This window comes from Dermatophagoides pteronyssinus, unplaced genomic scaffold (assembly GCF_027571235.1).
Source record: "Dermatophagoides pteronyssinus isolate colony J.1.1.1.1 unplaced genomic scaffold, Derpt_VIB-CSIC_2022.12 sq0036, whole genome shotgun sequence".
Lineage (NCBI taxonomy): Eukaryota > Metazoa > Arthropoda > Arachnida > Sarcoptiformes > Pyroglyphidae > Dermatophagoides > Dermatophagoides pteronyssinus.
In genome coordinates, this window is record NW_027461560.1 from 192,848 (window position 1) to 264,936 (window position 72,089).

The window sequence follows — 72,089 nt, forward strand, 5'->3', positions numbered from 1 at the left end:
AAAAGTATACTTTTTGGAACAATGTTTTTTTTTCATCATGATGATGATGATGATCAAGAAAAAATTAACATTATATTTATTCATTCAAACATGATGATGATGATGATGAACAAAAGAAAAGAGAAACCTTACATTATAATCATTATCATTCATTTTATTAGATCAATATTGTTGTTGTTGATAATAATTTATGTTTTCAATGAATTGTACATGGACTGGTGTTTGTTAAACTGAATATTATTGAAATCATATAAATGTCATTGAATTTGGTTTTTTGTTGTTTTTTTGTCTGGTCCAAATTTGATTCTTTGGATATATTTTTTTTCAATTGTGTTTTCCCTTGTATAATGTAATCATTATTTACGATGAATTTTCATAATCAAACTTCAAAGAAATTCTAATTATTTTTATTCATTAATTATTCACCTGAATCAAGAAAAAAACAAAACAAATCAAAATCAATATTGAATTGATGAACGTTCTTTTTTTTCTTTTTCATTTTTTTTGGTTTCGCAATAAAGTGAATATTGAAATTGATGGAGAAATTTTTCGAAAAAGTTCCAATTTTTTCTTTTTCGCTGAACGTTGATTTTCAAGGAAATTTCTCATCTTTTTTATCATAAAAATATCTTTCGCAACAAAAATTGTTTCATTCAAGAGAAAAGAATAAGTTTTTTTTAAAAAATCTGTCTTTTTCATTTGAAAATTGTCGAAACAAGATGAAAATAAATGAACAAAAAACAAACAAACAAACAACAAAATTATAGACCAATGTTGTTACAAAACAAAATAATGACAACAACAAAAAAAAAGACAAAAATTCTTATTATGAATCAATTTCTATGAATCTGGACATGAAAATAATGATGATAATGATGATGATCATCATATTTGAAAAACAACAAAACCGTGTGAAACAAAACTGATGTTTGATTTTGTTATACATTTACTTTCTATTATCAAACAATCAAATTCAGTTACAAATATAAACGATTTTCCTTTCTTTCTTTCTTCCTGTTACCAATCAAGAATCTACGAATCTTTTTTCAGTTTGTACTAATGGGAAAGTTTTCATGGAAAAAAAATTGGCCCAAAAAAAACCTCGATGACAATCATAATAATGATAACTTAATCACATGTTTTATCGCTATGAACAAGCAACAAAAAAAAACAGAAAAACAGAAAAAAAATATACATTTTGATGCTAAATATTTTTGACATATTTTTTTCTGTTGTTTTCATAGCTGAACAACAGAAAATTCTTTTTTTTGAATAAATAAATGGATGATTATGAAGAATATGGGAAAACTTTGTTGATTAAAAAAAACAAAAAACAAAAAATGAACAGCATCAAAAGAAGTGTCAAACATTGATGAATGAATGACGGAATCCAATGACACATATATGAATGAATGGATGAATGCTTGAATGAATTCTTTAACCAAACAACAACAAAAAGAAAGAAAAAGTTAAATTAATTAAATCAAGTCAAGCTTGATAATATCAGATGAATGTGTGTGTGTGTCTGACCAAATCCGAATTATTATCAACAATTTTTTCCTATATTTTCGGATGATTAACACACTTGGTTGTTGTTGTTGTTGTTACCACTCCTCCAGTTACACAGAATATTGAAAGAGAGAATCCATTAATCAGCTTTTCGGAAAAAAAATTCATCATCAACAGCAACAACAGAAGAATTTTGCTATCATTTTTTTCCGATTTGATGCTGGTATTATCTTATCACATTTTGGCTTAGAAACTACAACAAGATGATGATGATGATTTCAATTTCTAACGGAACTACAACGAAAAAAAAACAAACATCATACATGATTGGAATCATCAAAAACAAACCAGGCGAAAACTAATTGGAACTAGTTTCTCATCATTATCGTTATTATTGTTAACTTTTAAAATAGGGACATATAAAGCAAAAAGAAAGAAAAAACAGTAAAAAATTAAAGTTTAGCCGGGTTAGAATCGTGGAAAAAAAATTGAATCATGATGATGATGATGATGATGCGAAAGAGGAAGTTTATTGGAAACAAGAATCAAATCAAAAAAAAAATGGATAATTTGATTTCTGTAAACTTTTTCCTTTACAGAAATTTTCTCACTTTTTTTCCTCCTGCATCCGTTGTTGCATTTTATTTAGTTTTTTTTTGCCAACATTTCATTATCATTTTCAACAGGAAAAAAAATTTCTATTTCATGATGCAAAAGGTGAATAATGAAACAAAAAAACTTGCCATCCAAATAATGTTTGTTTAATGATGGAATTTCATCTGCAACATCTTTCTTTTCATCTTGTTTCAACGGTGATAATTTAATTCAGTGCAAAAAGAAAGAAGAAATTTTTAGGCGCCAAATAAATACTTTAAACTTTCTTTTCACCATATACAAAATGAATGAATGAATGAATGTTCCAAATGCATAAAACTTTGAATTTTATTAGATTGAAAAAGAATTTAATCAAACTAGAATGACATTTTCTCAACAATACTTTTATTACGATTCTTCTTCTTTCTTTATTTGATTTTGAGATTTCTTTTCTTTTTTTTTCAAATGACAACGAGATAATTTTCGAAAATTTTATATTTGATAAAGCAAAAGGACAAAAAAAAAGTTTCAAATCAAATTCAACTTGATGTATTTTTTATGCATATGCTTTTTATAATGATCTGTGTGAATCTCTGTGTGACCACCCAATGTTAGGTGGATGGGTAGTTTTTGTCCGAATGTTTTACTTTATCATCATCATGATTATCATTGACTGATGGCACTGGTGGTGGCGGTGGTACCATGGGGAGCAAAACAAAATCTGTTATCAACCAGGAGAGAGAGAGACAGAAAAAAATGACTTCATTTTGTTCCATCTTCATTCATTCATTCATTCATTCAATCATTCTGATTCATTTTTTGGTTAATATTCAAAACTTTATACTTTATTATATCATATTGATGATGATGATGATCGTTTCCAAACATTCGATCAATATTGATGAAAAATGATTGATGATTTTGGATGAATGAATGAAACGAAAACAAAACGAAAAAAATGGTTGAATAAGTGAATGAACGAGAGAGAGATAGAGAGATAGATAGATATTGAGAAATTCTTTTCATTGATGCCAAAGGCGTTACAATTCTAACCGCCAACAATTGTGTGACGCACGAAAAAAAATAACCAAAATAAACGTATTCATTTCGGAATAGAATAATTTTTTTGGTTTGGTTTTGTTTTGTTTATTATGATTCAAATTGATCATAAGAGAGAGAAACTTATAGGAAAATATTCTAGAAAAAATAGATCAAAAACAAACCATGAAGCACCAAAGAGAAAAACATTTCCCGGGAATTTTGCGTGACTTGATTTGTATGATTCTATATTTCTGGTTAAATAGATAGAGTCATAAAAAGTCAATAAACAAATCAAATGGATCATTTTCATATATTTTGTTTGTTTGGTTATTTGATTTTTGGAATGCAACAATTTTTGTTTATAATCAGTTCGCGTGTGTGGGTGGATCATCCATTTAACCCCGGACAACAGCAAATGGGAAAACAAAGCACTCTGGCCACAGTCTGAAATTAAAAATTTTATAATTTAATTAAATTTTTACAAAAAATTTAAATTTAAATTAAATCCAATAAATTATCAATCTATATTTATAACTTTGATGAACTTTTTTTCAGTGTTTTGGATTTTTTTTAACCCCAAAAAAGAAAAAGAAAACCAAATGAACATCCATATTTCAAATAGAATCATCATCATCATTTTCAAACTAACAAGGCTAACAATCGATTATCGTATTTTTTCAAAATTCTTATTTTTTTGTTCATTCTCAAACATTATTTTCAACGACTATCGTCATCCGACAAATAATCTTTTTGTTTTGTCTTGTCTTTTTGCGTAGGCTGATGAAGAATCTGGATGACAACAAAGAAAAAACATTGCATAATGGATATGAATGTTTTGAATGATGAAAACAATGAGGATCTTTATTTTCTTCTTCTTTGTGTTAAATAATATAGAAGATAAAAGAATGGAAAACAACAACAACAACAACAGCCAGCCATTAAATAAATAAAAGAAAATTTTAAATGATGAACGAATAAAATCTTCTCAACAACAACAACAACAACAACAAAATACCGAAAAGAATTTCGGGTAATTTGATATCCGATATCGTGTGTGTGTGTGTGTGTGTGGGTGACAATTTTCAGCTATTAGCATTTACAGCAGATTATTTTATCAGTATAATCAACAACAACAAAGAAAAAATTTGCTTGGTTTGTTTGATTCGAGTGAAAAAGAATTACATCAGAATATTTTTCGGGAGATTTTTTTCCTCTCATCTAATCCGGTATAAATTTAAATAATTATGATTGATTAAATGAAGGAAAAAATTACGGATTGATTTGGATTTGATAAGCAAGGATCTTCTCTTTTTTTTCCAAACAACGATGACATATAAGCTGTCAACCAGAAAATTTGAAAGAGAGAGTGCAAGAGAGAGAGAGAAAAAAACTTTTTCTCATCAATTTTTTTTAACAAGAAAAGAAGAATATTCCTTTATCTAAATGTTAAAAAAGAAAATTTAAATTTCAAATTTTTTTTTAGCAAATTTCAAATTCAATGCGAAAACTTTATGGAAATTTTCTTATATATTTTTTTATTCTGCTCGAAAAATTTCCCAGGAATTGTTATTTAATTTGATAATTTGTTTTTTATCATTTTCCTTTCCGTTTTTTTTTTAAATTTAGTTATTTTTTCCGGTTCGACAAACAAACAATTCGGATCGATTTGTTTTGTTTTTGTTTTTGTCGATTTTGTTAGTGATCAGAAATATGTTTTCAGAAATTCTGATAATCAATTTCAAATTGGACAACAATCATCATCATCATCATCATCAACAACAACAACAAAAAGCAATTCCAGAAAAAAAACAACAGCAATATTTATCCGATTATGGATAATTTATCATTTGAAAAAAATATGAATCCATGTTCATTGAATGAAATTCTGTTTTGTTGTTGTTGTTGTAATGCACCAGCAAATGAAGCCCAGATGTGTATAGAAAACACACACATGTGCATATGAACGTAAATTAATTGACTTTCTTCTTTCTATCCGGGCTGAGTTCATTTGATGTTCGGATAGGTTTAGTTTGTTGATGAAAGTTTTTTTTCGATTCCCATTCATTGATTCCAATGATCGAAACTGATTTTTATGTTGATTTGAATTGTGAATTTGAATTTTTGAATGTCAATTTTCAAATGTATTAAAGAAAGAAAATATAAGCCACAATAAAAACAAACAAAGATGTTTATAGTTTTTCATCTTTTTCATATATATATTGGTTTCAAAACATATTTCGTAAGATTCTTTCTTTCTTCTGATTTACCTTCAGGCATTTTTTATTTGAAAGTTTTAGTCATTTCTTTTCTTTTTTCAACAACAATAACCAACTATATAATAACCAACGTTCACACCATTTGAATTTAGTGAAAGATTTATGTCTTCGTTTTCGTTTTTTGTTGTTGAATGATGATTCTTTGTGTATATGAAAGTATATGAAAAAAACCCCCGAAATATACAATATATACGTGTTTTTGATTTATAATAAGCTTCACATGTTTGTAAATTTTAATTTCAAAACAAAAAATCGAATAATAAAACTCTTTTCTTTCATCATTATTTCTCATTTTTTTTACGAACATTTTCTCACTTCTTGGATAATAATATTCTTTCGAATTACGCATGCTCACTCATTATTCGAACGAATTTTTTTTTCCTCACTGTTTTCCAAACATTCGATCGAATTCTGTCGTTTCAACCAGAAACGAAAAAAACTTTTTTTTCACCAAATAAAAAAAAACTTTGATTTATGATTTCGAAATTTTTTTTTGTTTTGTTTGTTTGAATAAAATCAAATCAAATCGATCCCCACATTTCTGTTTGTTTATCGAATAAAAAAAAAGAATTCAAATTCAATTGATCTGTTCGTCGCAATTGTCATTGAAAATAAGTTTTTTTTACGGTTTGTTTGTTATCTGTTTTATTTTTATTTTTATTTCAAAAATTAAATTAAATTTTTTTTTCTTTACAGTATTTGAAATAAAATTAAAGACATTTTATTGAAAAAAAATAAGACACTGGACTGGTTTTTTTGGTTTGGTTTGGTTTTTGGTTTGATGGGACATTGAAATTCTCGAAACAAAACAAAAAATAATCCTATACAATATATTGATCATCATTAACAACACATTCAACATTCGTTGCTTTGTTCAATAATCGTAATTGTGATGATTTTGCCGGATACTGTTGTTTTTGTTGTTGTTTATTTGATCGTATCATTATCATTGTTGTTTTTGTTGTTGTCGATGTTGTTCGATTATTACCATTATTTTTATTTGATGATAATTTCAACCACATACGATCTAATCGATTTGTCAATGAATTTAACCGATGATTTTTTATTTTTAACTGATTTATTTGATTTTTTGTTTGCTGTGAATCATGTTGTTGTTGCTGTTGATGACATTTATTGTTATCATTATCATCATCATCATCATTATCAACACCAAAGACATCATTATTGATTACAATCGATCGATCAATTGTTGGATTATTGTTGTTGTTGTTTTCATTAACCAAAATCAAATCGACAAATTCGATCGATTCTTTATCATCAATATTCTGTTGTTGTTGTTGTTGTGGTTGTGGTTGTTGTTGTTCGTTATTATTATCATTATTTTGAGCAATATGGTTTTGATCATCATTACAATAACGAACAAGATTATTCATTGAAATACTTTGATTAACATTATTCATTTTAGATTGATTTGGATTATGATTAGAATGATTTTGATGATTTAAATGATTATTATTATTATAATGATGATGATGATGATGATGATAAGTAATTGATGGTAAATTTAAACGATTTGTTGCCATATAACGAAAACCAGCACCTGGTTTATTCATATCAACTAAAAAATCATTTTGTCTTGTAACTAAACGTGTTGAATGACATGTTGTTGTTGTATTATCGGTTAAACTTAATGAACAATCAGGTGATTCGGATGTTTGTCGATAATGTTTTTGAAATTTTGCCTTAAATCCACCACCATTACCACCACCAGCACCACCACCACCTGGATTATTATTATTCAATAATGCACCACTTTTTGATAATGGTTCATCGGATGATGATTTTCGTTTAAAAAATTGACAAAATAATGTTATTAAATTTGGATTAAAATAGATATAAATCCAAGGATTAACACAGGAATTAAGACTTGGCAATAGCATTAATATGGCAATTATTGGACCTGTTTTTGGGAGAAGAAAAAAAAGAGAAAGAAAGAAAAAGAAATTTTCCATTATTACTTTGGTTTGGTAATTATTTCATTTTTATTATTATTATCATTCTCGGGAATCCAAAAAATAAAACTGGGAAAATAATAAAAAACATGTCCGAAATGTCCAGAATTGGGAAACAACAACAACAGCAGCAAATTAATTAATTGAATCAAATAAAGATAAGATTTGTCCTTTGAAAAAAGAAATAAAGAAAAACACAGATACAGTGATGCAACAAAACATTTACAAAATGAACAACAAACACAGATTTATTGATGATGGACATAAATAAATAAATAAATAAAACCAGGAAAAAGAATCTAATAAAAACGAAAACCAGGATAAATGAAAGATTTTTGGGAAAATTTGTTCACAAATCGCACATGCATCTAAGAGAAAGCAGATAAGAGTTTTCTACTTCTTTCTACCGGAAAAACTAACAAACAAGTGTCAAGTGATTTGTTTGCTGAACAAAAAGAAAAAAAGATAAGCAGAAAGATAAATACATGATGAAATTTAAAACCAAACAAAAAAAAACCTGAATTCAATTTTGAACTTATTTGCATTTTGAATTTCCGAGAATCGTCATGAATATCTGGATGAAACTGTTTTTTTTTCTAAGCCACCCACACTATCCCTCCACACACACACATATCATATCAGAATTTAACAAAAAAAAGAAAAGTTTTTTTCAAATACCAAATACGTTTTACGCTTTAATAAATGTCTATTAAGAATTTTTTTTTTGTACAATTTTGTTTGACATAAAGAAACATATTGTCATTCGACCGTATAAATGATGATGACACACAAATATACTTTTTTGGACACATTTACTGATGATGATGATTTTGATATTTCATTTTCCACTTATGTGTGTGTGTTTGTGTCGGTGATAAGAATAGTCTAAACATTGAAATGAAAAAAAAGGAAAATTATAATGTCAAGAATGTGGATGCAAAAAAAATTTTTTCCTGATTTCAAATTTGAATCAGAAAATTTCATTCTAAAATCATTTGTGTGTGAGAGAGAAAATAATAAACTCAAGTGTTTATCAAGTTTTATTCCGAAGCGATTCGACTCAATTGGATCACGATATTCAATAATTTTTTTTTTATTTCGAAATGTTTATTTCTATTTCATCAGAAAATTTTAAAAAGAAATTATTCATGCACAAATAATATTCTGAAATCGAAAATGAATATATGAAAATGTTACCAAAATTCTTGTAAATAAACGAGAGAAACGAAGTTCAAAAAACGATTAAAATGCTGCAAAATTCATGAAAAATTTAAATATATTTTGCAACAACAACAAAAAAAAGCAACAAAAGAAAAACAACAACATTACATATTCAAAAATAGCCAATAACATTTGGGTATTTATGGGATTTATATAAATACACATTCATCACCCTAAACTAGCCACATTTTATTCATGGATATATTCATCATTTTATGATGGGTAAATTTAAATTTTAAACGAAACCAAAGCGAGAGAGAGAAAAACCCATTTAGTTTCAATGAAAAAAAACAAACAAACATTTAGATCCTTTCTGTGCAATAGACATGGAATCCATTTATGTTTCAAATGGTTTCATCGACTAACGTGGTTTATTCTTCTCGTGTTAAGTAAGATGAAAAATAACCGCTCTTCTTTTCCGGCCCGGTTTCAACAATGGGAAATTGGCTTACGAAATAAAAAAAATGATAGAAATATTTGAAAGAAGAATTTACAACATAACAGTACAGTAGTAATTCTGCAAGATTAACATTCACATAAAAGTAATCTATTTTCATTTTTTTTTTCTTCACTCACACACTTCATTCTTATCAACATTTTAATACAAAATGAAAGTTTTTTTTTATATAAGCAAATTAGCAAAAAGAAATGAAAATGAAACAGTGAACGAAAATGAAAATTCCGTGCCCATTTTCATTTTTTTACTATCATTTTTTCATTCTTCTCTTCACATAGATGATTCTTTCAAGATAATTTTCTTACAATTCAGAAAACACAAACTTGGTATACACAGATTTTTTATTGGCTTCTGGAAAATAGCAACCAAAAAAAAAACACACCAGGCTTGAACTCGAAAACAAAAAAAAAAAAATCTTCTTCAACAAGGTCGGCAAAGTTATTCAAAACAAACAAACAAACAAACAAAAAAAGTTAAGTAAATAAGAATCTTGTTTGAAAAAAAGTAAAGAAAATACATTATAATGGAAAAAAATGGAAACATCTTAATACATACACGAACAACACATACACACAAAAGATTCCTTATTATTAAGCTCATTACACTGGGTGATAATTTTTATTTTTGTTGACTTTTCTTTTGATCAACTCGAAAAACTTGAAAAAATTCTTCAATCTCTTTTGTTTCACATTTTGGTTAACACTTTGTTATGAACAACAACATTTTTTTTGAAAAAGACAAAACTAAATTATTTAAATGTAAATAAAATGGGAAAAATATTCCGTTTCAACAATGAATAATGATGATTAATGGGAAATTTAAATAACAAAAACACATTTTTTTCCACAAAAACAATAATTACATTTTCATTTTGTTTTGAAATGAAATGAAATGAAGGAAATTTTTTCAACGAAATGAAAGAATTTGAATTTGATTATTGTTTTGTTGTTGTTGTTGTTGCTGTTTTGTTGTTGTTTTGCATCAAATATAAACATCAAATTAAATCGATAAAATTATTGAAATTTGAAATCAAAATCAATCAATCAATTCATCAATCAATCAATCGGAAATGTAAACCCGACAAAAAATGCATAATGCATTTGTACTATGTAGACTATGTATAGAAGACAGAATTCTGTTAATCAGTGAAGATGAAAAAGAATTTCTTCTGCTTCTATAAGCGGATTTTATATTTTTCTCGCTTTTTTCTTCTGTTTGTGTGATTCTTGATTTCAATGATTTCATTTTTTTTCATTTTCATTTCTTATAATTCTTTCTTTTACACAATATTCGAAATAAGATTATTATTTATGATTTTTGTGTTGTATGATCATATCAGAATCAGAGACGGAATCATGAAATTTTCAACAAAAAAAAAGAAACGAAATTGAAACGAATTTGAAATGTCTTGGTTGACGACCAACTTTTTTTGTTATCCTTGATTCCAATACAAACATTTAACTAGATTTGATTGAATTTGTACGAAAAAATAAAATAATTATGATGTTTGATAATGAAAAATAAGAAAATTTCATAAGTCATATTTTCATATGGTTGAATATGAAAAAGGAAAGAAGAAAAAAATCCATTTGCATAATCTTTATCGAATAGATTTGATTAATGTTTGCAACAACAAAAACAACAAAAATCTTTGCCGTTCAAAACAGAATTTTTGGTCTATAATTATTCATAAATATGTTCCACTTTAAAGCCAAAACCAAGTAACAATAACAATAACAACAACAACAACAAGAAAAAAATGGAAATAATGATCAACAGAATTTGCCTAATCTGTGCGAAAATTCCATTACATGTATATAACTTTCAAAACAACAACATTCAAAAAAGAAAAGGTTACAATAAAACAACGGAAATAATATTCATTCAGTGTAGTTTTTTATTTTCACTTTTTTTCATAGTAATATTAAATTAATGTTACAAAGCAAAAAAAAATATCTAAATGATTTAAATGGCCTGTAAAACAAGAACTAAATGGTTTTTTTTAAAACGTGTTCCTGATAACATTGAATAACAATGTATTCTTTCTGAAAAAAAGAAACAATGGAAAAGGAAACACACAATATATGCATGGGTGTGTGGAAAAACATATTCCTACGAACGATGGGAAAAAAAATTCATGTTTTTTTAATTGGATTTTCACTTTCATTAAAAAAAGGAAAAAAATAACAAAAACCAAATACAAACCTGAATATATTGGACTTTCTTGAGCATTTGGCCAATATTCGGCCCATAATTGTACACATATAAATGGTAATGAACATAAAACATAACATGTAATAACAACCAATGTTATTTTAACTGTTTTAATTTTTGCACGTGTTAAACCATGCATTGAATGTATACGTGGATTACTCATACGTTTATTTGGTTGTCCACCTGTATTGATATGATAATTACGTGGAACAAATACATTTACAACATTATTATTATTATTACTACTATCAATCGAAACAGATGTTGATGATTGTTGTTGTGATTGTAACGGTGTTGTTGTGGCATTCTTTAATTTTATTAATGATAATGATGATGAAACATTTGGATCAGATTTTGCATTCTTTATATCAAATGATTCATGTTCATCATATTCATTTGTAATATTTTGATTTTGATTAATAAATTTTGAATGTTTTGTTCCATTCATCAACATATTACCATTAGTAGTACATTGATAGGACATTGTTTTTGATGATAATGAAGAATCTGGATTTGATTTCATTGAATGTTTTCGTTGTTGATGATGATGATTCGATGATAATTGACAATTTGGACAACATTGTTTACAACAAATACATTGTATTGTCATTTGAATTTGATTTGATGGTGATGATATTGATGATGATGGTGGCCGTCGGGGTGGTGGTGGTGGTCGTCGTTGTGATATTGATCTTGTCATCAGTTGTTCTTGATCTAAACATTTTGATAATGTTTGAATTTTGTTCGAATTCTTATTCAATGGAATTATTTGTATAGAATTACGACGATAACGTTTACGTTTTCGATTATTTCGTTCATCACAGCGATCATTATTATTTTGATGATCATTTTCGGTGGATATTGATGATATTGACGATGATGATGATGATGATGAAGATAATAATGTAAGCGATGGTTTTCGATTAGAATATCGTCGATTTTTTTCACTTTGATAACGATAATATTGTAAATGTTTTAATTTTTTTTCCTGTCGTCGATACATTAATTCACTTTCTGATTTTGAACGTTTTAAATAATAATGTTGTTGATGATGATGATTATGTACAGTTTTAGATTTGTTTTGTTCCGGATTTTTCGATTCATTTTTTGATTCTATGGCGCAAAAAAGAGAAAAATTTAAATTTTTTCAAACGATTCCATGATGAATATTCATTAGATTTTTTCATTTTTTCATCATCATTAAACTTACCATTCTGTTCAATCAATCTATTTGTTTGTTTTTGTTCATTATCTTTGGTTATTGATATTGATGGATTTCTTAATGAAAATGTTCGATGTTGTTGTTGCGAATGATGATTATGATTATTATGACGAAATTGATAATGATCCGGATGAATTGGACATCGATTTGATATAATTTGTTGTTGATGATGATGATGATGATTCATGGCCGGATTTGATGAAGGCAACGATGATGAACAAGTAAATGATTCATTTGATGATGATGATGATATTGATGATTTTCGATTAAATAAAAATAAACGACGACAAGCAAATTTTGTTGTTGGTGTTGTTAGTCTTGATTGACCATACCATTTTGTTGTTGTTGTTGTTGGCGGTGTTATTGTCAATGAATGATTATCAATAGAATTTATACCCAAATCAGGATTTTTTTCATTATTATTATCATTAATACCAACATTTGATAAACGATGTATAAATTGATTAACACTACCACCTAATGATGATGATATTGAATAAGATTTTTTTGTTCTATTTATGGTATCATTTTGTTGTTGTTGATTATGTATTGTTTCAGGTTTAATTAATAAACTTTGTCGTTTATAATGCCAATTTAACCATATTTCACGACAAATAAAATAATGTGTCCATGTTAATATGATGAATGGTACGATAAATACACTGACAGTATACCATGTTACATACATTTTTGTCATATATGGTTCCTGTTTGTTGTTTTTTTTTGAGATGGAAAAAAAAGAGAAAAGTGTAATTAATATTCATCTTTTGCTTCTGTGTTTACAGACAAACAAACGCATATACCCCTATTCGGATAAGAATTTAATGATTCCAGTTTTTTTTGTTAATAATAATAATCGACGACGATGACGACAATAATAACAAGGAAAAGACAAAAATAGTCAGTTTTTTTAGTGTTATTATCACCCAAGAGAGAGAGAGAGAGAGAGAGAGAGAGAGCCTTGATTCCTTGAAGCCATACTCATTTCAATATTGACGAATGACGTAAAAATTTTGTCAGATTGAAGATTGAAGCAAAACAAATACAAACACAAAAACAATAACAATAATGAAATCCTGAAATGAGTAAATAATCAACTATAACCGAAAAATTTAAATGAAATCATTATGAATCCATTTTGAAAATTTTTTTCAAAGAATTTTGCCTGTAAAATTTCCATCATCATCATCATTATTTTATAATCAAAGCAACAACAAAATACTTGGCCACAATCTCTACATGATCAAGTCATTGGGCGACAGCTTGAAATTTTTTGTTTATTTTTTCGGGGTAATCAATATCTGGATGAAAAATAAACAACAAACAACAAAACCACTAATCAATAATGCGTAACGCGATAAGAACAACGTCGAAAAACAAACCAAAATCAATAATAACATCAAATTATCCAAGCTGATGTTTGTTTTTTTCCATGTCTGGAAAAAAAAACCAGACAGAATTCAGAATCTGGTTTCGAATTTTTTTTTGTTCCACTTAATTTCCTGTTAATCACACATGACAAATTTCAACAAAAATGAAATGAAATTATTATATGCTTGACATCTTGATATCAACATAAAAAAAAGGTTATCTGTGGCAAAAAAAATAGAGAAAAAAACTTTGTATTTTCTGTTTTTTTTATTCATCAAAAGAAAGAATTACCCAGTTCGCTGTTTTCGAATAAATGAATGAAATTTCACATTCTGTTCAGTGCTATTTTTTTAATTTAAAATGTGATGACATTGATAATGATGATGATGATGTTGATGATATGAATTATATCATGCATCTGATTTCATTTCAATCATCTTTTTTCTTCCTGTTTTTCATTCCTGGTTTCATTTCCCATATTTACTCATTCTCTTGGGTTTTTTTTTTTTTTGGTCGGGGTTCTGCATTCATTCATTCATTTTTCGGTTTGCAATATCATTCATTTTTTTTGTTTTTGTTCTGATTCTTGGTATCTGCCTTTTGGGTTTTAGAATGCACATATGCATCACATCACACCCAAAGATGATGATGATGATGATGATGATAAACCAAACATTTGCATTATTATTATGAAAAAATGGCGAAAATTTACACGCAAACACAAAGCAAAAACACAGAACTGAAAATGAAAAAATAATGATGAAAATTTTCAAATTTTTTTTCTACTAAAGAAAATAATAATAATATTCTTCTTTTGTTTTGGTTTTTTCTTTCATCATTTTCGTTAGAAACAAAGTAATCAAACAAAGCAAAAAAAAACATAAAATCATGTGATCATTATGAAAACAAAAAAAGAATAAGAATGTAAACACCGATGCTTGGTGGATATTTGATATTCGGGAAAAAAAGATTCGATTTCAATTTCGACCCATCTTTGGCATTTGTGTGTCGAAATAGAATTCGAATCAACATTTTTTATTTTGTTTATCAAGAATCTGGCCAAACAACAACAACAACAACATAATAATTCTTTGAATTATTTTCGAAATCAATTGAGGAAAGAAATCAAAATCGATAATACACGTGAACTACCATAACAAAAACAAAAACAAAAAATCCAGTGAATGAACTTGATTTTCTCATGTGAAATTGATTTAATTTTAATTAATTTTGATTCATTCATCAAAAAAAAAAAAAAAGAAAGAAAAGGAAAAGTTTCAGTTTCAGTATGGCTTCATTATTGAAAATATTGGCATTGTATACAATTGGAACGAACAAATGCACTTTGACAATTGAAATAATGAAAAAGAATTTTCCTTTTTTTTTCTATACGTCAGCCATTTTACGTATGATATAGTGAAATCGATCTGGTATCGAAAGAAACTTAAAAGAAACTTGAAAAGATCCGATTTTGTATTCAATTTCTGAATCGTTTATTTTCTTTTTTGGGTAAATCCAATCAGTATTTATTTATTGAATGAATTCTATTCTACAATCAAATCTCAAAGGGTTTTTTTCGTCTCAAAATAAAAAATAACCACAAAGTGTTAAGAATTGTGTTTGAATTCGATTTGGTTGATTAAAACGAATGAATTTTCCATTTTGGAATGAATAAACAAAAATGATTGAATCTGATATGGCTGATATAGGTGTTTGTTTGTGTGAAATCAAAAATGAAAATGAATCAATCAATCAAAAAATACTTACCGGAAATGTTGCCCAACATTCATAATCATCTGATGTTGCAGAAATTTTTTGATAACTAAATATAAATGTTTGTGGTGTACAAAATAATAATGACATAATCCATGCACAAGCAACCATCCAACGTGAACGTCTTGTATGTGCTAATGAATTGGATAATGGATGACAAATTGCTTGATAACGATCAATAGCTGTCATAACTAATACATATGATGATAAATATGGACCAAGTATTTGTAAAAATTTAATCATTTTACAAAGTATATTTCCACCATAAAAACGACGTGCAATTTCCCAACCTAATTGTGGTAATACGTTAAAAAACCCGGTGACTAAATCAGCAATAGATAGATGAGCCAAAAAGAAATACATTCGATTTTTGCGTAGTTTTCGATTCTTTTGAGCAAACAAACGAGAAAAAAAAACGAAACAAAAAAAATGATTAATCAGAAAAAAATGTGTGAAAAAACAAGAAGAAAAGAAAAGAAAAACATTTATCATTAACCAGAAATACGAATAAAAATATGAAATTCTACCCAATATTCTGCACGAACAAAATGAATTATTGTTCAGAGAAAAGAGAAAAGTAATGATAATTCAGGTGAAAAAAAACTTGAAATTCATCAATGAATAAAACCTTTAGGGTCAGGTAATAATCATTAATGATTATTGTTAGCCATGACAAATATACCTACACACACACACCTACACCTGCACACCTGAATAACCTGGAAAATGTATTCAATTTCAATTGAAATTAGAAAATTTCGTGTATGTTTCATCTTTTTCTTCATTCGATTTATTCTCATTTATTCCGAGCAAATTTCCGGTAATTTTTTTTGTTGTTGTTTTGTTTTTATATTGTAACTCCTTTTGGTGATAATCATTATACAAATTCTTTCATCAAGAAATTTTTCCAGAAATCACAAGTTGTTGTTTCAGATTTCGAGAAAATTTTCGGGCAATAGACATTTAAATGGAAACATTTTTTTTTTTGGTTTGAAATGTTTCGAATTCTTTCAACAATCTTTGATTCTTTGAGAGTTATTAAAGTCAATGATGATGATGATGATAGTGCAGAAAATTTTTTTCAAAGATTTTCTTTTTTTGTTTACTTTTATTTTTCCTGTCTATTTAGCTTACGGATGCAATTTTCTTCAAGAATTTCCCTATACGGTTGTTTTTCTACATTTACAATGAAATTGGCGAGCAAAGAAGAAGAAGAAAAGAAAAAAAATTGATTCAAAGGAAATTCTTTTGGTGGAATTTTCACTGAAACAATTTTGTATTGATAATCATTGAATGTGAATAAAATTAATTGTAAAATATTTCAATCATTACATTCCACCATTCGTTGGTAATGGACCATTAATCTATTTACATAGTCCTGGATATTGAAACGAAACAAACAAACAAATCATAGGTAATGGGAAACTTCACAATAGTGGATGGACAACAACAACAACAACAAAATCATTCAATAATGGAAATAAAAGGAAGAAAAGTTTCCGGAATAATTTTTTCTGAACTGAAAAATTTTCAACGAAAAAATAATTTCCGGTTATATCGCGATATATAGACCAAACAAACAAAAAAAAAAAAACACACTTGCACTGAATTGGGGAATAGCAAAAAAAAAAGTTAAAAATAAAAATCAAATTTCATTTTAAAAATTTATTATCACCCTTAGGAACAAAAATGGTATACTTTTTGCTTTGCTTTAGTTTGTTTTGTGTTTCAGAGAAAAAAAAATCTAAAATTAGAAATCAAAAGAATCTATTCTGGTGGACAGAATCAGATGGTTATTTTTAAACAAAAACAATTGTTTTGGCTGATACACTAACTCCATACGGGAGGGAGAAAAAATTCCAGTGTTAACCACCGAAATTTTTTTTTTTTTTAAATATTGAGAAATTTTCCGAAAATTTATTACAAGTTAATTTGATTTGGGTGAATAACTTTGGGCAAAAAAACATTCAGCAAAAAAGATTTTCGGTTTGATTTGATTTGATTTGAATGAAAGAAAGAAAGAAAAAAACTTTGAATTCAAATTCAAAATTAGTGAAAAATAATTTCCGTTATTTTCAACACTTTTTTCACACTGTTTCTATTCCCCATCCCTAACCACACAAATAACACACACACTAGGGAACCCATTCTATATATGAATTGATGATGACCAAACTTTACATTTGCATAAATTTTTTTCATTTTTATCCAAAAATTTAAGGACAAAAAAGAGGAAGATGGTACCAAAACGTTGTTGAATTTTTTTGCTGAAACACATCCTATTAATTTTCTTTTTCTTTTACGAATAATAACAACAACAACAACATGAAAAAAATAGGTTAAAAATGTTTTTCTCACTATTTTTATTCATATGAATAAACGGTGTGTGTTATATTACTGTGTGGGTGTGTAGGTGTTTGTTTTTTTCTTTTGTTTTTTCATTTCATTTCTTATTCTAGTCGTCAACCGGAACGATACAAAGCAAGAAAAAGATGTTGCATTTAGCTAATAAGAAGAAAAACGTTATTTTCAAATTCGGTCAGTAATGTCAAATGTACTACAGTGTTTGGTTCATTTGATTAACTTTGTTTTTGAAAAAAAAGAAAGATGTTTTGTCAAATCAGGGAAACAAAAAGAGAAACAAAGAAAGTTTTCCGAAAGAATTTTTTTTTACGAGAAAAAAGATTCATTATTACATTTATAATTGATAAATGTTTTATGAGCAAAAAAATAAATAACCCTGAATTAACATTATCTCCAAAATAGATTTTTCTTTTTTTCACAATCCAACTTTGACATTTGCCAAATTCTTTTCTTTTCTTTTTCATTTTCTAACTCTTTCTTATCTTTTCCATTTTTTGTTAATTAATTAAAAAACACTACCAGAATTTTTATTTAATGAAAAACCAAAAAAAAACTTACATTTAATGCAACCAATACAAATGTATTACCACAAAATATTAATATAAACATTAAGGCTAATAAACTGATTTTAATATAACGCATTGTTTCAATCCATTCAGGTATTGCCGGTATGATTGTTGTTGTTATTGTTGTTGTTGTTGTTGTTGGTTCATCAATAATCACTGTAAAATTATCCATTTCGGCTACTGATGATAATAATAATAATTCGGATGATTCAAATGCAGAAACGGCTGCTATAATGAATGTAGATTGAATAATGGTGTCCATATCTGAAAATTCTCAATTTTCGTTCATGTTTCATTTTTCGAAGCATTATGTGTAATCATCCAATTTGAATTTTAAAATTATTATTCAATAATCAATCATTTTGAGTGATGAAATAATCAATTGATGATCAATCAAGGTAAACAAAAATGAACAACCATGTTTTTTTGTTGCTATGATCATGGTTAATGATCATTTCTTTTTCTTTTGCTGCTTGGTGATTGTACCCTGTTGTCAGACAAAAGAGAAAAGTGAAAAAACATTAATGATTTTCGATGATGATAGATTCTGATATTTTTTCCTTTATGAATATTATTATTTCTTTGAAGAAAAACAAAATGATTATCATCACTGTAAGTACAATATTGTGTATATTTTTATCCCGATACGAAGGGAAACAAGGGGTTAAGAAAATTTGTTTTTTTTCTCTCTATTATCATCATCATCATTCACATTGTAATTAAATTTTAAACTTATTGTTTTAGTCACCATTATCATCATTATCCTCGGATTTATCATTTGAATTTTGACAATTTAAAAATTCAAATCAATCAATCAACAGATTTTTTTTCCCTTGAGATTCGCTTCCCACGAATAAATTTTTTCCCTTATTCATATTTATTTATTTATTCAGTGCATCTGATAAGGAACAATTGGAAAAAAATTCAATAAGTCTGAGGGCAACAACAACAACAACGACAGAAACTTAATCTTTGTTAATCTCAAAAGCACACACACAAGTGCAAAATGGAAAAAGTTTTTGAAATTTTCATGGATGCCATTCGGTCAGAAAAACCAAACAACCAACCTAATTCTATGCACACAATTTAAAAATTCAAACAACAACTGTATCTCATTATAACATCTCATTAGTTAGTTTTATTAGAGTTATATTTTTTTGTGTTGAATTTCATAAAGCTAAAGCTTTATTTATATGAGAGAAAAAAACAACAACAACAGGAAGAAAAACAGGAAATATTACAGAATTTTAAAAAAAATTTTCTAATCATATTTATGTTGAAATAGCCTATTTTTTTATGATAAAAAAATATACTCTCAAAAATTATAATAAGATTTTCATTTTTTTTCCGTTCGTTCTTCTACGTGATCCGTAATGATTAACATACCACTATAGTGAAGAAAAAAAAGTTGGCTACACTGCTTTAATTCTATAGATTCTAGATTTACCTATTTCGACAATAACAACAACAAAAATTGACACTACAACTTGCTGTTTATACACAACTTCGAAACTATTGATAAAAAACAACAAACAAACAAACAAATTCAGTGAAGAAAAAAAAAGAAAACAGAATTTATTAAAATCAATTTTGTGATTGATCGATTCTTTACAAATGTTTGAACCAAAAATTGTTTTTCTTCCTCGTTCAATGGTGATTCAATATTTTGTATTTTTTTTTTTTTTGTATTTTTTTCGATAAAATTAGTATTTACGTCATATCTAGTCATTCAGTCAGTCATTCAGTCAGACATTCTAGAATCTAAATGTTTATTTATGTAATATTTGCATATTGGAAAAATTGTAAATAAAAAAAAAATGTGAAAAGAAGAGAGAGAGAGAGAGAGAGAGAGAGAGAGAGAGAGAGAGAGAGAGAGAGAGAGAGAGAGAGAGAGAGAGAGAGAGAGAGAGAGAGAGAGAGAGAGAGAGAGAGAGAGAGAGAGAGATGGAATAGAAAAAAAATCAGAGAAAGAATTTATTTACCAAGAATTTCATTCTCATTTTTTTTCTCTCCAAATATTTGAAAATTATTTTATTTGAAAAAAAATATTCATATTTTTTTTCTCTCTTCACATCCAATGTATTGCATTTTGCATTGTGTCAAATAGATGATGTGTGTGTCTGGTGTGTGTGTGTTTTGTTGTTGAAAAATTCTTCACACAGAAAAATAAAGTCGTAAAATATACGGCAAAATTCATAACATTTTTGGGTTTTAACGTCATCCACAAAATGTTATGGTTTTTTTCTTTTTGTATTTCTGGGCAAAATCCATGAAATATTGAGGCAAAAACTCAAATATTTGTGGCCAAAAATCATGAAATATTCTGGAAAAGACCTAATATTTCTTGGAAAAATCCATGAAATATTCTGGAAAAGACTGAATATTTTTGGGCAAAAATCATGAAATATTCTGGTTAAAAATATTTTTATTTACAAAAAAAATGCGAAATAAAAGAGAAAAGAAAGATAAATTTAGCCGACTAAGGTGGCATAAAGATCATTTTTAAATTCATAAACAAAAAGTAAACAAGTTAATCAGTGAATAAAATTATAAAAAATTAAGATTATTGGCCAAGGATAGATTGAAATTCTCCGATTTGTTTGCTTTATTTTCCAGATTATCGCTCAAATCATGGCTATGTGATTTCTAATAATTTATCATGAATGGATGAATCTTCCTTGGTTGCCCTCAGTTCACCACTGATGCTTGCTTGAGTTCCATATCGCTTCCGATTTCTCGTTCGACCATTGGAGATTTCCTTATCCAGCCACAACGCTTTCTATTGTTTTTTCCATGCTTTGAGCCGTTACACAAAATAATATTTTCTGATTCGAAAAATAGTCAAATGGCAAACGAAAACAAAACTTCGTTTAAAAACAAAAATGCTGGATTCGAATTATTTCAATTGTTTAATTGAATTATCAACAATGTTTCGAATGTTAGCGAATTGTTTCAAATTTCAAGTTCAATTGTTATGGCTCAATCGAACAAACATCGATTTACCAAATCTTTTCATGAATCGACCATGAATCCAATCAGATATTCAAAAGCAATTTAAGGTTAACAGTTGTTTACAAAGCCAGTTAACAACAGCCACTAGTTTTGGCTTCATGATCAAATTGCAGCATTTGACCCCTTCACATTTTTTAACCAGATTAGATATTAGTCAATTCGATTGGAACTCATCTTAGACAAATGGAGGAAGATCCAATCCAATACCTTCTTCTTTAGCCCTATTGAAAAAATTTGCTTAGGAAACATCCATTTTGTCTGTATGATTATTCTGACCGGAAGATAGGATAGGATAGAATTCCATTCTCATTGAAACGTGGTTTCAAATCAATCATTTTTTGTAGATCCAACTTCGCAAATTCATTGCAAACGCGATATGTTTGGCCGAGTGTCAAATTGTACATATTTTATTATGAAATTTTGATTAATCCAAAAATGAAAAAATTTTCTAAGTCCAGAAATTTTTCATGAAATATTGAGGCAAAACAAAAATCCATGAAATATTGGGACAAAACAAAAATCCATGAAATGTTTGGGCAAAACAAAAATCCATGAAATGTTTGGGCTGAGTATAAGATTGGCCAAAAATCATGAAATATTCTGGAAAAAATCCTAATATTTCACGATTTCAGTTTTCCATAAAATATTGAGGAAAAAACCATAACATTTTGTGGATGACGTTAAAACCCAAAAATGTTATGGTTTTTGGCAAAAATCGAACTATTTTACGTTTCATTTTTCTGTGTGTTGAATAAAGAATTTTTTTTTACAACAACAACAACAAAGAGAGAAAAAAATTTTCCATAATCATAATGGACAAGCAAACAATCGATTGACAAAAAGTTGTTCATAAAAAATTTGACAGTTTTTTAACAAATTAGAATTTGATTATATATTGAATGTATATCTATTTGGATATTTGGTTGTTTATTGAAGAGAGAGAGAGAGAGAGACGATTCCAGAACCAAAGTTATTAATAGAAATTATTATTCGGATAATGGCAAAATAAACAACGAAAAAAAAAACAAAACGTTTGTTCTTCTTCTTCTTCTTCTTATTCTGGCTATTGAATTCTGAAGAATTACCAACCAAAAACCAGCAAATAAAAACACAATAAATGATTATGTTGAAGGTAAATGTTAATTTATTCATCATTATCATTGATATTCAAAAGAAAAATGATGAGAAATTTTCTGGAATTTCCTTATTTAAAAAAGAGAAAAAATATTCCTGGCAATGATTGATTTTTTGAAATTTTTTTTTCTTCTTCATTTACACTTTCATACTTTTTTTTAGTTTCAATTTTATTCATCAATTTTTCCCCCACCCCGAATAATCATCATATGATCGTTTATCATTTCCATATAATCATTATTATTATTTTTCCCTTGATTAAATGGATTCATTTTTGTAATAATTTATTCATATTTAGGGAAACCATTACAAGTAAAAACACTTTAGATTGCGAAATTGATATATATATCAATATCGATATAATCGATTGTTTCGACCGTTTTCGATTGTTTGATAATGATGATGATAATGATATCAATTGTAACTTACCCTGGGTGAAACAAAAATAGAAAATTTCGTAATCAGAAACTTAACAGAAATAAAAGTAAGTAAGTAAGTAACAACGATAATAATAATTTATTATAACGAGGAAAAAACTAAAGAAAAATTACATCTTTATTCAACGTTTTTTTCAAAATCCACTTTTGCATACACGTAAAGCATTTTATGAAACACCAAACACAAACAGATGAACAATTTTGACAATAATAACCACCGAAAAACAAAGAAAAAGATTCACAAATTTAAATTATTTTAAAATTTAAATTTTTCTTTCAACGGAAAAAAAACTAGTGACAGATGGTGTATGATGGTAAATGATGTGTGAAAAAAGCGAAATGAATTCCATTACACACACACACACGCACCAAGAATCATTATTTAAAAGAATCATTGAATTTTTCTTTTTTTTCTATTTTGCTTTTACTTCAAGCTATAACATGTCGATGATGATAATGATGACGATAATGAAAGTGTGAAATAATTTCGAGAAAAAAAAAGAATGAAAGGATTATTCTGGTCACGAAAGGTACCAAAGACATTCAATTTATTTTTTTTGTTTCTAATAATCAAAGAAAGAAAAACCACAATCTATCTTGCCATTACCACCTTTACCAATTTTCTTTCATGAACGTGATGAGGGAATTTCAATTTCAAAATCAAATTTTTTTTTGTGTTGTTGGATTCATTAGAATGTTATGTCGATGTCGATCGATGATACGGAATTGAATCATTAGATGATGATGATGATGTGTGTGTGTTTTCGAAACGATGTCATCATGTTTACTGAAATACGATTGAAAATAACCGTCGGTTATTCATTTTATATCCAACGAAAAAAAAGTAAAATTCTTCACACCGAGACATGCGCTTTGTGAATCGTTATCGATTGTTACGCATGTCTTTCCCAAAGAAAATTCATTCATATCTTTTTGTATATATAGAATTTATTGAAAATTCTGATTCTGGTTATGATTCTTTAGTGTTTTCTGTTTTTGGTTTGTTCACATTGTATACATTTTGAAACAATTGAAAGAATAAATTGGCTTGTTTCAAATGGACTGAACAGGAAATTTTTTTTCTTAAAAAAACTTTGGAGAAAAAATTCTTTGTTTCGAAAAAAAAGTTTCCAATCATCAAGATGTGCTTTTCCTGTGCAATTTGATTGAAAAGAAGTGAAGAAAAAAATGAAAATTTCTTTTTTGGATACCGACAATTTCGGTTATGATTTTTTCCAATTTCTTATTTTCTCCTTTCTTCATTCTCAAGTGTTTATTGTTTTTTGATTTTCCGAAATTTCCTTTCTTTTTTAATTATTTCTGTTTTTTTTGTTTCATTTTTTTTAAATTTCTGGTTTTGAATGAAATTCTGGGCGAAAAAAACAAAAATAACCCAGAAACACATTCATGGATTTAACTTTTTTTTCCACTTAAACTGTATCATTTTTTTAAAAAACAACAAAAATGGTTGGTTTTTTCCTCGCCACCAACGCTAATGATGTTTAACTCTTTCTTTTTGTTGTTGTTGTTGTTGTTGTTGTTTAAACAGAGCAGACCGAGAACAGAATTTTAAATTAAATTCCAAATGAACAACCAGAAGAACCAGAAATGCAAAAAAAAACAGCAACCAGGAATGAAACCATCCATAGAAAAAATTTTCCAAAACAAAATTCATTTAATTAAATGATTATGATTGCACAATACGAACGATTAATTGTTGCTATGGGGACTTTGATTTTTCAACAACAACAAAACTTAATTTTTCCAACCAAAAAATAAAAAATTAATTAACCAATCAACACTCAACGATGATTATTTGAATTATTCACACACACACACACACACATCATTTCTGATTTGGTTGATTTGCCAGATTCATTTTCTGGAAAAATCAAGTTAAACAAACAAACAAACGATGAAAAATTCAAAAAGTTTTTTTGTTCAAGGAAAATTGATTAATTTTTTTCTTTCTCAAGCACAATGATGATGATGATGATGAAGAACAAACCACTAAAACACAGCAAAGTGAGAATCAGAATTGTAAAATGAAAATACCAGAATGCAGAATTTTTTTTCGGATCGCTGCATTTAACATCATCATCTTCATCATAATTTGATTGAAGAAATGACCAGAATATTTTTTTTATATTCATTTTTTTTTTGTGTCGTGGTTGTGGCTGTGATGGACAACTTTGACAATCAGAAAAATCAGATTACCAATACCAATAATGATTGTAATAATAATAAAAATCAATCGATCGAATCAATAGGATAGAAAAATAATTTGATTTTTTCTTTCTTTCCTATTGATTCCAAATCGATTTCTATGATGAGTTTTTTTTTCTTTTTTTCTTTTCTCCCATTACATCTGCATTGATTAACCAGTTTGTTCGCTATTGTTGGTTCTTCATTGCCTGTTTCCATCAATTTTATGGTTGACGTTTTTTTTCCTCTATTTCTTGATGATGATGATGTCATTGTTACCAGAAGTTTTTTCTCTATAATTGTTGTTGTTGTTGTTGTTGTCTGGATTCTATTTTGTTTACAACAACAACAACAACAAATTCAATTTTTCACTGGAAGACAATGAAAAATCCATGATGATTGATGATAAATTGATTTTTGACGTTTTAAAAATTTGATTTTACCAATTTTTTCCCCTTCTTTTCAACGTTGATTACAACTACAACAAAAAAAGAAGAAGAAAAGAATAAGAATTGATCTGGTTCTGTTTGTTTTGCTTATTCCTTTTGAAAAGAAAACATCGAAGAAATTCTTTTTCCCGTAAACTTTCCTCCATCTTTTCCGGAGAAAATTTTTCCAAAATGAATTCCGATTTCTGCTTATGACAAAAACCAGTCACACACGCATTACACACATTCATCAATGGGGTAGAATTGAAAATTTTTTTGAAAAATTTTAAAATTCAAAAAAAAATTAAACCATGTTTTTATGCTAATGTGAATGTCAGACACACAAACAAACAAACAAATGTAAATAAATAAATAAATAAAGATTCGTTCACATCATCGTTGACATTCTGGAAATATTATTTTATTATTATCATTTTTTTTAAAGTTTTTTTTTCTGTTTTCAAAATTGTCAATCATCCATCGGTTCTACCAATGAAAACACATGATCGAAGTATTTGTTGCTGGGATCAATTCGATTCCCACTATTTTTGGTATAAATTTACTTGAAAGAATGGAACAATGAGAATATTTTTTCGTTTTCAAAAGAATGAAAGAAAATCTTATGATTCCCAGAATTGTTAAATCTTGAAGTTTTTTGTTTGTTTTCTATTTGCTTACTTACTTACAATGATATATTATATGAAAAAGAAGAAGAAGAAACGATTAGAGTGGAAAAAATCTGTCAAATGATGATGATGATGATGATGATGAAACAAAATATCAAAACAAAAAACAAAAAAAAATCCATTTTCTGTTTTTGGACCAATTTTTGTTTAGTTTTCACACACGAATACCTTATTTTTTTGAAACAACATTTTGATGATGAATAATAACAAATCCATGGGATCATTTTGTTTTTCAATGAACAACAACTGAAGACTGAAAACTGAACCAAAATCCAAAGACAAACATAAACATCTTTTTCTTTTTTTTTTTTGTTTGTTTTGATATTGTTTGCGAAATCTTTTTTTGAAGAAGAAGAAGAAGAAGAAAAAGACAATCCTCATCAAGCAGAAAGAAGAAAAGTTCAACAAACATCCGATCTTATTATACATTAAGATTGTATTCATTTTTTGTTGTTGTTGTTCGTTTTGTAATTTGTAATTTTTTTTTTTGTTTGTTGTTTGTTGTCAAGGAAATTTGTAATATGCTAATTTTGGTTTATTTAAAAGTTTGTCTGCCATTAATATTTATTAATTCTAGAGATTTTTCCTTGATTTTTTCTTTAAAATTTTGTTGAAAACATTATTGGATCGGGTTTATTGACAAAATATGATGCATATTTTTAATAATTTTTCTTTAAAAAAGCAAATCGAAAAAACAAAAATGAAAAAGTAATAATGAAAAAAAAAACGTTAATGGAAAAATGTAAATAATGATATCATCAATGTTTTTTGTTTTGTTTTGTTTTATTTTCTTTTTTTTTTTGTTCTTACAAATAAATTTTGTGAAATGAAAGGGATTGAAACATAGTGGAAAGGGTTAAAAAAAATTAACGATTAAGATGTGTGATGTGTGGATCATTGTTTTAAAGAAAAAAGATATAAATTTTTGTTTGTAAATGTTTGGAAATACAAAATGTGCGTTGACTTTTGATCCAAATGTTTGTTGATTATTGTTGTTGTTGTTGTTGATTACGTTCTTCATCATAACGTTGAAATACGTTTGTTGGAAAAAAATTATTAACAAACGAATCATTTGATTTAATTTGACCATTATTACTTGATTGTATACCATTATTATCATTTGATTGTGTTGTTGAATTTTCCATTATACCACCACCACCATTATTACTACCATTTGAAAATAATGATGTTTTTGAACGATATAAAAATGTTTCTTTTAATTCAGCTAAACCATTACGAAATTCTGGTGATAATTTAAAATAAATGAATGGATTTAATACAGTATTAGCCATACCAAGACAACCACTAATCATATGAAATAATATTGCAGAATTATCGGGCATTTCATTCATTGGTAATAAATTAACACTGATCAATGAGATCCAAAGAGGTAGCCAACAAAGTATATGAAATACAATAACAGTCAATATTAAATGTGCTGAACGTTTATTACGTTCAGCAAATACTTGATATTGTCCTTCACTTGCAACAGTATCGGTATTATTTTCACCAGCTAATGTATAGATTAATGGTACGGCCAATAAAATTTTAATTATTGTTGGTATTATAAATGCTGAAATAATTGTAAACCAAATATATGCTTCACGACTACTACCTGTCCAGAATAAATCACAATGATTTATTTCGGAATTTGGTACGGAAAATGTTGATGCATGATAAAATACAGGCGAAACAGAAATAATACAAATAATCCATGTTAATATACAAATCATACGGCTATTAATTGGTCGTTTATAACAAATATGTGATAATGTTGGTTTTAATATTGATAAATAAGTATCAACAACTAAAACCAATAAAAATAATGAACTAGCAAAACGATGTATGGCACCTTTTGATAATAATAATTTGCATACAAATTCACCAAATGGCCATGAATTTGACCAAATTGAAATAAGAAATACCGGTACAGTAATTACATAAAGTAGATCCGATATTGCAACATTCAATATATATGTATTGGTTACTGTACGTATACGTTGATTTTTTAGATAGATTAAAATAACCAATAAATTGCCAATAACACCAAATATAGCAGCAATATAATGAAATATTTTTGAAAATTCTAATGCTGTATATAATGATTCAGCCGTACCGGTCATATTACCAACAAATGAATCTAATGTATCTTCAAATTCTAATAATTCTTTTAATGTTTCATTTGCCTGTATGGCTAAATGTGTCATATTGAATTGTTCAATTTCCATGATGATGATGTTGTTGTTGATAATAATTTATTTCTTTTTTTTAAGATGATTTATTATTGAATTTGATTTTCACACACAACAGAGAGAAAGAAATATAGAAGGATGATTGATGAAAGTTAATGTTGATCACGTACCACACACTAACACACGAACAAACACAGAATTAAATCAAAATGACGAGAATTCAGTTTAAAACAAATTTTTTTATTCACACAGAAAAAAGATCCAGGGTCCAGAAGATTTTTCCTATATCGCCAAACCACCTTTTATTTTCCTATTTTGAAAGCAAGAAAAAAAATTGAGAAAAATTAAAATCAAATTTTGAAAAATAATAAGGCAAAATTAGAAGAAAAAAACTAATCAATCACATTATAATCAAAGAGGCGAATGAATGAATTGGTTATTCACATTTTCACACTTATTATTTTTTCCAGGGAAAACCAAAAAAAGATCAACCAGGAAAGAGGTTATTTGATTTTTGTCTTCTGGCTGGGGAAACTAACAAAATTCGATCCATCATATTACCCCCATACAAGTTGTGACACCACACACAAATACTGATGGAACAAATTGAGAAAGTTCTCGACAAAAATTCCTGGGAAATTTATTTCAATCAATCGTATCACACATTGATCAAATTGAAAACAAAAGTAAAAATAATGAAAAACTTACCTGAAAAAAACAATTAATGATGACGATGATGAAAAGGAAATCTTTTGTTTTGTTTTTTTATCAAAGAAAAATTTTTAATGATTTTTATTTGGTTTTTGGATTTTTTGGTTTGATAATTTTCAATTCAATTTTCGACAAAGATATTTATGAATTGACTACGATTATAATCAAATCGATCATTTTGTCGACATTGTTTTTTTGTTTATGATTTACATTTATGTTGATTACACACAGCACGTAATATTCAACCAATAACCAACCAATCAAACAAACAACGAATGAAAACGAAGACTAAATATGAGATCAACAAACACATAAGAAAAAAACAAGATGGAAAAAGAAAAGATAGAAAGAAAAACGAATGATGTGAATAAATGATGTGATTTTTTTTCGGATGATGGTGGTGGCCAGAAAGACAACAAACAACAAAAAAAATTGTTCTGTATTTTTCTTGGGGGAGAAAAATAAAAACTTGGTCAGACTTGTTTCATTTTCATCTTGTATTTCATCACATAACAAAACAACGAACGAACGAACGGAAAAAAATTCGTCTCATATAAATGTTGTCCGACTTTTTTTTCACCGTTACATCTTTAGGAAAAGAGAAAGAAAACGGTAGAGAGGGAGAGAGACAGAGAGAGAGAAAGATGTTTTGTCTTGTTGTCTTCAGGATATTCGGGTCGGTTTTTACTTTTTCAGATTCACATCATCAACAGAAACAGAAAAATATTTTATTTAAAAAAAAATCCATTCAAGTCAAATAAGTTTATTATGGTTTTGTTTTCTTCTTTCCGTTAGGTTAGTGTTTCCCGTTTGACAACCTCTGTAAAAAGATGTGGTTGTTTGTTGTTTGGATCCGTTCTCTCCTTGTTTATCCCCAAATCATTTTAATCGGGTATTAACAACAGGCACATCCTTTCTTTATTTTCTTTATTTTCGTTGTTGTCGTTGATGGCAATAACTTACCATTTCATCATCATCAGTTAGCCATAACATAATCTATGTCGTTTTCTCTCTTTTCTCATGCAAAAAAAAAATTACCTGTTTTTTTTCGGTGAAAGGAAAGAAAGAAAAAAAATAAACTTTTTCCAAAAAAAATTTTATGGAAATGTTCACTGTGTGTGTGTGTTATATAACAAATATTACATTAACTTGAAAAAACATGGTTTTCGCTTTTAAATTCTTGTTGATTGATTTTATTTTTTATTTTCGGGAAGAAAAAAAGCTTTCAAATTCAAATTAATTTTTGTGTTTTTTCATCGATCATCATGATGATGATGATGATGATGTTTTTCATCCCCTCGGTGGCTATTTACATATTTTGCAAGATGTTCAATTATTGATTTGCCTTTTTCCCTTATCGTTTTTCATTTCATTTTTTAACCCGAGAATGGTGGAATTGAATTTTATATTTTTTTTTGAAAAAAGGGGAACAAACAAAATAGAAAACATCCATAGAAAATTTGATACGGTAAAGTGTATCTTATTCGGTTTGGAAGCAGAGGGGGGAGGATAAATTAAAATGAAAGATTTTTTTAAAAGAGAAACTTGATTTAGATGCTTTGATATATGTGTGTGTGATCCTGTTTTTTGATGATCCATAATGAAATTTATTTTACTTTACTTTGATTTTTTATTTTTTGGCTGTTTAGTTATTGTGTTTCCGGCAACGAAAAAATTAAACATTTTTAAACATTTTGTCCACGCACACACACAGAAACATGGCTTGAACTCGTTTCGTTTACCCGAAACACATCCACACACTGTTGTTACCCAAAAACAAAAATGAATGTTGAAAGATATTTTTGGACTAAACATTTGTCCGAATCATTGCTACCATCGTTTTTTTTTCCTTCTCGATTTAATGGTCATCTCATTCTCTAAGTAAAAAGACAAAAAATAAAAGAAAATGGTTGCACTCAAAAAAAAATAAAGCGAAAAACTGGATCCAACAACAAAACGAAGGAAAAAAAATCGGTCTGAATTTCGGACAAACAGGAAAGAAGAAGGAGAAAAAAAAAGTCAAATAAATTTTGCCTGCGATAATAATCATCATCATCATTAACATCCTTAAATGGATCGAGGAACCAAGAAAGAAAAAAAAATCTAAAATCATAGCCAAAAGGGTTCTTTGAAACAAAGATCATGGATGGTGTTTGTATGTTTCTGATGATGATGATGATGATAATTATTATGATCATTTATGAAACTTGTAATGCAAATGTTGTTGTTGTATAACATAAGTTAATAAATTTGTTGTTGTTGTTTCATTAATGAGGTAGCCACGATTTTGATAAATATTAAAATGGCCCAAAGGTAAGAAAAGCAAAAACAAAAATCTTTGAAAAACAAAAATGAAAATAAAAGTAGCCAGCTATTAGATATAAGATATAAAGTTGTTGTTGTTGTTGTTATTGGTCAACATCAACAACGACCGGTTATTTGATTTTTCTTTTTTTTCGTTTTAAAACTTGTTATAATGTGTGATCGGATATTGAAAAAAAATTCAATTTTCAAAATAAAAAGTTTTGATAGTATCGAATGATATCGTTGTTTGGCGATACTATCGATATTTTTTATTTTTCTCGGAAAAATAAACATTTGATTTGGATCTTTGGGATTTGTTTTGTTTTTTGTTTTGGGTGATATTTTTGTTCAAAGATCAACATTCGGACAAATTATCATTTAGGTAGGTAGGAGATGAAAAAAACTACAGTAACCAAATGATAATAATGATGGTGATTATGGTGGTGATGGTCATACATAACAATTTTTTTTTCACCACTCATTCTGCAGAGCAGTCAGACTGGTTAATGTCTAATTTTTTTTTTGTTTTTTGTTTTTTTTATTTCGTTGAAAGTGTATCCCAGGATTGTAACGAAAGTTATTTTTGGAACAAACATCTTAACAAACATCATTTTTCTCATCATCATCATCATCATTATCATCAGCAACAGCTGTCACGTCACTATGATTTACCGAACTGATTTTTGTTTTTTCTTTTTCGTATAACCTAAACCAAATGATGATGATGTTGATGATTGTATGTACGATTCGCTAAAAAAAACGTGGTTAATATAATCATCATCATTATTATTATTATCATTTGGTCAGTTGGGTTTTTTTTTCTTTTCTTTTCTTTTATTTTTGACCAACCATTTTGAGGTCATTTAATTTGTTCAGATTTGTTTCAATCTTTTAATGATTTTTGTTGTTGTTGTCCTCCTTTTCTTTTCTGCATCTTGTTTAGTTCATCATCATTATCGAATCAAAGCAAATCAAAATTTACCAAAAACCATGGTTACAAACAAGAGTTCATCATTCAGGATCATCATTCAGGATTTTTTTCACATTTCGTTCAAAAACAATTCAAAACTTTATTCAAATTTGATTATCTTTTCTTTTTTTTTGGTTGTTTAATTTGATCGATAAAACCTGGATAATAATTGCTGAAATCTGATTGTTTTCGTTTTCAATTATATTCAAAATCTGGTATTTTCATTTGATTTTTTTTGTACTTTTTTTTCAAATTGATTCTTTTTAATTTGCATTTCAGGCATTTCATCTTATGATGGAAACAAATGGAGAAAACCGACACCATAATAATCTACATTATCATTCACATCATCATCATCATCATCATGTCACGATGTTTCGAATCGAACAAATCATCATCATAAAATGAATGAATGAATAAATGATTGAATGAACAAAACAAATGGAAAAAATATGAAGAAAGAAAATTTGCATACAATAATAAATTTTATGACAAGAAAATTGAACAAAATGTTTTTTGTCATATTCTCGAAATTTTCAGATGAAAAAAGGCGCAAACCAAAAAAAAAATGACAAGCAAATTGATTCATTCAAGATTTCAATCATTATATCTAAATTATTATTATCATCATTGGATTCCGGAAGGAAATTGATTTTCTTTTATTTTCTTTTCTTAAGAAAATACTATTATTATTGTTGTCTGATTGTTGTTGATGATAATAATATGATGTCTGTATTAATATGATCATCATTGAATGATTGAATGGAACAAATTAACAACAACATAAGGGCTTATATGATGATAATGATGATTCGAATATTCAAACAATATCGATTGTATCGATTAATGGTAATGTGAACAAAACTTTTTCTTTGTTTTTTTTTGCTACAATTTCATCAGTCATATATAATGATGATTGAAAAATTGATGCTTTTTCCTTTATCAATTTCTTATTTTTCTTTTTTTCTTTTTGTTTCAGATTTCAACAGCAAGCGAGTGAACAGAAAAACCATTTCCGAACATACAAAATGAATTGATTGTCTCTTTCTCTCACTGAAGTTAATCTGACCGGAAATTCAATATTCATTCGTTTTTCGCTTCGGTTTCGCAATTGTTTGTTTGTTTGTTTGTTTCTCTCTCAAAACATTTCACATCGTTTCCACAGACCTGTTGAACTTGTTTGTTTTTTTTTCTGTTCATTCGTTAAATCGGTTAAATGTGTGATGAGGAAAATTTTTTTTTTCGGATTGGGGATGTTTTTTTTATTTTGGAAAATGATTTTCCTTTTTTTTCAGTTTTGTTTGAAATATTTATTTCTGTTTGCTTATCGATCGACTGACTATATATCAACCTTATACATGGACAACAACAACAACCAAAATCTATCGATTGAAAATTGAAAACAAACAAATATAGACCAAATAGACAATGAGAAAAAGAAAAAGAAAAGAAAAAACTGTTACTGTTTACACATCGCGAACCAGCACATCATCATCATCATCATTATGGTCATCATAATGGTCATCTATTGTTTCGATCATTTTTCCGGATTTTTTTTTTTTTGTTTCACTTTCATAAATATCATGACATCGGATTTTTGTTATTTGTTGTTGTTTGTTTGTTTTTCCCGTTAATAAACTTATAATTATCTCTGATTATTAATAATAATAATAATCATTAATTTTTGAAACATTGACCAACGATTTTTTCTTGGATTTATTTGATCAACAACAACAACAACAACAATAATTTATTTAGAAAAAAAAAAGATTTATTGAAGAAAAACTGAAAAATAATATGAATGAATGATTTATTGATAAACATTTCGATCGAAAATATCATCCAAGATGATGATGATGATGATGATAATTGTATTATAGTTGGAAAGGGAAAAAATAGGAAATATTAATCACAAAAAACAGCATTAGTCATTAGCAAAAGATGGGCAAAAAGATAATGAAATATAGATAGTTCGCAGAGGGAGCGAGAGAGTGATGAAGATGGAAAATATCTATCTCAGATATCAAAATCCGAGAACCCAAACAAAATGATTGATAATCATCTTCATCGTCAAGGTTGTGATGATGATGATGATGATGAAATATTAATTTTAATTTCTTGGAAGTTTTTTTTTCTGTTATTGTTTTTTTACTTTTTCGAGAATATTCTATGTCTTTTTGTTGTTGAAGAATTTCGTTTTTTTTCGGTTCAAATGATTTTATGATGCGAATAGATGAGACAGATGTTTTTTTTCAACTACTATTTCTACCTAACTTGATTTTGAACCTTTTTTCGTCGGAAATAATAGATAACAACAAAAACATCTCAATTTTGGAAAATCATATTCATTATTAAAAAATATTTCCAATATTGATGATGTTTTGGATGACAAAATTATTTGTTTTTAAATGAATTTTTTAATTAAAATTATTATTATCTTTTGTAAAAGAGAAACGACCCATTATAATCTAAATTTGACTAATAATCCTTTTTTTATGAATAATAATAATGAAAAAAAAACTATCAATCATGATCATTAAGACAATATAAAACTGTACTATACGTCTGTCATCATTATGGAAACGAACATTAAGATTGTCAATGAAAATCAATGATGAAAATGATGATTAAAAATCGATCAATTAATTCATTGATAATCATTGATCATAATAATAATAATTTTCTTTTGTTTTCTATTATAATAACGGTTAAAATGGACAAAAAAAAAAAATTCATTTTTCAGGAAATTTGAATTACGAATTTACGAAGATGCGCATGCGTATTTTGGATTTGAACAATAAAACAAACAAACAAACAAACTTATCAATTAGATAATAATCGTATAAAATGATGAAATCAAAATGAAAAAATGACAAATTGATTGTGATGATGATCACCATAGCAACGAATAATAAATATGGGAAAAAAAATTTTCATTACATTTCATCAATGGCTAATCGATAATTGATGGATTTTTTTTTGAAACAATCAGCAAAAAAACAGAAAATCGGAATTGATTACAAATGAATGAATGATAATATCATTGTTGTTGTTTTTCATCGAAATCAAATCAATTTAATGTTGTTGTTTTTTTTTGCAATGTAATACGTGGGTGTGTGTGGATGTCCAATCATCATTATTACAATGGGATAATTTTTGACAACAACAACAAAAAACCGGAACCAAAGTTTAAAATAAAACAAATGATTTTCATTTGAAACAAAACAACAAATGTTAATGATTGAAAATAATAATTATTTTTTGTAATTATCTTTCAGGCAAAATTTTGTTTTTGTTTGTTTGTTTGCAACAGGATAAACATTGATAATAACAACAACAACAAATGATGATGATGACTATATATTCACCCTGAATTGTCATTTCTATTTCTAAAACATTGATCAGCATCATCCATGGATTTATGGAATCGATTTTCATAAAATCAATCAAAAACTTTCCTTCTTTTCTTCTTCTTCTTTCCAAAATTCAATCAAATATTGCAATTTTTTTGAATGTCTATTTTTTTTTTGTTTAAAGTTTGTTTAAATTCCAATGAAAAAAAAGGATTCAAAAACAATTAATCTTTTGTCGGGATTATTCTGTGATAAAAGAAGAATTCTAGATGGAAAAACAATGAAACAAATCATTCAAATGAAGACAGGTGAGAAATAACACACATGAATCCAGACAGTAATAAAACAATAAAGGAATTTCGCGATCAAGGAAAATAAATCATTTTCTTTTGCTTTTCAATTGATAGAAACCATGAAAAGAAAAAGATGAAATTTTAATCAATTTGAATTCAATTTTCCATTTTTTTTTGGTTTCCCACCTTTTTGAAATTACAATAAGAAAAAATGGGCAAACATCATTCATCATCAAACTATTTTTATGTAACATTCAAGAACAAACACTTACGGTGTGTGTGTCTGTTGTGTCCATGTCTATATTTATATGACATTTAAAGCATCAAACTAATCACAGATGATTCTAATTCCATCATCATCCTCATCATAATCATCATCATAATCATCGTTGAGATTATAATTTTTTCTTGTCTCATTCATTCATTTATTCATAGTTACTTTTAGGTTTCAATAAATAGCCAACATGAAATATAATATGAATTTTCATTTTTTCTGTGATTTTCATCATCATGAGATTTATAGATTTTCTCGTGACAAAAAAAATGAAAATGAAAATGAGCGAGCGAGTGAGTGAGATAATTGTGAGCAAAGCTTTGATTGTTTTTTTTTGTTGTTGTTCCTGGCTTTCGAATCCAACAAACAAACAAATGAAAAATCTGAAAACCCGAGCGTTCCAGGAACGTTTGTTTGGTTGACAAGGAAGAGAGAAAGGTAAATAATCAAGCATGATGCAAGGATAAATAATTAACAATGGAAATTTCACCGAAAAGTAAATCAAACAATTTCTATATTTTTTTTCCAGTTTTTCTTTGATTGATAGAAATCAGCCGAAAAAAAATGAATAAATTTAAAATCTCAAATTTCAATTTCATATTTTTGTTTTTGTTCATCAATGGACTTTGTTTCTTCACTTGTGAAACAAAACAAAAAAAAAATACTTTCTAATTCGGGACAATCAAGAAATTTAAAAATAAATTTCGATAAAAAATGAAACTTTGAACAATTTTTTTTTCAAAAATTTTCTCAAAAAAAAAATTTATCATCACGTCATATCTGTACGGCGCTCTGAATATATCGAATATTTTTCTGCTCAGGTTTTCCATTCATATCCGTTTTGAATTTGTTTGTTTGTTTGTTTGTTGTTGAAGATAATCGACAAAATGGATGGCAAACAACAACAACAACAACAAAGCAAAACTAAACTAAATAATAACGGAACAACGGAAGAAGAACAAAAACAAAATAATAATAAATTGTCCAATAACAAAAGAACAACAACAACACAAAAGAAAAAGAAAATCTCTGAAACACATTCAATGTTGAGGATGATGATGATGATGAAAAAATATCGAGTTTGAATGAAACAAAAACAAAAACAGGACGAAATGAAAAAATTCATCAAAATGTTTTCAAAGATTTTCAAATTCTCGAGAAAAAATTTTTGTTTTGCTTTGGAACGAAAACAACAAATTCAACATGGGGATGATACAAATGATGCACGAAAAACAAAAATTCATTTCTGTTTTTGAACAACGAAAAAAAAACAACAAAAACTATCAAGTGATGTACAAAGTGAATATTCAATTTGAATCGATATGATGAACAAAACGAAATGTGATGAAATGTGAAACAATTTGTACAACAACAGCGACAACGATATCCACCCACATAGATTTGTAATATGATATACACCAAAAGAGAGAGAGAGAAAACAAATGAAAAAAAAGGATCCCAAAAATTTTTTTTTTTGGACATGGATTTTTGCTTGGTTGGTATATATTCAATATCATCATCATCATCACATGATAATTTTGGTTTCGGAAAAAAAAATCCGGTTTGTCAAAATCGTTAATTTGATCTTTATTTTTTTTTGAATTTTTTTTCAAAGAAAAAAATTATTGATTTGACCGCGATTAACCGAAATGTGAATAAATTCTTGCTTTCAGATTTGACAGTGTTTCAATCAATCAGATTAAAGTGTTCATATACACACACACACTTCAATTGACAAACAATAAACTTTTTTTTGTTCAACAACTGACATATCAAGAACCGGGAAAGGAAATAATTTTGGGTGTAGAAAAAAAAATGATCATATCGCTGGACAACAGCAATAAGGCGGAAAAAAACAAACAAGAACAACCAAATTCCTGATATATCAAGAATCATGATGAAATAGGGGTTTTTCTAGCCAAAAAAAAAAAAAAAATCTATGGCAACCCGAATAATAAATTGGATCACTGTAGTATACTGAATTCGTGGAACCAAAGAAAAAAATAGAAAAAAAGAAAATTGACAACAGCAGCTATGTCAACATAACTTTCCAATGTTAAAACCAATCAACCAGATCCGTATTTATTTTTTTATTTTTTGCTTATTTGACACATCAATGCTGAATTTGTTTGTTTGTTTGTTTGTGTTGTCTATGTGTTTAATATATTCAAACTAAGTTGAAGAGAATAATAAAGTATATAAAGTAAAAAATTGACAGAATTAGATGTTTGTTTGTTTGTTTGATCGAAAATCATCATCATGTGATGATGTTTTATTTTTCTCGGCTGTTTTTGTTGATTGATTTTTGTTTATGAAGACCAAAAATATTTCATTTTTTCCATTCTTTGATTGAGATTCTGATTGATTCTGGCTCTTATTGTTAATCAAATTATTATTATTCTTTCATTCACCTTGATCAAGTTTTTTTTGTTGTTGTTGTTTCTGGGTCATTTTTATAAGCTGATTCTACTATTCGATCATCATCATCATTTCTGGAATCTAGAATTTAAAACCATACCGATTGCGTAACAGAATATAAGATTCTCTCTCTCTCTTTCTTTGTGAAATTTGATCACTTTTACTTGGAATTGTTTTCTCTCTCCCTCACTCTCTCTTGACACAGAAAAACCAAATCCATTAATTCATCTTTAAATTTGTTTGATTGGAATCCAAAATAAAAACAACAACAACAAAATAATTTCGGGCTATCCCAATGGACAAATATATAAATCGATCGATCTATCGATCGATCGATGAAGAGAGAGAGAGAGAATTAATGAATAAACATCATTTGCAATTTGATTTTACCTCCCACACATTTCAATGTTATTTTTTCGTTTCTTTATTCTTGACTTCCAAAATCTTATTTATCAAATGATTTATGAATTTAGTTATTGATCATTTATTGTTTCATCATCATCATCATCATTATAATAATCATCCAATACATTTATGTGTGTGTGTGTGTGTTTGTAATATAATTTTCTGATTTTTTCTTCTCTCGGATTTCGAAATATCCATAGAAAACAAAACAAAAAAATCTTTATTGGCCAAAATGAATCCAGAAACAAATTTATATAGAATTCAGAATCACATTTAGATGATCCACTTCACTTTTTTACTTAACCAGAATAATGATCATCGGAAATTCATCAATAATATTGTTGAAAGAATTCATCATCATCATTATCGACACAACATTTTTTTTAATGAATTATTTATCATGGTATGTTTCAAGTGTATAAATTTACAACAAACAACCAAATACAAACAAACAGCCAAAAAAACTGTGATAAAATGAATAATTTTGTTTTGTTTTGTTTCGCGAATGGAAAAGATCACAAAAACAAAACTTATAACGTATAAACACAAACACAAACACAAACATTATTTTGTTTTATTTTTTTGATTGTTTTTTGTTGTTTCTCATTCACTTATTTTTCTGTGTGTATGAAAAGTTTTACGTAAAAAAAAAAGGATTCCATTGATAATAGGATTCGTTTTGTGTAATTTGTTAAGATAATCATTGGAAAATAATACTTGAGAAAATAATTAAACGAGAAAAAACCAAATCGGAAAAACCAATTTCCTAATGTTTTGTTTGTAATTCTAGTGAAATTCTTGTAATTGAAATTTAAAAATTTAAAATAAAAAATTGTCAATTCTCCACCAACAGATGGCGATAGCAATCACAGAATTTTTTTGTAAAATAAAAAAAAAAATCAAATTTCAAAATTGTAATCAGTAAAATTGGCACACATCCAGAAGAACAAAGTTACAATGTTGTAAATAAAATAAAAAAAAAATTGACAACATTATAATTAATTAAAATTACCCATTGCACTTGTTGTTGTTTTTTTTTAAATTACTTTATTAATTTGATAACAGAAATTATATCAGAAAAAAATTGCGAATGAAAAAACAAAACCGTTATTATAATTTTCATTAATAAAAAGAAAAAAATGTTAATTATTATCACACTTAAATTATAAATTATCATATCATCCTCATATCAATCAAATATTTCCCCCCTTCCAAAATATCTACAAGAGGCTTTTCAATAATCAAATTTGAACTACGAAAACAAAAAACGATCGAATTTCGTTTGTTTGGTTCGGTTCGCAAGAAAAATGCCAAATTAAATTAAAAATTTTTGTCAACACAAAAACCAACACACACACATTGTGGATGTGTGTTTGCTTTGTTGACATTTTTTGCTTGTTTTTTCCACTGAAAAACAAAAAAAAGAAAATTGTATCGACAAATATAAATTATAAATAAATTTCCGTATTGTCAACGTTATCTTCTTCTTCATCATTACGAGGTTCGTTTTTCATAACCATTCATATGTAATTGGATGGGTTTTTTTTACTTTTTTTTTGACAACATTTTTTAAAAATGTTGATGATAATGATGATGCTTAAAAGTCAACCAACCAACCAACCATCAAATGATACCATGACACTGTTGATCATGATAATGATGTTGAGGATTGACAATGATTATCGTGTGTAGAGTGAAAAAAGAAAGAAAAAAGAAAAATTGGCTGGATGTTACCAAAAGGATGTGGTTTACCATCCCACCACACACACACACACTGTATACACGCACATCTACATCATCATGTTTCCATCAAAACCAGAATTTCGTTTCGTTTTTTTTGTTTTGTTTCATTGTGGATGTGGATTCACTTCAATATAAATATCGGGCTCAAATCGGTTGATTTGTTTATTTTAGTTTTTCTTTTCTTTCTTCTATATCGGATTATTTCATTGAAAATTGAAATTGTTTCGTTTTGATTGTTGTTTGCTGTTTGTTTGCGCGAAACATAAACAAAACGAAAACGAGAAAAAATTTGAGCAAAATTGTTCTATTTTTGGTAGTTCAAAACATCAACTTTCTAGGATTCCAGAATTCAATTTCTTTTGTTTTTTTTTCTTCTCAACAACATAATTTCCATTCAGAATCGATTTTTTCTCCCTATTTTCTGTCTGGTGTGTGTGTCAGTGGTGAAAAAAAATTCTCATATTACCTTGATATTGTTTCGTCGTCATCAACAATCATTGATTCCAGTCAACAAATTGTTTTCTCGAGAACAACAAAAAACAAAAAAAAATTTTCATATCCCAAAAAAGTGAATATAAAATATAGTCAAATGACATGTCTAGGATCTCTTTTTTTAACCATTGAAACAAAAAAAAAAAATCATTATATTCATATTGATATTCTTAACATTTTTTTTCTAATTTTCTTTTTTAACTTTTTAGTTTTTCATTCATTCATTCATTCTTGGATTGGACGACAAAGTTTTTCTTCTTTGAATTTCAAGATCAATTTTTTTTCACACACACTTTAACTAACGACAAAATTCAACACCCGAAATAATAACAACAACAACGGAACGTTTCAAAATAAAACAAATAATTATGCATAATATTTTTAAAGAATTTATTGCCGAAGTAATCGGTACAGCTATACTAATGGTAAGTTATCTCAGATAAGTTATCTATTCATATTTCAAATGTTAAAAATCTATCCATATTTCAATGACCCATTTTAAATACCCATCATCATTATCATTCATCCATTGAATGAGTGTTTGTATGAAAAAAAAATGGAAAAACCACTTGAAAGTGATGAGAGATTAATTGATAAAATTTTTTTGTTTAAAGTAGACATTATTTAATTGACATTAATTAAGATTAGGATCAAGACATTACTTATCCAAAATCATCAAAAAAAAAAAACGGTAAACAAAACACCTGATGATATTTGAGATGTTATCGCAAAAAAAAAAAATAAAAATATTTTATGATCTCGCGACAACAATTCAATGAAAAAAAATTTGAGGAAAAAAATTTCCATTCAAAAAAATCCAAAAATTTAAATTAATGCAAAAACATCTATAGATAGATCTAATCACGAATATATCAATATTCTGATTTTGCGTGTCAAATAATTTCCTACACGAATTGAGTTGTCATATGGTGTCGGGGGTAATATATGAACAAAATTCGCAAAAGAAAGAATGAATGAATGAATTGAAAAATTTGAATTAGAAATTTGAATAATTATCACTTTTTTGAATGAAAAAATTTCATTCACGAATTACTTTTTCTTCTAAATATACTTTTTTCGATTTTTTTTTTGTTTGTTAATTATTGGGTTTAGGATTTTCTTTGTTATTTTTGTTCAACCAAAACACAATGAAAAACAGTGAGAACAAAAAAACGCGCTCGCAATCACAATTGGTTGATGAAATTTGCATATTTTTTTTTGAGATAATTTTCTCCGAAAAAAACCAAGAAATGATTTTTAATTATTCAAATTTTTCTGTTTTTTGAAATTTAAATTTTTTCTTCTAACAGCTATTAGGTATAAGCGGTTGTGCATGTACAGTACTAACAAAATCACCAATGAATCTTGCATGTGGTTTTGGTTATGCATTTGGTGTTGTTATTGCATCAGTTTTTGCTGGTCCTATATCCGGTATGTGTGTTGGTTTATTTATCTAAATTTTTTTGTTTTTATTGATTTAATCGTATGGTGGGATTATTAATTGTTTTTTATTTTCGGATATTCAAACAAAACAACAACAACAAAAATTCCTATAGGCGCCCATATTAATCCAGCAATTACAGTTGCATTTACATTAATCGGAAAATTTCAATGGCGTAAAGTACCAATATATTTATTAGCACAATATTTAGGATCATTTATTGGTTCAACAATAGCATATTCATTATATTTTGAAGCAATGAATACATTTGATATGGAAAATTTTTTTGATAAAAATTTAACATTAAATAATCAACAACAACCATCAATGAAAATGGCTAGTATATTTATTACAACGCCAGCTAATCATTTAACATTATTACCGGCAATGTGGGATCAAATTGTAAGCACCGGATTATTAGTATATGCTATATTATTTATTGGCGATGAAATGAATACACCAAAATTATTACAAACATTTACAACTGGTTTCATTATATTTACATTTATTATTGGTTTTAATTTTAATTGTGGTGCTATATTAAATCCAGGTAAATATTATTATTATAAATAATCATAATCATAATGATAATCATTCTTTTTTCAATGACAAAAACAACGAAAAAGACAACATAAACATTAAATCCAGATGGTTTATGTTTATGTTTGTTCTTCAGTGATATACAGATCACATTCACATTTTTTCATTTGACATTTTCCGAACCAAATGTGAACAAACACATTTGTTCAACTTGTTTTGTTCAAATTTTTCAAGTAATTTTGGTTTTGTTTTGCGTAAAAATCGTTAGAAAACGGATAGAAAAAACAAAAAATCCTGAATGTCATTTCACATATGTCAAATTTTTTTTCAATGTTTTCAATGATTTTTTCATATTTAGTAATCAATGAAACAAAAAAAAAGCCGAATCGATTCAACATATAGAGAGAGAGACAGTGGTTCTCATATTACGTATTTGAGATTTTTTTTTTATTAGATTTTTTTTCCTGGTAGATTTTTTTTTCAACTATAATTCAACCATCGAACATTGACATAACGATTTATGGTTGAATACGATTGATATTTTCATTGTCAAGGTCATCATCTTCATGGCAACATTCTTGATTTACATCAAATGATGTTTAAAAAAAATAGTGAATAAGAGTTTAGATGTGGAATTTTCATTTTTTTTCAAAAAGAAAATCATTAATTTCCGTAAAATTTTATTTTATTTATTTTGATGATTGAAAGAGTTAATCGGTCATCAACATTTGAAATTTTTTTCGTTTGTTGTTGTTGTTGTAGTTTCGATACTAACGACATAGGAAGAGAGTGAACATCATTTGATTTTTTTTGTCGCAATTATTTTTGGTGAATTTTAATTAAAAAATTTTTTTTTTTCAATATCAAAGCTCGAGATCTGGCACCACGAATACTTTTAGCATTTTTTGGCTATAATGGCAGAGTTTTTGCGTATGTTGTTTTTCACCCTGATTTACCACTGTTTATTTTTCGTTAACCATATTTTTTTTCTAATTAACTTCTGTTTTTTTTCACACTCCTGTTATATCAGACATTTAAATTATAATTTTTGGTGGGCAGTCGGTATTGTTGGACCACATTTAGGTGCAATAATCGGTGCAATTTCATATTATTATTCATCCAAAATGAGACAATCATTTATTGATGATGAAAATATGTTTCAATTGAATCAGGTAATTCAAACAAAAAGCATTACATCAAATGCTGCTTCACCAGATAATATTGATCATCATAATAGTAGTAATCATCATCGCCATCAACAACAACAACATCCATCACCATTGGTAACAAATCTACAGGTAAATAAAATAAATTTGAATCTTGAATTTTAAAATTAAAAATTTAATTTACAATTTACAATACATATAGATGTATCAAGGAAAAGTAAATACTGAATTTCAACATTAATCAATGGATGGATTGTTGTTTGTTTCGGGATCGAATATAAATCAGTATTTTTGTAATTTGGATGATATGAATGTGGTGGACAACAAAATTTTTGGCAAACACACATAAAACAAGATGACAAAACTATTTTCACACACACATTTATGTGCACTATATTTTATCAAATTTGGATTTTTATTTTAATTATTTTAAATCAAACCAAAACAAAAAAATTTTAATTGGGTTTTTTTTACTGAACAAAAAAAACATTTGTTGGTTAAAATAAATTGGGATTTTTTTTCACAAAAATCATTGACATTATAAAAAATTTATTGAATTGAATGATCAAGGTTTATCTTCGGTTTATCATCGAAAATTCGAATGAAACACAAACGGGAAATAGACCAAAAAAAATGGAAATACTTTTCTTTTTACAACTTAAACATCTTTTTTGTCTTAGAGATTAAGGAATTTTGCAAAGTAATTTGAGTCATTTGGCAACAATATTTTTAAAAAACCGAATCATTTTTACTGGGAAATTATTCAATTGAAATTGTAATGATGGATTTTAAGGATTCTGAATCGTCCTATATGAACGGTACATTCAATGCTTGCTCAATTTGATTCTGGACCGGTCCACACACTTTTTATTTCAATTTATCTGCTTTCATTTTTCTGTCAGAATTTTGGATTCTTGTTTGATTGTTTTTTTTTGTTTAGGAAAATTGTTTTGACATTTGCAACCTGATTAAGAATTAAAATCCGATCAAGATGGCTGATGCTGCTGCCCGATCGCAGCAATTTGATTATCGAGCTGTAAGTTTAAATTGTGTTGAATTTTTCCTTTATTTATCACTAATAAAATCCCTTTTTTTGGTCAGAATTCTAATTTGGTTCTTCAAGCTGATACTCGTCTCATTGAACGTCGACCACGAGATGAAGCAACGGGTGAAGTTGTTTCATTGGTCGGTAAATTGACTACGATTAAAATGGGTGATCGTTATCAACGTACTAAACCACAAGTCGAAGGTAAAAAACCAACGAAAAAATCATCGCATCATCATTCAGATGGTAGTATGATGAAAATGAAAAAATCATTATTGTCCGAAGATATAACCGAATCGATGGGTATCCTCTATCATCCAAAAACACCCGAAACTCGTGAAACATATGAATTAATATTGGCATTCATATCAGAAATGCTTGGTGATCAACCAAGAGATGTTCTTTGTGGTGCTGCTGATGAAATTCTTCAAGTAATGAAAGCAGATAAAACTAAAGAAAAGGAAAAGAAAAAAGAATGTGAAGCATTATTAGGTCCATTGGCAACGGAAAAATTTTCCATATTGTCCGGTCTTTGTCGAAAAATAACCGATTTTAATTTTGATGATGATCAAAATAATCATGCAAATGGTGATGGTAATCTTGACGATACATATGGAGTCAATGTACAATTTGAAGAATCGGATGAAGAAGAATTTGAAGGTATGACTAATGAAATTCGTGACGATGAAGATGATGAAGATGAAGGTGAAGAAGCAGCCATAGATACAGCTATTAAAGCTGCATCAAATACAGCCGCTGCTACCTCTTCTGGTTCTGGTTCAGCTACGAATTCAACCAATGAACCAGTAACTAAACTACGTAAAGGTAAAGATATAAAGATTCATCCAAGAGAAATCGATGCCTATTGGTTACAACGTAAACTTAGTAAATATTTTGATGATCCGGTTGCTGCACAATCAAAAGCAGCTGAAGTGTTGAAAATTTTGAAAACAGCACGTGATGATCATGAAGTAGAAATACAGCTTATTGTTTTGCTTGGTTTTGATCTTTTTGATTTTATCAAACTTTTACGTCATAATAGACAAATGATCTTATTCTGTACATTATTGGCTCAAGCACAACGTCAATCCGAAAAAGCTAAAATTATTGAAAAAATGAAAAGCGATCCAGAATTGATGGAAATATTGAAAAAACTTGAAACAAGTCAAACAGATGCATCAACATCATCATCGTTAGATCCATCAAAAGATTCATCAACATCTAAAACGGCTGCTGAAGATGAAGAAGATAATATTTTTTCAAATAAAGTAAAATTATTAGATCTTGAAGATCTTAGCTTTCAACAAGGATCACATTTTATGGCAAATAAAAGATGTCAATTACCTGAAGGTAGTTATCGTCAACAACGTAAAGGATGTGAAATAATTCATGTACCAGCATTAAAACCAAAACCATTTGATCCGAATGAAACATTAATACCGATAAATAAATTACCACGTTATGTTCAATCAGCATTTGATGGTTATAAAACATTGAATCGTATTCAATCAAGATTGGCACCAACATTATTGGAAACTGATGAAAATTTATTGGTCTGTGCTCCAACCGGTGCCGGTAAAACTAATGTTGCACTTTTAACAATGATGCGTGAAATTGGTAAACATATTGATCCAACTACCGGCCTAATCAATACGGATGAATTTAAAATTATTTACATTGCACCGATGAAATCATTGGTACAAGAAATGGTTGCCAATTTTTCTAAACGTTTATCCAGTTATAATATTAAAGTTAGTGAATTAACTGGTGATCATCAATTAAGTACTGAACAAATTGTACAAACACAAATTATTGTATGTACACCGGAAAAATGGGATGTTATTACACGTAAAGGTGGTGAACGATCATATACACAAATTGTACGGCTAATTATTTTCGATGAAATTCATTTATTACATGATGAACGTGGACCAATTCTTGAATGTCTTGTTGCACGTATGATACGTTCGATTGAAACAACACAAGAAGATATACGTTTAGTTGGTCTGTCAGCTACATTACCTAATTATGAAGATGTTGCAACATTTCTTCGTGTTGATCTAAAAAAAGGTTTATTTTATTTTGATAATAGTTTTCGACCAGTTCCATTGGAACAACAATATATTGGTATTACCGAAAAGAAAGCAGTAAAACGTTTTCAATTAATGAATGAATTACTTTATGAAAAAACTTTGGAACATGCTGGTCGTAATCAATTATTGATTTTTGTTCATTCACGTAAAGAAACTGGAAAAACAGCTCGTGCAGTACGTGATATGTGTCTTGAAAATGATACACTTGGAATGTTTTTGAAAGAAAATTCAGCATCAACTGAAGTTTTAAGATCTGAAGCTGAACAGGTTAAAAATCTTGAATTAAAAGATCTACTTACATATGGTTTTGCTATTCATCATGCCGGTATGACACGTGTTGATCGTACATTGGTTGAAGATTTATTTGCTGATCGTCATATACAGGTATTAGTTTCAACAGCAACATTAGCCTGGGGTGTCAATTTACCTGCACATACTGTCATCATCAAAGGTACACAAGTTTATAATCCGGAAAAAGGTCGTTGGGTTGAATTGGGTGCATTGGATGTTATGCAAATGCTTGGTCGTGCTGGTCGTCCACAATATGATACATTGGGCGAAGGAATTCTAATCACACAGCATTCTGAATTACAATATTATCTATCATTATTGAATCAACAATTACCTATTGAATCACAATTAATATCAAAATTACCTGATTTATTGAATGCTGAAATTGTATTGGGTAATATTCAAAATGTTAAAGATGCTGTTAATTGGTTAGGCTATACATATCTTTATGTACGAATGTTACGTAATCCAACTTTATATGGAATTTCGTATGATATATTACAAGAAGATCCAACATTAGAACAACATCGTACAAATCTTATCTATACAGCTGCTTCAGTATTGGATAAATGTAATCTAATAAGATTTGATCGTAAATCTGGTCATATTCAAGGAACAGAATTAGGTCGAATTGCATCACATTATTATTGTTCAACTGAAACAATGTCAATTTATAATCAATTTTTGAAACCAACATTATCCGAAATTGAATTGTTTCGGGTATTTTCATTATCGGCTGAATTTAAAAATATTACAATTCGTGAAGAAGAAAAATTAGAACTACAAAAATTAATGGAACGTGTACCTGATACCGATAAAAGAATCGATTGAAGAACCATCAGCTAAAGTAAATGTATTATTACAGGCTTATATATCACAATTAAAACTTGAAGGTTTAGCATTAATGTCCGATATGGTTTATGTAACACAATCAGCTGCACGATTAATAAGAGCTATATTTGAAATTGTTCTATTTAGTGGTTGGGCCGAAATGGCAGATAAAACATTATCATTATGTAAAATGATTGATCGACGTATGTGGCAATCATTATCACCATTACGACAATTTAAACGAATACCGGAAGAAGTGATTAAAAAACTGGAGAAAAAAGGTTTCCCATTCGAACGACTTTTTGATCTTGGACCAAATGAAATTGGTGAATTGTTACGTTTACCTAAAATGGGAAAATTAGTACATAAATATATACATATGTTTCCAAAACTTGAACTATCAGCTCATATTCAACCGATTACACGATCAACATTAAAAGTTGAACTAACTATTCAACCGGATTTTCATTGGGATGAACGTGTTCATGGAAATTCACAAGCATTCTGGATTATTGTCGAAGATGTTGATAGTGAAGTTATATTACATCATGAATATTTTTTACTCAAACAAAAATATGCACAAGATGAACATATTGTTAAATTTTTTATACCAATATTTGATCCGTTACCACCACAATATTTTATACGTGTAACATCGGATCGATGGATTGGTGCCGAAACCGTTTTTCCTGTATCGTTTCGTCATCTAATTTTACCGGAAAAATTTACACCACCAACCGAATTATTGGATCTACAACCATTACCATTATCAGCATTTCGTAATGTTCAATTTGAACGTCTTTATAAAAATGATTTTCAATCATTCAATTCGATACAAACACAAGTATTTAATTCATTATATAATACAAATGATAATGTATTTATTGGTGCACCGAATAATAGTGGAAAAACTGTTTGTGCTGAAATAGCTATTCTACGTTTGTTTATGGTTGTAAAAGATGCTAAATGTGTATACGTTACACCTAAACAACAATTAGCACAGATAATTTATTCACAATGGAGCCGAAAATTTTCGCCATTAGAAAAATCGGTTGTTCTTCTTACAGGCGAAACAACTGTAGATCAAAAATTATTAGCTAAAGGAGATGTTATTGTAACGACACATGAAAAATGGGATCTATTATCAAGACGATGGAAAAAAAGTAAACATGTACAGAATGTTAATCTATTCATTGCAGATGATCTACAACTTTTAGGTGGTCAAGATGGTCCTGTATATGAAATTATTTGTTCACGTATACGTTATATGTCATCACAGATTGAAAAATCTATACGTATTGTAGCATTATCATCACCGATTGCCAATGCTAAAGATATTGCCCAATGGTTAGGTTGTAGTCATGGTCATACGTTTAATTTTCATCCAAGTGTTCGACCATTACCATTGGAAATTAATATTCGTGGTTTTAATCAAACACATAATGCAACACGTTTGTTAACAATGTCTAAACCGATCTATCAAACGGTTTTAAGTCGATCATCGGAAAAATCCGTATTGATATTTGTTCCATCTCGACGGCAAGCACGTTTAACAGCAATCGATATGCTTACCTATGCTGCAGCCGATGCTCAACCAAATCGATTTTTACATTGTGAAGAAGATGATATGAATTTTCAGAAATTTCTTAAAGAAATATCCGATCCAACATTGCGTGAAACTATTTCGAATGGTGTTGCATATTTACATGAAGGTACCACTACAAAAGATCGACGAATCATTGAAACATTATTCGAAGCTGGAGCCATTCAAATTATTGTCATATCGGCCAATCTTTGTTGGGCTACAACATTATCGGCATATCTTGTATTGATAATGGATACACAATTTTTTAATGGACGTATTCATTCATATGAAGATTATCCTATATCGGATGTTATACAAATGGTTGGCCATTCTGGTCGTTCAATGCGTGATGATGGTTCAAAATGTGTAATTTTTTGTCAAAGTACAAAGAAAGAATTTTTCAAAAAATTTCTTCTTGAACCATTACCAATTGAATCACATTTAGATCATTCATTACATGATCATTTTAATGCTGAAATTGTTACACGTACAATTGAAAATAAACAAGATGCAGTGGATTATCTTACATGGACATTTCTTTATCGTCGTATGTCGAAAAATCCAAATTATTATAATCTAACTGGATTAACACATCGTCATCTATCGGATCATCTTTCTGAATTAGTTGAAAATACATTAAAAGATTTGGAAGATTCAAAATGTATTGCCATTGAAAATGATATCGATTTAAGTCCATTGAATTTTGGAATGATTGCTGCTTATTATTATATACATTATTCGACAATTGAATTGTTTAGTTTATCATTGAATGCTAAAACAAAAATTCGTAATCTAATCGAAATTATTAGCAGTGCATCTGAATATGAAAATATACCGATAAGACATCGTGAAGATGGTATTCTTCAACAATTACATTCAAAAGTACCGAATAAAATACCACAAGCAAAAATGTCTGATCCACATACGAAAGCAAATCTATTGATTCAGGCTCATCTATCTCGAATATCATTGTCAGCTGAATTACAACAAGATTCTGAAGAAATTATATTGAAAACTATTCGCCTAATACAAGCTTGTGTTGATGTTATCAGTTCGAATGGATGGTTAACACCGGCTATTGCTGCTATGGAATTAGCACAAATGATTACACAGGCAATGTGGAATAAAGATTCTGTATTAAGACAATTACCACATTTTACATCGGATATTATTGAACGTTGTACAAAACATGATATCAATACTATATTTGATCTTATGGATATGGATGATGATGATCGAATTAAATTATTAAAATTGGATGATAATAAATTGATGGATGTAGCAAGATTCTGTAATCGTTATCCAAATATATCGCTTGAACATGAAATATTGGATAAAGATTCTATTGAAAGGTTTGTTAATAGAATGTTTTTTTATTTATTTAAAAAATCTAATTTATAATTTAATTGATTTATATAGTGATTCAACAGTAAATGTTATGGTTTATCTTGAACGTGAAGATGATATGGTGGGTCCGGTGATTGCACCATTCTTTCCACAGGTAATTTTTTTTCTATTTTTGATTGCAAATTCAAAATTGTAAATTCTTGTTTGTTTTTTTTTGTCTACTACAGAAACGTGAAGAAGGATGGTGGGTAGTGATTGGCGATACTAAAACAAACACATTAATATCGATCAAACGAATATCGTTGCAGAAGAAAGCCAAAGTTAAATTAGATTTTGAAGCACCGGCATCTGGTCGTTATAATTATATGCTTTATTTTATGTGTGATTGTTATATGGGTTGTGATCAGGAATATAAATTTGAATTGAATGTTCGTGAACAAGCAAAATCTGGCCGAAAACGTAAAGCATCCGAAGATGGTGATGGTGATAATCAATAAAGAAAGAAAAAAAATACTATAGTCTGATCAAATGACAATTAAATATTCATTTCAAAATTACAAATTATTTCATCATATTAAAATGAAAATCGCATCATTTTTTTAAAAATTATCATTAAGTAAAATAGTGTATTGTTTTTTTTCAAACAGAGAAAATGAGAAAAAAATTTCAAATCATCAAAAACAGTTTTTATATTGTGGTTTTAATAATAATAATAAAAATTTCTTTTATGAATCACATGTTATGAAATTCGTGGTTATGTTTTTTTTTCATATTAAGCTATTTTTTTGGGGAAAAAAACGCATAAGAAAAATTTCGAATGTTTTTTAGGATCGCGATAGAAATCAGGATAAAAAGGTGCTTTGATTATTTTCAATTAGCATTAGTGAATTCTGCATTATCCGCTTCGATCTGTTTTGCCTGTGATGGTGCCGATTTACCGGTTATTGGACGACGAAAAAGTAGAATATGTGGTTCCGGTTCATGAATCATATAATGTATCCAGCCTTGACTTTGTGTAACACCTAATGCACGCCATTCAGCTTCGGTCATCAGATGTGTTCTTGGAATTAATTTTGAATATTCTTTAGGCAAAACGACATGCCTTATCATTTTTTTGAATGTTGATAATTTAAAAAAAAACAAAAAATAAAAAAGATAAAATAAAATTACAACAATATTCGAATAAATAGATAGATTGCATCATACCTATATTCATATTTATCATCGTAATAACGATCGGAATAGTAAAAATCTTTAGATGACATGATTTTAAAATTATGTTGAACAAAATCAAAAGGTATTAATAACAAAACTTTTCGAATGAAATGGATTTTGAAAATAAAATTAAAATTTCACAAGATTTGTATTTTTTTCTGTTTAATCGATAATTTATTTTCGAGAGTTAAGCTTCAAGAGAGATGTACAAAACGAATCAAATGCTTAAATTCAAATGGCGCGTAATGGTAACGAGTTGCCAGTTCACTTAAAACACACACTGAAAAATGATGAAAACAAGCGTTCTTAAATTGGCCGTTTATGAAATTTACACAGCCACACCACCGTTCACTTTTAACCTATGCCACTACCAATTTTTTTTCTGGTCATGTTTAAAAAAAATTTGAAAATTAAGTTAACCGTTCATAAACGTTGATACAAAAAAAAATAAATTCGATAAATTGTTGGCAAAAATTTAATTTTTTTTAATTAAAAATTTTTATTGATTTATGCAAATTTAATTGCTATTAAAATACAGGAAAATTTCATTGTCACACACATGATTGTTTTATCAAACCATCAAACAAACAAAAAATGAATGATTAGTTAGTTGATATTTAAAGTAGCGATGATGATAAGGATGGTGAGAAAAATTTAAATATAAAAAAATTAATTTTTAAAAAAAAGATGAATTAAATATAGTTGTAATGATCCAAGCGTTAGATGGCCATTTTCTTGATTATACGCATCGAATTTGGCGATAGATTGCTTATATTCAAACATTTGGCTGATGAATATTTTTTTCGGCAATTCTGTGAAAAAAAATAATCGTTGAATTAATGAAAAAAGTTTTTAGCATTAAAATTACCTGATGTTTAGAATTTTCGGATGATATAAGTAAACGACATAGATTGCCAGCATATTTACGAACATCGTGGATACTATATCCAGTATAATGCTCAATAGTAGGCGTCCAAATTGATGTTTCCGATAGATCAGCAGGCTTTTGACCATTCGATACGGAATTTTCGTCATTATTCAATTTGAGTGCTACGTATAATGAAGTTGCGGCAACCAATGATGGTAACCATTGTGCACATTGATAATCGATAACAGATAATTCGCAAAGAAATTTGCCCATCATATGTACACGTGAATGAACTTGTGCAGCTTTTGAACCACGTCGCAAAAAATATAATGGTGATGGTCCACTTAATTCGAAATTTGTCACCTTAAGAATACGGATTTCCATTAGTAATATTTCATGTTTGGTATAAAGATTATCACAAATAGCAACAATATCTTTGATATCTGGATAGAAAATTTCCTCATATTTGGCTGCAACAAATATGGCTGTAGCACCCAATAATTGTAGTTGACTTTTTTCAACTGATTCACGAGCTAGTACACGATCGATTATCGATATGGTCAGGTAAAATGTTTCGGGCATCAGACGAAAATTACGATGTATACCATTAATCCAATTGACAAGAACTGCACGCATATTTGGAGTGACAACATTATGAATTGATAGAAAATTCTTTTCCAATGCCAATGATTTCTATTGAAAATGAATAAAAATTGAAAAAGTTACATTTATAAAGTAAAAACCAGACAGACCTCAAGTTGATGAAGATATTTATAAATATCGGGAGCATAATTGCTTAATAAGAAACAATCCGATTCACTATCAATATTTTCCACTTTTGGTTTTGGCTCATTTACTACTTGAAGTTTTTCTACCTGTTGCGGTTTTTCTACTTGTTGTTGTTTTACGGGAATCGTATTTTTGCAACAAGGGACTGCAGATTTTTGCTGACCAACACCACCACCACAATCGATACCAATACGAGATTTGAGAATGGGAATTTTCGAACGAAAAACATGACCATTTTCTTGTTCAATATTCGGACGAGAAATTTTCAGATTAGCAATCTGATTATTGATCGATTCTGTTGGCTTTAATGATGCTAAAATAGCAGCATTTGGTTCGTTTGTACGTGATCGAAGTGGTTGAACCATTTTTTTTTCGTTCCGAATCAAAGATTTGAAAATTAAATTTATAAAGGAAAATAAATTTCAAACAATGGTGACAACGATACTTAGTTATATTTTCAGACAAAAGATTTTTTTTAAAGCAAAATAAAACGTGATAAAAACATCAATATTTTCAAATGAAAAATATGGAACAGATTTATAACTGTCAACCTTTTTTCAATCTACGTTTGAAACGAAATAATGATGAAAAAAATATAATTGAAAACGATTCAATAAGAATTTTTTTTTGACGATGACAACGTTGATTTATAAAAGCTTGAAAATGGTCAAAAGACAAAGAAAATTTTATGCTCAACGTTCGATTTATGGTTTTTAATGCCTTTGATGAAGAAGCGAGCAGGCCAAAAAAAATCAAATGTTAAATGCCAACTTATGGCCAACAATGACGATTAACCGATGACAATCGAACGAAGCAAGAAAAAAAAATTTTAAATAATTTCAACGGCCATTTGTGATTGGTTAGTTTTGGGTTATGGTTCATCGAAGGTGGAGCCTAATTTTGCTTTCGAATTTCTGTTAACTTTTAAAATTCGGAAATATTTTTCTATCATAGTTTGAGATTTTTTTTCGGGAATATTTCCCATCTTTAAGATTTTATCATTTTGATTATGGTTTAATCTTTCGATTAAATTTAATTAACAATACTGATACGATGAGAAAATCAATCTGAATCAATTGAAAAAATTTTAAGAAATATTATCATCATTTCAATGTAGATTTGCAAATTAGCTTTTTTTTTGGCGCGTAATTGAAAATTGAATGATTTATTTTAAAGGAATATCCTTTTGCAATAAATTTCTCTCAAATGATAGATTAATTGGATCCAAAAATAATCTGAAAATTTGGAATTTAACGAAAAAAAAAGAAATTTTCAATCGAAATTTTAAAAGATTAAAAATATTCCAGAGAAAATTTCACAACATTACGTTCTTTATGACGGGCCATTTAAAATTGTTCAAACGGTCAATTTTGAATTGGCCGTTTTTTTGAATTTTTCAGTGTTTTGTGTGTGTGTTCGTGTTGATCACACTTTTTTCATACCGTTCATATTCGTGTTCGTTGTGTTTGATGTTTTGGACAACTGTGCATTTCCATTTCAATTTTCGAATTATCTTTTAATCAATAAAATGAAAACTCATCACAGGTATTAATTTTTTAATTTTTAAAGCAATTTTTCAATGTCAGAATTTTTTCTTTTTAAAATCTATTTAGTGATTCGGCGAAAAAACCGCCACCACCTACAAAACCAAAGCCAAAAATGAATACAAATGAAAAAGAACCATTACAAGTTTATTGTCGTTTACGTCCATTAAAAAATCTTAATGATACATGTGTTGTACATAAAATTAATGATCAACTTTTAGAATTATCACCACCTGGACAGCCAAAACAATTTTATAAATTTACAAAAGTTTTCGATACTAAAATATGATCAACATTCCGTATTTAAACAAACGGCTTTTTCATTGGTCAAAGATTTAATCGATGGTCAAAATGGATTATTATTTTCTTATGGTGTTACATCATCGGGAAAAACTTATACGATAACAGGATCTCCACAAAATCCCGGTATTGTTCCACGAACATTGGATACTATTTTCAATACATTGAATAAAAATGGTTTACAAAATATTCGTTATGGTTTTAAACCAAACAATCAAAATGGTTTTGAAATTGTTTCGGCTCCTGATGCTATATTAAAAATGCAAAACGAAGTAATCTATGCTACACCTAACAAAAATCCTAGAACACCACGAAAACGTGATGCATATGATTGGGAAAATCGTGTACAAGAAGAAATGTTCATCAAAGATATCAATTGCGATAATAAATATTCCGTATTTGTATCATATGTTGAAGTTTATAACAACTTTATTTATGATTTACTCGATGATCAATTGGAAACAAATAAATGTTCAAAACGTATTGTTGAAGATGCACAAAAACGTTATTATGTTCAAGGTGCTAAAGAAATTGAAGTGAAAAGTTCACAAGAAGCATTCGAATTGTGCATCAAAGGAATGAAACGTCGCCGTATTGGTACGACAAAATTGAACAATGAATCAAGTCGATCACATTCCGTATTTAATATTCGTTTAGTACAAGCACCATTAGATATTGAAGGTGTTGAAGTTATTGATGATAGTAGCTTAATTCGTGTCAGTCAATTATCGATAGTGGATTTAGCCGGTTGTGAACGAACATCAAGAACCCAAGCTACTGGTAATCGTTTACGTGAAGCTAGTAATATTAATAATTCATTGTTAACATTACGACAATGTTTTGATGTACTGCGTGAAAATCAGAAATCAAACGGAAACAAAATTGTTCCATATCGTGACAATAAATTAACGCACATGTTTAAAAGTTATTTTGAAGGTGATGGTAAAGTTGAAATGATCATCTGTGTAAATCCTGGTCTTGAAGATTATGATGAAACATTACATGTTTGTAAATTTGGTGAAGCATCACAAGATTTAGTTACCAATCGTGGTTCACCATTCAAACGTACACCACTTCGACCTATTAGTAATTTTTTTATTGCATCATCGATCAATATTGGACCACCATTACCGAATAATTATATCGAAGATCCATCTGATAATGAAACGCTTAAAAATTGGATTATGGCATTGGAAAAACGAGCTGAAAATCATGAACAAAATCGTATCATTGTCGATGAATATCAACAAAATGTTCGACAAACAATTTTCGAATTGAATCAAAATAATACATTGATGGAACAACAAAATTCTGTATTGAAAATGGATTTAGTTGCACGTGAAAATCAGCTTCGTGAATATGAAAATAAATTTTCACATATGAAACGTGAATATGAAGATACGATAAATCGAATGCAACATCAAATTGATGAACTTCAACAAGAATTATCAACAGTCAATCATCGATTGGCTACAACTGAAATTGAAAAATCCAATCTTCGTAATGAATTTCGTCATTATAAACGATCGACTAAAGAATGTTGGAAATCGGAATTTAAACGTTTGCAAAAACATTTTATGGAAAAAGTTCAAGAAGCTGAATCTCAAATGGAAAAGAAAATTGCAACAAATCAAGAAAAATTACAATTATTGCGAACGATTATCAATAATGAGGATGATTTAGAATTCATACGGCCACCATGGATGTCACCATTAAAATCGAAACCTGATACAGAAATTGAACAGGCAGCAACTACGAATGCTGCAGCCACGATTGATGCACGATCACCTCCGGTTGTAAATCCACGTCATCGACGATCATTGAGTACGGATGATGCAAAATGGATTGAACATCGTCCACCGGGTACAATGAATCTTGGTACAGTATTTCAGCCGAACATTACATCTAAACGTAAAAAATCTGTTACCAATTTGAAAACATCAGATTTTGTTGGAAAAAGTAATGAAATTGCATCGAAATATGCATTAACACATCATGCAGCAACCGAAACTGGTGGTGTCGAAACCAAAGTTTATAAAGGTGATGTTTTACCATCGATAACAGGCGGTTCACAAGTCATATTCAATGATGTAGAAAAATTGGTTCAATTTCCATGTGAATCAGATGAAGCGAATATAACCATTAGAAAAAATCGAAAACGTTTAGCTGAAATGTTTGACCGTATGACAACAACAACAACATCATCATCAGCAAGATCAACACCGACTGTAACAACAGCTACAAGTTCGGAACAATCCGAAATGATAACATTACCGACAGCAACAACCACAATATCATCAAATTATCGTAATGGTGGTGGTGTTGGCAACAATACACCAACGAAACGTAAAAAATATTTACAACAATAATTTAATAATTTAACCAAATTCAAAACATTCGATTATCATATCGATTGGTCGATTGTAAATTATTTCTTTTCTTTTCTTTTTTATTATTGAATCTAATCAACTTATGACTTTTTTATCTAAATAATATTATTCACATAAACACAAAATCATAATGTAAATGAACTTTTTTTCGGAATTCAAAAATGATAAATAAATGGCGCTAAATTGAATTGAATTAAAATTATCATCAATCTTATCATTAACATTTGCTTCTACCATTTTTATTTTCTTTCGAAATCATTTTTTTGATGTTGGCTGTTGTTGTTGTTGTTGTTGTATAGACATTTTATTGAGTTTGAACAGACTAACGGCAATATATTTAGTCATATTGTCATTGTATGATATATAAATTATTGTCGTTAAACTGATTATGTGATGATAGAAGTGTTTATAAATGTTTGGTTATCATCAAAGTAAAGAATTTTCTCAATTTTTAATAGAGTTACATTAATTATTTGTAGGTGTGTTTGTTTGTTTGTTTGTGATCAAGTGATGAGTGTTAAAAATTTAATGACTAAAGATTGTTGTTGATGTTGAGTTGAAAAAGAAAAGAAAAAATTCTGAAAAAAGGAATATCGTATTGTTTACTCAGAAGAATATATGTTGTTGTTATGTTGTTTTCTACGATTCTTCATCGCCATTTGATTCATTAAATACGAGAAAAAAAATCATGTTTTTAATGAAATTAAAACATTTTTCATTACGTCCATCATCATCATCATGGTTGAATATTATCTGTATGATAAAATCAAATGGTTCGATTCGTTATTATTCACGTCCAACAACTGGTGCATTTTTAACCGATAAAGAACGTGCAAGAGATTTTCTTGCATTATTGAATGTAAATGAAAAACGTATACTATATGAAGAGCTTCAATCACATCCCGAATTGATGCAATCACCAATAATTACAGTCATTGATACTTCAATACCGATTGATGATCCAAAAAAACAACCTCCTAATGCTAATCAACTTGGTCAAGTATTCCTAGCTCAAGCACTGCCATTTATTGGATTCGGTTTTCTTGACAATCTCCTGATGATCATTGCCGGTGATTATATTGATCTGACAATCGGTGTTGCTTTAGGCATCTCAACAATGGCAGCAGCTGGTTTAGGTAATGCATTATCCGATATTGCCGGTGTTGGATCAGCTTATTATGTTGAACAATTAGCCATCAAAATCGGTGTTAAAACACCAAAACTATCACTAGTACAGCTTCAAATGTCTCGTACACGTTGGACAATGCAAATTGGTAGAGCATTTGGTGTAGCACTTGGTTGTTTAATTGGAATGTTTCCATTATTGTTTCTACCGCATCGATCCAATCTCGGTAATGATGATAAACATCCAAAGAAACCAAAGAATGAACAAACCGAATAAAATTGATTCACCTTCCAGAGCATCTTCAATTCTATCTAATTTTTTTGTTTTTGTTTTGTTTTAATTATTGTTAATTTTTGTAAATATCATTTTAAATTGTTTTTGTTTCATTTTCATTTTGATTATTGTTTATTTTATTTATTTATTGTTATTCACCAATTGTGCTTATAGTTGACAAAGAAAATTTTTTAGATCCAAATCAAATTAGTAAATAAAGATCAAATAACTTTTAACAAAATTGAATTTTTTCTCCAAAATTTTCACCTATTATTTTGACATTGATTATTTGTTTCGGAATCGATCGAAATTTCTTCGTTTGTTGTTGTTGGTGTTGGATTTTCAAGTGTTGAATTTTCTACCATTTCTTCAACGGTATTCGATTCATCTTCATCAAGATTTCTTTGTTTTGGCGTTTCGATTGTAATATCGGGATATTTTTCTTTTAATTTTTGTTTGATCATTCGAATTCGATGAAATATTATATCCAAATCTTTATACATTTCATTCAATTTTGTTGTATGTGAACGAAAATCTTTTGATAATTTAAGATAATGTTGATTAGAAAGTTCATTACAATAGACAAGCATTTGATTGGATTTTTCAAATTGATTTAATCTTTGAACAAATAAAAAAAAGAAATATAAAGAATTTTCATCGGTTTGAAATTTAAAACATACAAACTTCGTTGTATATCCGTAATTTTATCCACATCATTTTTCGAAATTAAATCTGCTAGCTGATCGATAAGATATTCAACATTATCATCATCATCATTAGATTTCGGATTCAATGATTGATCGGATGATAAATGTTGTTGAGACATTTTCGAATCACAAAATCGTCTTGAAATCAGATGTTTTCATTTTTGACAAACAACAAAATACTTTCGGGAAAAATAACGAAAGAAAATATTTCCAGAAATCTACAAGAAACCCACTCTTGAATTCGTAGCGCCAAAATTGAATTTTATCAAATCAAATAAAGCAAAAATAAAATAATCCGAATCATTCAATTTTTTTCAGTGTAATTTATTCTCAAGGTATTTAATAATTAGAATTATAATAATGACAATAATAACGATAATTATAATTATAATAATAATAATAAGAAGATTGTCAACCGAATAATTAAGAAGAAAAGAAAAAAAAAATTAACAATGGAATGGGTGAGAGGCAGCAGAATACAAATTCGGTTGTTGATTTCCAAATTTTCTTTCGCCACCTTTATCATCATTCACTTTCTAAGTAAGTTTTAGTGCCCGAGTGTGTATGTTGATAAATAATTTTTTGTGTGTTTTTGATAAAATTAAATTCGTTTGTTGCTACTACTGAATAATTTGTGGGCACTATTTGTCCAAATTTCTTGATGATTTTAATTGAAATTTTTCTACTATTTTGCAGTCGTATTTTAATCAGATATCAACATCAAAAAATGATCACTTTGTTTGTTTGTTTGTTTTGTCTGTTTAGTATGGATGGAAATATAGTTGGAAATAATCATTTGACCATAATTTTGTTTACGAATAGAATGTCAATACATCGGTCTGATTACCACGCATCAACATCATAGGTGGCATGTTTTTGGTCAATGTTTCCAGCCATGCCATATACAATACAGCCGGACATGAATTTTTACGTGGCATAGGTAATGTACTATTTTTGTTTTAAAATGAAAACAATTTTTTGTAATTGAAAAAAATAGTAATTAAAATGATAATCTAATTGATAAACTTACATAACAACCAGTCTTGAATCCTTGGAATAATTGAGCAAAATTTCACGAAGACGAATATGGCGATAAGTCTAGAAGATTTTTTTGAAAAAAAAATCAGTAAGTCATTAAACTAAAATTATTAATAAATAACAATACCTTATCCCTGAATCGAATCAAATCTGTTTCGGTAATTGTCATACCATCTTTTCGTTCAGCATCATGTCGTTCTTCTGAATCATCAACAATAAATTTTTCAATCATTCTATGAAATTCTCGTTTAGAAAATTCTTCTGGTGGTTTCAATAGATCAGTGATAAGAATAACATCCGGAATAATCGATACGGAATTTTGATAATAATTGTGCCATATTTCTTTGTTCAGCATCAAGTTCAGATTTTTTATTTACCAAAGCAAATACACGAAGTTTACAATCTTTCCATTGTGATTGTGTACGAATAATATATGGTAATAATAATGTAAGGCCACCATCATCATACAACCACCATACATCAATATATCCTTTCTTTTGTTTTGATAAGAAGAAACTATCTTGTGGTATAGCTTCATCTTTCATTTGTACAACAGCCGTATCTGAAAATTTTTTTTTTTGCATAACAATAAATCAATCATAAAATTATTCAAATTTATTTGCAATTAAAATGCCTTACCTTTATTGTTATTATCACCTAAAACAGGAGCGGGTGCAGTCGATGGTTTGACATCACCATTAGTAACTTCTTTACGATTCGGTACATGTACAATAACGATTGAGAAAATGATAATCAAAAATGGCACTAGAATAATGTCAAAATAATTATTAAAAAAAGAAACAAAAATCAACAAAACAACATACTGAATTGCTTTGAAATATTCAACAACTTCTTTTGGTTGACTATCAATCCAATCACGTTTAAAACCAAGCATTACAATATTTGGTCGTAATTTACCAATACCAGTTGCTTGCATTAATGAACGAACACCTTGACTAAAACTTGAATCTTGTATTAAATTGAAAAATGCTTTCATATTTCGATTGATTAGATAGAGATTTCCATCATGTAGCAATGCATTTTGTGCACGAACAGAAATCGGTGTCTAATTTGATTTGTTCAATTCAAAATGAAAATGAAAATTGTTTTCACAAAAAAAATAAGAATTTAAAAAACACTTACGGTAACAATATGTCCACAGATTAAAAGACCGGTATTTTTTGTTATCAGATGAGCAAGATCAACAAAATCCGATCTTGCCGGTGGATTACCGGATAATAATAATATCTGTGGACGATATGTTTTCACATGATCAGGTAACATGGTTAGTTTATAAACGCTGGAAACAGCGGAACGATGTGTTTGCGCTTGTGTTGATGAACCCCAATTGACCTCTGATAATTAGAAAAATAAAACATATAGAAAATTAATAGATTTTTGGGATAGAACAAAAAAGAAATTTCATACCAGTAGCACGAGCTTGTACCCAAACATGTAGAGCAAATACAGTAATGAATGTTATTAATGCTGGAACCCATCCGGTCATAAACATGACTCCCAAACAAAGAAATGAACCAAATAATGCTATCCATAGATTATAATATTTGAAACTTGGACGGAAACCGGGTGATTTACTCCAACTAGCATGGAAACAGCTAAAATTAATCAATGTATAAGCGGCCAAGAAAAAATTTGAAATGATTGGTGCAATAAGATTCAATTCACCCATTAAGCAGCAAGAAAAACCAATCAAAAATGTAAGTAAATAGCCACGTCGAGGTTCATTATTAATACCGAAACCTTTACCAAAATAGGCAATACCAGGGAAAAGTTTGTCATTGCAAAGAGCTTGAAATACTTTAGGTGCAGACACCATGCTGGCTAATGCTGAAGATAATGTTGCAGCATAAATACCAGCATAGATAATTGGACCAAACCAGGACATTAATTCAATAATCTGAAAATTATTCATCGAACCATAATGACAAATTTCATCGGGTGCAAGACTACAATTACGTATAGCCTGTACAACATCTTTAACACCAGGATGATGAACCAATTCGACAACACCATTAGCATCACGAACAACATTAGCAGCAACAATAAAATGAAATCCAACATAACTGATTGTTGTTATGATGATAGCCAAAAATGTACCCAATGGAATTGAATATGATGGATCTTTCAAATCACCAGAAATATTAGCACCGGCTAAAATACCAGTAGCAGCTGGAAAATAGACCGAAAATACGGAGAAAAATGATTCATTCCGATACGCTGGAAACATGTTTTCCCAGATCAATGATGCTAATTTAAAATTTAAAAAAAACAATTTTAATTAATTTGAAAAAAACAAAAAATATCGTTTGATACTTACAGCTCCAACCAATGTAACCACGTGCAATCTGATAATCAGTTGGTGGCATAAAATGAACCAATAAGAAAATCACCCATAGCAGCCAAAAGAATAAATAAAAGAAACACTTGTGTTTGTGCTTCCCATTCGGTACCAATGTAAACAATACCAAGCAATACGATCACAGTAATCGAACTAACCAAACGGATATCGTTAAGGCCACCATCAAATATCATTTTACCATATTGCTATTTTTAAAATCATTGATTGAAAACAAAACTGCATTTTTAAACTGAACAAAAAATACATACACCAAGATGATCACGAACAGTTTCAGCAAAACCAACTGTATACATAGCAACAGCAACAGCATTAGCCAATGAAAAAATAATACCAATAGAACCACCAAATTCTGGACCCAATGATCGACTAATCATATAATATGTACCACCCCCTTTAACTTCACCATTTGTACAAATGGCCGACATCGACATTGTTGTTACAATGGTTACAAGCGATGCTAATAACAAAATAATTGTACCATGAATAATACCAGATTGTGCGGCAACCCATGATAGACGTAAAAATAACATAACACCCCAAATGTTAAGTAAACATCGTACCAATACACCTTTAATCCAACCGAATTTAACTGCTTTTGATTCTGATCCATCTTCAGCTTGTTCTCCAGCTTTTTGTATGACAATTTTACCCTTTTTTTTAAAAAAATCAATTTTAACAAATTGAATTAAATCGAATCAACAATATCTTCATATATTATTTTTTGGCTATATAAACACAATGAACTTTTGAATGGATCAAAATAGAATCGAATATTAAAATAGATAAATTCATGGAATGACATAGTTTTCCTTTTCAATCATCATTTTTTTCAAAAAAAAAAAAAAAAAATCTATTGTCTTTAATGTACTACAGTGACGATGCGATTTGTTAAATAAAATGAATGAATGAATGAAAAACAAAGCGATCATCATCATCGGAATATCAACAAAAAAAAAATTTATCCTAATCAACCTTGGCCTATTATATACCACATAGGTTAAGCATATTTCAAAAAGTTTTGTTCTTTAGTTCTTCTGATATCATCAATATATTCTTTGATTTTTTTTTAAAAATGTCAATCAATGATTGACAAGTGAAAAGCAAAGAATGAGAGAGCGAAAAAGAAAAGAAAAGATATATGATGTGTGATATGAACAAAATCATATTATCCAAAATGGTGAAGAAGATTTACGTGCCAATTTTATATTTATCGACAAATTCGTTTCGCACACACACATTTTTTAAAAAATCGTTAATCAACCAACCAAAACTGATTCTCTGATTTGCCAAACACATCCTCATTCTTTTTTTTTATATCAATCCTGTTCTTTCATCATATATAAATAGACAGGACCATTTCCTATGTCCGGTATCTTCATGGTGGCTTATGTTGATTTTTGGTTTGTTTGTTTATTCTATTCTACACTAAACAAGTAAACAAATCAAAATTAAACTAACATTTAAACGGAAGTATAAATTGTAATTATCAAAATTATAATTGATAAATTATTATCATCATCATTGTTTTTTTTTATATGCTTGTCAAGTCAAGTCAAGTCAAAAAGAACGATTTCTAACGATTCCGGCCAATCATTGGTGATTCATACAGTTGGAAAAAAGTAAGGATTTAATAAAGAAAGCTTATTATGATTGATTTATTTATTTCATAAATTGTTAATGAAATCCTTATCTATTTTTATTTATTTATTTTAGCCAAAAAAAATAATGGCAATTTTCTCTCCCACTTTCGTAACTTAATTCAATGAAAACTAAACTTTTGTGTTTGTCTGGCTAACTTTATGAGATTTTTAAATTGAATAGAAAGAAAATCATTATGACATTTATAAAACTAATGAATGAATGAATTCTATTAGATCGAATGGCTAGATAAATTATTCTTATTGTTTCAGTTGTTCAACGGTGTTTTGTTGACATTATGGGTGGAATAAAAATTTTATGAAGCTGAAGAAAAATTCATTGATGATTATGAAATCTTCGTTTGTTGTTGTTGTTATTTTTAGTTTGTTTAAAAATAAAAATAAATAATAAACATACCGTATTACTATCAAATGAAACAGTAGCCTGTGTACCATGTAATTCATCTAATGTTGGCCGTGCCATAAAACCATGTACTGATTCAACATTACGATAATGATCAGCACGTGGTAATGCTTCACGTGTATAATGACGAAAACTTTTTAGATTTTTTGTTGCATAACCAGCCCCACTACTACCATAAAGACCTTCACCATATGAATCTTCAGAATCTTCTGAATCATCATCATCATTTACTTTATCCACTTGAAATCGATTCTAAAATTGATGATAAAATTTAAAAAGAAAGAAAAAAATTTGATTGGTTTTTTTTCATTTGTTTTTTCTTTGGATAACAATTTTTCGGTGGAAATATACCTCAGAATTAGCAGCTGCTGCTTGTGCTGATGCTGCCGTACGAAATACAATCTGTTTTGGTTGTGTTTGAGCCGATGTTGGTTGATTATCATCAGAACGTGGTTTAGCTAGATTACTTTTCAATGCTGTTCCACCACCAACAATTAATGGACGAGATTCTTCACCACCACCACCGCCGCCGTTAGCGGTACCGGTCTGTTGTTCTTTTGTCGACATAATGATTTTTCGTTTGTTAAAATCACAACAACAACAAAATTTTAGGCACTTTAGGTTTTTTTTTTAAAAATCAATCAATCAAAACTAATCAAAAGTCGAAGGAACCGGAATCATATATGATACCAATAATGATGATGGTCGTTTTTATAGTTTGAAATAATTTTTTTTCAACAATAAAAAAAAGAAAATTTCATATGTTTGTGATGTGTGTGTGTGTTTTTGTTATTTATTTAGATTTCTGGAGATTACCAAAAAAAAAGACAGACACACACACACACAAACACATTAACCAATCCACATATATTACACTAGATGACAGACAAAATGAGAAATATTTTTTTTTAAATTCTTTTTTTTCTTTTTGAAAAAAAAAGTAATCCAAACACACACACACAAACACAAACACAAACACTGGTTGGTCGGCACCGGTAATCAAATTGTCCGGGTTTTTATATATAACGACCGAAAGTCAAAAAAAAAATGAAATAATTTTATAATGATGATGATGACTATGAACAAAACTTATCTGAATGTTTTATAACCGTGTACAATTCATTCATTCATTCATTGAATTTTGTAGACTGGATTTCTTTCTGTTCGGGTTTGTTTGTTTGTTGCCGGTTTTATGTTTTTTTTGTTTGTTTTCTTCATAGAATCATTGATTTGTCGTAGTAGTTGATTATTACGATCTCATTCTCTTTGTGTGTTTGGTATATATGTGCAAAAAACAAATGATTGATTACGGCGACGTTGACGATTTTGTTGTCGTTATTGTTGTTGACGATAATGATTAGTATTGTGGTAAGCATCAAACAGGCAATGGATGATCATCATCATCATTTTTTTTAAGTTGCCTGCAATTAGAGATTTCTATTGTTTTCTATTTCCATTTGTTGTTGCCAATTGAACAGCCGATATCAATAAATAATCATCCAAAAAAATGGTTGAAAATGTATGGAGAGAGAGAGAAATATTAATGAATGATTTTCTGAAAACTACTACTGTTTCAACAAACAAAAAACAAAAAACAAAACCGAATAATCATTACGTTTCTTATTGATTATCATTTAATGTTTATCATTATCGTTGTTGTTGTTGTTGTTGTTGTCCATGGTAATATACAGCAATCAAAAAAAAGTACAAACATCAATTTGGAAAAATAAACAAACGCATCATTTTTTTTGGATAATCAAACATTATGTTTGACATTTTTTTTGGGGGGCAAAAAATACATGGATAAACAACAACAGCGATTGATTTGTTCGTAGAAACAAAAAATAATGTTTTTCAAATGTCAATCATTAAAATCATCATTATTATATGATCAAAAAAATATGTAAAATGATAGCCCTTTCAAATCAAAATCAATATCGATATCGGTGTTTCAGTTCAATTCATTTGATTAGAATTTTTGGAAATTGTTTTGAGTGAGAAATCAATCAAACAAACAAACAAACAAACAATCAAGCATATCTTTTGAACAACCAAAAACATATTTTCCGAAATAACATAATAATAATGATTTAGATCATTTATTTTACGATATTTTTGATGTTTAATCAATCAATCAATCAGATCGATCGATTGATCAGATTGATTCTTTTATACTATTAGCGTTCTAATTTTATGTTTTTTTTTGTGATATTCGAGAATCGAAATTGTAATTAAAGATGTATATCAATTGATGCAATCAACCAACCAACATACCATTATTCTACCCCCCGAATCAACCCCACCATTATAGAAAACAAAAACAAATGTTCGTTATCATTGTTTTTTGTTTCGAAAAAGTGATTGTTTTTTTCATGTTTGGAATGTTGTTTGTCAACAACAACAACCGAACAACAAAACGACCTATGATAAATCTTGAATTTCAAAATATTCGTGCCGAAGCATTTAGAAAGCATTTTTTTTTATTAAACAGTAAAATAAATCAGGATATTAGTATATCACACACAATAGCAAAAAGAGAAAAATAAATTGAGAAAAAACATTGAAATAATCCAATGATAATGATGATAGAGCATTATTGAAATCCAATTTATTTGTTTTATTTTTTTCAAATTCAATCAATTTGTCTATGTGTGTGTAGATGATACAATTCTTCATGACTTGTTGATCTGATGTATATTCAAATAATAATAGATACAACAGACATCTGCTACTACTACAGCGATAATTTCAATTTTTGAAAAATCTTTGAAAAGTATTGATTTATTTACTATAATAGTTAATAAAATATGAACAAGATCGATTACAGAATTTGTTTTTTTTAATTTGAAAAACAGAAGATTGTTATTTATAATATAATAATATTCATCAGTTTTTTCTATTAATTTGTAAAAGAAAATTAAAATTAATAATCGATTCAATAATGATTGAATTATTAATTTGAATGTAATCAAATTATTATTATTCTCATTATTTGGCCATTGATCGAATAAAATGTATCGATTTGTTAGATAATGAAATTTGATGAATTGGATTTTGCTTTTGGTTGTTGTTTGTTTGTTTGTTTGAACATTCATAGATTTTCTGTCTTTTGTTTTTTTGTTTTTCATTTTTATTATTGGACATGTCTATGCATATAATATGATCAACCATGATGATGTTGATCATCATTATCATCATTTATATCATTTAACATCGATGATGATAACGATGACATCGAATCTTTTCATCACCTTTTTGTTTTTTTCTTAAAAACACTATTGACTTTCGTGCTTCAAATAATGAATGATAGGCTAAATTGAATGATGGAATGGATGCCGGATCTAGGTGAAATGAACTCCAAATCTTGAATTCAAGTTTATTTAACAACAACAATAACAACAAGCGAAACAAAAACAACAATGATGACCTAGCTAGAAATTTACCCTTCATGGTTATTCACAATTGAAACAGAAAAAAAATCATCCACATCATCATCATCATCAATGATAATTATTTATCCATCCATCCATATTAATTAGATTTGCTAACAAACAAAATGATAATAATAATAATAATAATAATAATAAGGTTTGAAAGACAGGTGTGTGTGTGTGTGTCAAGATGATACAATGATGATGATGATTAGTACAATATACAATATAATCAATTTAAATTTCAAATTTTTTTCTTCGTATAGATCAACAACAACAACAACAAAATAGTAACAAAATAACCATTATTTGAAGGTCATCGATTTAAATGAAACGAACGAAACGAACGAAAAAAATGTGGCCAAGATCAATAACTTTTTCATCATGTTTAATAATTGGGCGAACAAAACAAAAAAAAAAAAATTAATGATTCGATGATCATGATTTGGGCTTGATGGAAGAATGTAGGCGAATGTAGGTGGGAGAGTGAGCAGAGAGAATTCAATTATCAGAACAACAAAAAGAAAAATTGATCCCGATGATCGAATCAAATCAAACAATAATCGAATTATTGAGATCAAGGCAAATAACAAAAAACAAAAAACACGATAGAAATTGAATTGAATTAAATGATCGATATTCAATCCATTTTTTTGATTTTCAATTTCTTCGTTTTGAACAAATCAATTATCATTTGATAAACAAAACATTAATCAATCATAAAATAATATATTTTTCCCCTTTTGATCATTATCGATAAGGTAATCGAATCAATAAATATTTGATATATCCAATTATCAAACATTATTTTTAGCACCGGATTCAATTGGAAATAAACTGTTGTTTATTATTTTGATTGGATCTAATTTCATTCATCGATTCAATTGATTGTTTATCAAAAATTTCCGTTCAATTGATATTTTTGTTTACGCGCCAAATTTTTAAAAAAAATTTGGTTTTCAATCGATATATTTTGGCAAAATCACGTGATTGATGTTTATGCATGCCGATAGCAACCTGTTGATTTATGTAGATTTCCAAAGTTGTCTGTTAAAAAAAAACATCTCATCCTAGTGTTTATGAATGATCTTTGTTTGTTTTTTTTGTGTTCGGCTTTTGTTTTCAATATTTTTTTTACGCGCTTTTTTTCAGATACGACAAAAAAAAGAGAAAAATGGATGATTTAGATGAACCTGATATCGAATCAACAACAAACGATCAACAATCAAAATCAACAATTGTGAATCCAAAGACTCGAATTATTCGCCGTCCAAGAAACATACTTCGAGTTGATCATTTTGTTTCTCGTCGAGGTATTGCAGCATTGCCCGAAGTTCTTAGCCAGACAAAATTCAAAGGTAAAGGACATGAACTTGAGGATCTTAAATTATTATTGTTTAAAACCAAACATTGGGCACATCGTTTGTTTCCTGGATTGACATTCGAAGATTTTGTCACCAAAGCCGAACATTTGGGCAATAAAAAAACGGTGAAAAATTTTCTAAATCGTATACGCACAAATCAATCATTATATTTTGCCGACGATCATCAAATGATTCATTCAGATAATGATGGCAATGGCTCCTGGTGATGATGATAATGATCAACAACAACAACCAAAAACACAAAAACTTAATGATGATGATGCTGATGGTGATCAAGCTGCCAGAAATTTTGACTTATTGTTTCGAGATCATATTGAAGACATGAAAAGCAATATTTCTAACAATAAAAATGATAATGATAATAATGATAGAACAATCAACCGATCAACAACAAAATCAAACCAAGACCACCATGTGGATAATGATTTTATGGAAGATGTTGATGATATTGATTATGATGATATTGTAGCTGACAAAACTGATGAAACTAGCAGCGGCAATCAAAATGAAAAAAATAATGATGAACAAATTGAACAAACGCCAACAGATAATGTCGATGATCAAGAGAAAAACAAAATCAATTTGAAAACATTATTGCTCAAAAA

At 28.2% G+C, this 72,089-nt stretch overlaps 11 protein-coding genes and 2 long non-coding RNA genes across 15 annotated transcripts in view; 7 read left to right on the forward strand and 6 right to left on the reverse strand.

Annotated features, from left to right (window-relative positions):
- Window positions 1-6,048: 6,048 nt before the first annotated feature.
- On the reverse strand, window positions 6,049-24,011 carry LOC113789462 (uncharacterized). Of its 2 annotated transcripts, XM_075823769.1 has the most exons (7): window positions 23,279-24,011; window positions 23,157-23,195; window positions 18,574-19,068; window positions 15,646-16,038; window positions 12,496-13,213; window positions 11,277-12,398; window positions 6,049-7,341 (listed from the first exon to the last, which is right to left on the reverse strand). In XM_075823769.1, exons 3-7 carry the CDS (start codon window positions 18,841-18,843, stop codon window positions 6,242-6,244), a joined length of 3,603 nt encoding a protein of 1,200 aa, XP_075679884.1. In that variant the 5' UTR covers window positions 18,844-19,068; window positions 23,157-23,195; window positions 23,279-24,011; the 3' UTR covers window positions 6,049-6,241. The 2 variants fall into 2 exon arrangements, with proteins under 2 accessions (XP_075679884.1, XP_075679883.1); XM_075823768.1 differs by having other exon boundaries at window positions 23,157-24,011.
- A 3,014-nt stretch (window positions 24,012-27,025) lies between these two features.
- On the reverse strand, window positions 27,026-29,902 carry LOC113789430 (lysophosphatidic acid receptor 6-like). Its single transcript, XM_075823776.1, has 2 exons — window positions 29,384-29,902; window positions 27,026-28,985 (listed from the first exon to the last, which is right to left on the reverse strand). Exon 2 carries the CDS (start codon window positions 28,709-28,711, stop codon window positions 27,470-27,472), a length of 1,242 nt encoding a protein of 413 aa, XP_075679891.1. The 5' UTR covers window positions 28,712-28,985; window positions 29,384-29,902; the 3' UTR covers window positions 27,026-27,469.
- A 2,067-nt stretch (window positions 29,903-31,969) lies between these two features.
- On the forward strand, window positions 31,970-32,864 carry LOC142645994 (uncharacterized). The gene is made up of 3 exons (XR_012847004.1): window positions 31,970-32,072; window positions 32,244-32,492; window positions 32,634-32,864. It is a non-coding gene; the product is annotated as an uncharacterized LOC142645994 (long non-coding RNA).
- Window positions 32,865-41,193: 8,329 nt separating this feature from the next.
- Window positions 41,194-45,314, forward strand: LOC113789429 (aquaporin-7). Of its 2 annotated transcripts, XM_075823757.1 has the most exons (7): window positions 41,194-41,714; window positions 41,848-42,063; window positions 42,949-43,069; window positions 43,195-43,629; window positions 44,489-44,549; window positions 44,650-44,917; window positions 44,988-45,314. In XM_075823757.1, exons 2-7 carry the CDS (start codon window positions 42,007-42,009, stop codon window positions 45,024-45,026), a joined length of 981 nt encoding a protein of 326 aa, XP_075679872.1. In that variant the 5' UTR covers window positions 41,194-41,714; window positions 41,848-42,006; the 3' UTR covers window positions 45,027-45,314. The 2 variants fall into 2 exon arrangements, with proteins under 2 accessions (XP_075679872.1, XP_075679873.1); XM_075823758.1 differs by lacking the exons at window positions 41,194-41,714; window positions 41,848-42,063 and adding an exon at window positions 42,433-42,576.
- A 329-nt stretch (window positions 45,315-45,643) lies between these two features.
- Window positions 45,644-52,574, forward strand: LOC113789351 (U5 small nuclear ribonucleoprotein 200 kDa helicase-like). The gene is given in 5 exon segments (XM_027338872.2): window positions 45,644-45,821; window positions 45,887-49,021; window positions 49,023-51,982; window positions 52,050-52,131; window positions 52,205-52,574. Coding segments are annotated over 5 exon segments (6,492 nt in total). The 5' UTR covers window positions 45,644-45,776; the 3' UTR covers window positions 52,475-52,574.
- A 67-nt stretch (window positions 52,575-52,641) lies between these two features.
- Window positions 52,642-53,461, reverse strand: Cks30A (Cyclin-dependent kinase subunit 30A). The gene is made up of 2 exons (XM_075823760.1): window positions 53,184-53,461; window positions 52,642-53,079 (listed from the first exon to the last, which is right to left on the reverse strand). The coding sequence occupies exons 1-2, from the start codon at window positions 53,240-53,242 to the stop codon at window positions 52,848-52,850; spliced, it is 291 nt and encodes a 96-aa protein (XP_075679875.1). The 5' UTR covers window positions 53,243-53,461; the 3' UTR covers window positions 52,642-52,847.
- Window positions 53,462-53,653: 192 nt separating this feature from the next.
- Window positions 53,654-55,527, reverse strand: CycB (Cyclin B). Its single transcript, XM_027338898.2, has 3 exons — window positions 54,813-55,527; window positions 54,061-54,753; window positions 53,654-54,004 (listed from the first exon to the last, which is right to left on the reverse strand). The coding sequence occupies exons 1-3, from the start codon at window positions 55,212-55,214 to the stop codon at window positions 53,912-53,914; spliced, it is 1,188 nt and encodes a 395-aa protein (XP_027194699.2). The 5' UTR covers window positions 55,215-55,527; the 3' UTR covers window positions 53,654-53,911.
- A 708-nt stretch (window positions 55,528-56,235) lies between these two features.
- On the forward strand, window positions 56,236-59,128 carry LOC113789370 (kinesin-like protein KIF23). Its single transcript, XM_027338897.2, is given in 3 exon segments — window positions 56,236-56,394; window positions 56,463-56,673; window positions 56,675-59,128. Coding segments are annotated over 3 exon segments (2,616 nt in total). The 5' UTR covers window positions 56,236-56,377; the 3' UTR covers window positions 59,063-59,128.
- Window positions 59,129-59,461: 333 nt separating this feature from the next.
- LOC113789372 (transmembrane protein 65) lies at window positions 59,462-60,601 on the forward strand. Its single transcript, XM_027338899.2, has one exon. It carries the CDS (start codon window positions 59,772-59,774, stop codon window positions 60,483-60,485), a length of 714 nt encoding a protein of 237 aa, XP_027194700.2. The 5' UTR covers window positions 59,462-59,771; the 3' UTR covers window positions 60,486-60,601.
- Window positions 60,556-61,369, reverse strand: LOC113789373 (kxDL motif-containing protein CG10681). Its single transcript, XM_027338900.2, has 2 exons — window positions 61,163-61,369; window positions 60,556-61,100 (listed from the first exon to the last, which is right to left on the reverse strand). The coding sequence occupies exons 1-2, from the start codon at window positions 61,306-61,308 to the stop codon at window positions 60,746-60,748; spliced, it is 501 nt and encodes a 166-aa protein (XP_027194701.2). The 5' UTR covers window positions 61,309-61,369; the 3' UTR covers window positions 60,556-60,745.
- Window positions 61,370-61,790: 421 nt separating this feature from the next.
- LOC113789365 (solute carrier family 12 member 1-like) lies at window positions 61,791-67,947 on the reverse strand. Its single transcript, XM_027338890.2, is given in 14 exon segments — window positions 61,791-62,137; window positions 62,220-62,287; window positions 62,355-62,525; window positions 62,527-62,789; window positions 62,867-62,972; window positions 62,974-62,992; window positions 63,052-63,293; window positions 63,371-63,582; window positions 63,656-64,495; window positions 64,566-64,618; window positions 64,620-64,792; window positions 64,856-65,257; window positions 66,663-66,920; window positions 67,020-67,947. Coding segments are annotated over 14 exon segments (3,159 nt in total). The 5' UTR covers window positions 67,236-67,947; the 3' UTR covers window positions 61,791-62,001.
- On the forward strand, window positions 65,560-67,317 carry LOC142645989 (uncharacterized). Its single transcript, XR_012846998.1, has 3 exons — window positions 65,560-66,086; window positions 66,155-66,226; window positions 66,321-67,317. It is a non-coding gene; the product is annotated as an uncharacterized LOC142645989 (long non-coding RNA).
- Window positions 67,948-71,182: 3,235 nt separating the features above from the next.
- LOC113789367 (uncharacterized) overlaps window positions 71,183-72,089 on the forward strand; it is a 2,393-nt gene continuing 1,486 nt past the window's right edge. Inside the window, 2 exon segments of the mRNA XM_027338892.2 lie at window positions 71,183-71,669; window positions 71,671-72,089. The exon segment at window positions 71,671-72,089 is cut by the window's right edge and continues 1,486 nt beyond it. Coding sequence (XP_027194693.2) covers window positions 71,274-71,669; window positions 71,671-72,089 — 815 coding nt within the window. The 5' untranslated portion in view covers window positions 71,183-71,273.

Bases quoted from the DNA above. Each gene is read 5' to 3' on its own strand.
- LOC113789462 (XM_075823769.1), bottom strand. From the start codon at position 18,843: ATGGACACCATTATTCAATCTACATTCATTATAGCAGCCGTTTCTGCA. The intron at 13,214-15,645 runs GTAAGTATTTTT...AACAACAAACAG, and splicing joins AATGTTGGGCAACATTTCCG to GAACCATATATGACAAAAAT. The intron at 12,399-12,495 runs GTAAGTTTAATG...TTTGCGCCATAG, and splicing joins TAGATTGATTGAACAGAATG to AATCAAAAAATGAATCGAAA.
- LOC113789430 (XM_075823776.1), bottom strand. From the start codon at position 28,711: ATGGAAATTGAACAATTCAATATGACACATTTAGCCATACAGGCAAAT.
- LOC113789429 (XM_075823757.1), top strand. From the start codon at position 42,007: ATGCATAATATTTTTAAAGAATTTATTGCCGAAGTAATCGGTACAGCT. The intron at 43,630-44,488 runs GTAAATATTATT...TCAATATCAAAG, and splicing joins TGGTGCTATATTAAATCCAG to CTCGAGATCTGGCACCACGA. The intron at 44,918-44,987 runs GTAAATAAAATA...CAATACATATAG, and splicing joins CATTGGTAACAAATCTACAG to ATGTATCAAGGAAAAGTAAA.
- Cks30A (XM_075823760.1), bottom strand. From the start codon at position 53,242: ATGTCATCTAAAGATTTTTACTATTCCGATCGTTATTACGATGATAAA. The intron at 53,080-53,183 runs GTATGATGCAAT...AAAAATGATAAG, and splicing joins GATGATAAATATGAATATAG to GCATGTCGTTTTGCCTAAAG.
- CycB (XM_027338898.2), bottom strand. From the start codon at position 55,214: ATGGTTCAACCACTTCGATCACGTACAAACGAACCAAATGCTGCTATT. The intron at 54,754-54,812 runs GTCTGTCTGGTT...CATTTTCAATAG, and splicing joins AATATCTTCATCAACTTGAG to AAATCATTGGCATTGGAAAA. The intron at 54,005-54,060 runs GTAATTTTAATG...TTTTTTTCACAG, and splicing joins CCGAAAATTCTAAACATCAG to AATTGCCGAAAAAAATATTC.
- LOC113789372 (XM_027338899.2), top strand. From the start codon at position 59,772: ATGTTTTTAATGAAATTAAAACATTTTTCATTACGTCCATCATCATCA.
- LOC113789373 (XM_027338900.2), bottom strand. From the start codon at position 61,308: ATGTCTCAACAACATTTATCATCCGATCAATCATTGAATCCGAAATCT. The intron at 61,101-61,162 runs GTATGTTTTAAA...ATTTGTTCAAAG, and splicing joins ACGGATATACAACGAAGTTT to ATTAAATCAATTTGAAAAAT.